The sequence below is a fragment of the Epinephelus lanceolatus genome, chromosome 2 (assembly GCF_041903045.1).
Source record: "Epinephelus lanceolatus isolate andai-2023 chromosome 2, ASM4190304v1, whole genome shotgun sequence".
Lineage (NCBI taxonomy): Eukaryota > Metazoa > Chordata > Actinopteri > Perciformes > Serranidae > Epinephelus > Epinephelus lanceolatus.
This window is the reverse complement of record NC_135735.1, coordinates 37596581-37668669: the sequence shown is the minus strand read 5'-3', so window position 1 is coordinate 37668669 and position 72089 is coordinate 37596581. Positions and strand designations below refer to the sequence as shown.

The window sequence follows — 72089 nt, the reverse complement described above, 5'->3', positions numbered from 1 at the left end:
TATCAGTCTGAATCAATATGTATGGATTGTTAAAACATCAAAGTCAGCCCCTGGAAAAGTAATAGTCAACAGCCGGCAGCAGCTGCTCAGCCAAGGCTGGGTCCCTGGGAGCCTCGCTCCATTTAAAGCGACTTTCACTCTTACTTAAGTCCTGATGACCCGACGAGGTCAGTTGGCTGAAGGGGATGTACATGGTTGTGCTACAGCGCCGTTGAATAAAACCCCTCTAAACTTCCCTCCAGCTACTCACATACATGTCTGCCCGGGCTGACTGATAAACAATCCATCAACTAAATAAATGAGCTACCATGGTACTGAGATAAAGACCATCGCTCACCTACTGTGCTCCAAGCAATATTTTGGACAACTGGTTGTTGGTTCCCTTGAATTCAATATTTTGCAGCCATCCTCTCCTTTGAATCCAACTCTCCTCTCTTCAGGAAACCAGTCTGGATTGCAAATGAGGTCAGGCTGATGAATGAGTCAACTGAAGGGATCAAATTGCTTTGAGATGGACATTGTAGTTGGTTTCAGGCCGCGAGACAAGCTGGCATGGAAGATTGATGGATAGCCATTGTCCATTCATTGGCGCTGAGTGTGACACCTGATGTTGGCCGGGGTCTCCCTCCACCTCCAACACTCCGCAAACACAAGGCACGTCGTGGCTTGATAGAATGATTAGACACTGAATGATATCTTCTTCTGCAGCTCCCCATCTTGACCACTTTACTGCTCACAAACATTAAGATGGATCACAGCATCTACAGCCACTGGGTCAAATGTGATAGGATTTGGGCTGCCCTACATCACACAAATTATGTAATTTGTTGTTTTACTTTTCTCACTGAGAAATGCCTACACCTCTGTATTTCAGCAGAACATCAGGTCAGATACAATCAGGTCAAGTTCCTGTGTAGGACATATTAAAAGTGACGGACTCATACTCAGTAACCACCGTGTCATCCAGTTGCCCTCATTTTGCTCCCCAATTTTTCTGCCACTCATTTCAGTGGCGTCAAATTGCCAATTCAATGGTCACCGTTTCAAACCACGCACTAATCCATATCGCTATGGGAGAAGCTTCCTAATTGGAAGTCCACTCAACTCCTTATCATCAGCTCCATTACATGAGCCACATAAAGGCACCATCATCCATCATATACCAAATTTGTTCCGTCATTTTTCTTTTGGATGGAAGATAAGGGCCAGAGGGCATATTGATTTTATAAAAAACATGAAGCTGAGACTCCAGAAGTGGAATATTTGCCTCTTATCGATAATTGCTCTAATAACCATGACAGACAGGAAAAAAAAGAAACACATCTGGGCCAGACACCCTCAGAGGGAGCGATATGACTCCATTGAACACATTTCAATATTTTTTATCTTCGCCTGAAATTTGTATTTTCCCCCCTCATTTTGTTTGTTTATCACTGTTGTGTTTAATACTGTTCACAGAAAGAAGACAAGAATACATAATGAACAAACATGACAGTGACTCCAGTGAACAATATTTGTCACTGTTGGAGGAAGGAGGTAATTTTTGCTCCCCAGCATTTCAGATGGGAATAATGTATGTGTGTGTGTGTGTGTGTGTGTGTGTGTGTGTGTGTGTGTTTTAATGTTTTAACTTTGCTACATTATCCAACCTTCTAGGTTTCTATGCATGCAGAATCAATTGTCTCAGACTTGCTACCAAACAACATGGAATAGGTTGGACCAACAACTAGCCATCTGGGCCACCAACAACAATTAAATGCTTTTTAATGGTAAATGCATCAATAATAAATCTCTGAAAGAAACTGCTCATTTGAATGAATGCACTGTATTTACTTTTAATTACACTGGATAACCATTACTTTGACTTGCACTTTTACTTAAAATGCTTTTAATGGACGACTTGCTGTTCTTTTAATAGCAGTGTTACATCCAGTATTGCCACTTTTAATGGAAGGGATAAAGGGATAGGGAAGGGAAAGGTGTAATTTTAGGGGGATTTTACAATTTTGGATTCACGAAGGCTCAGAGAAGTAAAAAAACAAAGAGATGATGGTTAAATTAGACTTCATGTAACTAAACTTTACTATGACTATGCAGTTAGTTGTCTCTCCAGTTTAATACAAGTCGCTGTGCTTAAATTAAAAGTACTTTACAGATGCAGCAGTACCACAGACTTTATGAAAATAATGGACGCAGCCAACCTGACGTCACCCATTGGTGTGTGGATTCCTGAGTTGAGGTTTGAGTTTGGAATTGTGGTCATTGCCATCTTACTGTTATTGAGCCAGAAGTGACCATATTTGGAAGAGAGGGTGTTGCTGTGGAGAGGCGAGGGGAGGCTCTGGCTCATAGACTGTGGTGACCCCTCGCAGACAGCCTGTCAGTCAAAGCAGCCACGCCCTTATTTATGATCACTTTAAGCCTTCACAAGATTAAAAAAAAAATCCCATCATTGGGGTCCACCATGATGTCACCCATTGGTCTGTGGTCTCCATGTTTGAAGCCTTGAGTTTGGCATTTTGACCATCAGCATCTTGGATCTTTAGAGCAAGATATGACCACATTTGGACAAGAGGGAGGAGCTAATCCTAATACTAGCTGCTGCTAACTTGGTTAGCATGGTGCATTTACAGCTTGTGGTTGATTGTGATAATGACACAGATAGGAAAACCATTTAACTCCTGGCTCCTTCTGTACAACCAAAAAACTGAATAAGAGTTTTTTATGGTGTGCAAATTGTTAAAATTAACTTTCATGAACTGAAAACACAGTGAAATAGCCTAGCAACAGCTATAGCTACCACAATGCCGATACAAAATCTGGGGTTACGCAATGGTTACGTTACCTAACCAACATTGCTGCCGTAGCAGTGACTTGTCCACAGTTTAAAGTGGACGTGCACTTGGTTGTGCATAACGGTAAACCTTAATAAAATGTAAATGGGTTAGTTATGTAAATCGTGTGTGTTTTTTGTACCAGGCTGTAAACATGTTTATTTGTGCTGTAAAGTTGGGCATTTCAATATGGGGGGGGGGGGGGGGGGGCAGTCTAAGGGAACTGACTCGGTTTTGAAGCCAGCATCAAGTGGCCATTAGAGGAACTACAGTGTTTGGCACTTCCGCATTAGCTTCATTTTTTCAGCCCCGGGGATTGCCACTTGTGCAAAACCAGTGATATTGATTTCTTTTTAGGTTCCATGTATTCTTCTTCCTTGTCAAAACCCCCCATTTCAAACTTGTATTCTTCAGTCGAACATGACATACAATAGCCTGTCTGATTTCTTTTATCAGGCTGCATTTTTTTCCCATTCTCCAGTTAATCCAGCCCAGCAGCGCACCCCAATCGCTTACTATGCCTACAACCTTCAATGCAATGGGATCACTCTTGTGAGAGAAATATTGTAAAAATGCACAGTTTCATCATCAAACAATGTTGTCTATAGCTTTGTACTAACAATGCCAAAGTCCCACCAATAAGTAATTAATTCCCCGACTAGCCCTGGCAAGAAAAAAAGTGTACGCACTTTTCATCTCTCCTTCCTCTCGCCTATGTCTCCTCTCTCTCTCCCCCCGCCCACCTCGTTCTCACTACCAGGCAGAGCCAGCTATCCAGCTATGAGCAGTAGCTGATGGCAGGGTTACAGTAGGGTTCTTGCCAAAGTAGTGCTGGGCACGTTGCTGCATAGTAAACACCCAGGGCTCCTGCTCTTGACATGACGGGGGTCTCTAATTAAAGAGTGCAACGAGACACCCCTAGCCAAGGCTCTCCCTATCAGTCCTACACCCACAATTAAGTCCTCCATGGGATCCAAGGCGCTGCATTATTGATGGAGCAGAACGTTTGATTAGAAACTCTTAACACAGCTCCGGAACAGACCAGCCAGTCCACTGTCATTAAACACCACTTAAACCAAGTCAAAACATACCAGTTGGACATGCTTCTTAAACATCCGGGTTATGATGGAGATGGGGGGGGGGGCTGCAACTGGATTGAATATCAATGCTTTGTGCAATACTTTCTGCTAGCATATGCTGAAGGGTTTTAGCCATACAGGATAACAAGGTAAACAATATACCTGCAGGCCAGTTAACAGACGTTTTCTTGATGACTTGCAGGGAAGAGGAAAATAGTGGATTTCACATCCAGGAAACACATGTAAGAGATAAAAAATAGCAAGTGAACCGCAGCAATGTCAGCCCTCCATATGATGAGTCGGTGAATGTTTGAAATTATAACAACCCCTTCACCAGGAAATATGTACTTACATCAAAGCCAGGCTGCTCTAAGTGGGGCTAAACAGTATTACCGGCCCACAGTCAATCAACTGTTGCCTGGTGCGTAGATAATGCATCACTTCATATCAAAAGCCCTGCTAATGAGAACAGGATGATGTATACAATACTAAAACATGCATACAGATGTGTGGATGTAACATGTAGATGGGGATGTAATGGGGTGTCAAATTAAAGAGTACAACATCATACTGGAACACGTAGACTGAGGTGTAGGCTTCACTTTAAGCATGTTAGCTTTTTCCCCTTAAAAAACACTGCACACAGCAGTTAGACAGCACAGTAAGCTTGTGTTTGTGCAAGAGTGCATTTCTGCAAGAGGCTATTAGACGCACTTTTTGCTCTGCATGCACAGTCATGTGCGCATGTGTGTACACAGGAGAGTGGAGGGAATACTGCAAATTCGTCCGCTTCGCCTCTGCAATAGGCCTAATTAATACACACTCAAGGGTTGATAACATTGTGGCTGAAAGTAGATCTCCTTAAGAGATACTTAATCCAGCTAAAGATTGCACTGCTCCCCTCTCGTCCATGGCATCACAATCAAAGGTATTGGGTGGGTCTCTAGTGGACTCATTAGCAGACTGCTCAGCGGTGGGGGTCTCGGCTAAGGCGCAGCCGCCCCCCCCCCCCCCCCCCCCCCCCCCCCCGCATTCCCCCCACCCTCAAATGCACACACATAAACCTCACCCTCCCAGCGTCAACACAACCACTCGCTGACCTGAGCAATCAGAGATGCTGGTATTATTATGACATTCATTAAGCATCACTGATGGAAACCTGACACACTCTCATCAGCACTGTGATTAATCACCACCTTATCGGCAAGGCACAAACCTCCCACTATCTGTGTGTGTGTGTGTGTGTGTGTGTGTGTGTGTGGGTGTGTGTGTGTCTGTGTGGTTGAGGTCTCTTCTTACTAGGGCAGGGGTCAGATATCAGAGACAGGAGTGATCAGTAGCTACTCAGTGAACATCATCCAGGCTAATGAATGTTCTGGCATCACATTTACGCAAGCGTTGCCACCTAAATGTATCTCACTGCAATGAATAAAACACCTGACCTGTCTGAGCAATAGGTATTTTAAGATGTAACATGAATGCTGCCTTGTGTTTAGTGTGTGCTACGTACTTAAAATACAATGTATCTGCAGTAAAAAAAAAAAAAGAAAAAAAAGAAAGGAAATCAATCAATTTAAGTAGTTGCCTTGGTACCCTGGGAGGAATGAGCATATTTATAAAGATGAACCTTACTATAACATGCGTTCTGCCTCTGTCCAAAAGTCATGAGCCCTGTATGGAAAGCCACTGTGGTCTTTTCTATCAGGAACAATCTGTATATCTATCCTTGTACCTGATCTGAATTCATAATACAGCAGGTTAGTAAGTGGGATCAGGTTAAAGAGTGCTGAGCCATGTTAAACCACTGCAACACAGGAGCATGCATCATGTCCACGCATTAATAAAAGGCAACTATGCTATCATTATAAGCACCATACGTGCCCGGGCTCCACTTCCTGGCTGCTCTAATAGCTAACTGGTCAAGGGTGATTTATCTGATAAACTGCTTTTGTGTTCCACAAGCCTGAGAGATGGTTTAGTTTAGCCCAGTCTGCCATAATGTGCTTTATAAATACAAAAACAAATGGTTGCCTAGGGAGGAGGAAAGATGTAGCTTGTATATTTGTGTTGGGTGGGGTGGGTGTAGGTCAAATTGTATCCTCTTGTGCCTTCGGGGGAGACAGGAAAAGCCTGAGTTATAACTCTTCCATCACCTGCCTTCTGCCTCCCATGCATTACTCAGGATATAGCGCAAATTGCAGCCGGCATCCATTAGTTCTTTTCAGGGTTAATATTGATGTAGATATCATTCCTATCTGCTGTGTCATTTATTTGAAATACTATGTGCGAGGAGTAGCTCCGGCAGTGAATCAAATCAATTGATAGAGCAGTTAGCCTTGCAGCTTGGGCTGCCTGGGAGCTGCCGAGCGAGCATGAAATATTATGGAGATTGTTCTTTAAAGTGATCTCTTCATCATCATTTGTCTGCAGCCTGGGCGATCCTATCCCCTACTGCTGCGTTCCTCTTGGGCACCAGCTGTCATAACTAAATCAGCCGGATAATGCAGTCGTGCACACAGTTCTACCCCGCAACCGAACACCCGCCTTCACCACCTCCCCCTCCTCTGCACCCGCTGCCTCCCACCTCTGCTCCCTTTACCCCCTCACTGCTGCAGCCACACATGTCAAGGAGCATCCAGAGAGTCGCTCATCATCGCCACTGATGGCCCTCCTCTCTGGGGCCTGCTTGTTTATGTCACTTCCTATGTGCGGGGCTGCTAGTTCATGTCACCCTCTGTAGCAGGGGAGGGCACGCCTGCTGTTTTACTTCATGTTTGGCTGCTTGTGATGGGCAGGGAGGTACGGCAGCGCTCGGTGACAGTCCTCCTGGATGTTATGATGAGCCAGTTGAGCTGCCAGTCTGCACTATGCTGTAAGTGAATATGACGGAGACAGTTTTTATGGCGCTCTTCACAGTCTGTTAGCATGCGGCTGGATGACTGTTTTTACTGCCCATAAATGGAGCGGCGTGCATATTTTCTGAGTCATTAGGAGGACAGTCAGGAGACGTACTCAGAGGGAGACGCACGCCACTTAGGCCAGGCCGTTTACCATTGTAAAAACCTCATCACCGAGCCTCTCAGAGTGATGTAAACTCTTACTTGGGGAACATTTCCATGTGTCAGTGAGAGATGAGATGAGAGGGCATCTTCAATGACAGGACCCAAAGGATACAGGGCCTCAGAGGAAAAAGCTGCATTATTCAGAGCCAGGACACCCAGATCCGGCAGCCAGTCATGCCATCCTGATCAGTGCTTCATAGCCTACTGATATTACAGTCAACAGACCCTGGCTATGATAGCAGTAAAGACAGTGCCATCCTTAACTTTACAAGTGAATGCTGAGAGGAGGCCAAGAAAATGCACACATGCACTTTGAATCTTTTGGAGGCTGTAATACGTCAGCATGTGAAATAGAATCAATAAAGCTAAGACATATTAATGATATCTTTTATTTAAAGAAAATGCCAATGTCCTGATTTGGACCCACCACAAAAAAAACATGCACACACACACAATGACACCACCAGCCCAGACATAGTCTAGATATTATTCTCTGGCAAAATAGTATCAAGTCATACATTTATACCGATTATGTGCTGACAAAATAGCCATCTATATTGTTGAGACAATGATGTCAGACTACAGCCCGTTACATTTATATTTTCTAAACAACTCACGCTGGGCAGCCTGGCCGAGGCGGTGACATCTGCATGACTCTTAGTCAGAGGAACAATGAGGGCTCTTAGCAGAGAACAGAACTGCTATTTGTCACTGTACACTGATAAAATTCATACAGGGGCATTGTATGGGTCTGAAAATGGATGTTAAATCCATTCATCAAAGCCAGATGGATTATGTGCTCCATGGGTTACGTCCCATTGCTTACTCTAGGAGATACAGAGGTTTAAAAGGCCGCGGCGTGTGTGTGTGTGTGTGTGTGTGTGTGTGTGTGCATGTGAGCGAGTACATACATACACATACACTTGTGCGCGTCAGTTCCTAATGAGTGATGATGACCACTGGCTCACCATATTGATCAAGCGAGCTCGAGGAGGGGTGTGAGATAGATGGCCACACACCAGCAAGAACAGCACAAGCATCTCTGCAAGGAGTGAAACGCAGCTGGGGTGAGAAAGTTCAAGTGTAGCTCAGTGCATGGGAAGGGTATAATTTAAGTGTTGTTATTATTTTTGACATATTCAAATGATTAAAAGCAGCGAGGAAAAAAGAGGTATGCAAGTGAGTTAAACAAGATGCTTAAAAAACAGAAATTAAGGAGGAAAAAAGGGATCAAGCGGGGTGCAAAGAATGCCAGGGTTAATAAAAATAATGGTTTAAAATACCACTGAGACCACCCATCCTAAAAATGTAAGCTATGCACTCACGCCACCGTTGGCATATGCTATGCAGATGTAACCATCACAGAGGACCTGCGTTACAGGACTAAAGCAGAATTTTGGCCCCATCTCAGAGTGAAGCTGTGTATTTACAGGAATCAGAAGGTGCAAAAAATGCCTGCTAGCTTCCTGCTTGGTCGAAAGATTTTTGTCAACATAAAATAATTTGGTTCTGGTGTATAAAACCAAAAAAGAAGTCTGAAACAGGATAAGTGAAAAGTACTATATGTGTGTGTTGCAGGATGGATGTGTAGTTTTTCATTTGACATCCGTTTTTTTTTAGTAAACTTCCAAATTCTTGGCCTGAAAGAAATGTCTGGATATATGTAATAATAGAGAACACAAGTATATTGGACAACCACCAGGCCGCCACACCACATTGTGTTGGGATTGTGACTCACACCCCAACACCAGCTGGATGCCATCCCCGCCCTGCTTCCCAGCGCTGATTGGACAGGTAGACGCAGAGTGTGTTGCTCCTCTCCACAATTTTCCACGAATTCAGCAGAAAGTATTTTATAGTGCATTTTTATTTATTTATTTATTTATTTATTGTCCCACCAATCCAAACAATGTGTGTGCGCTCCATACCGTCATACACATGGCTCTGGTTTGGCTTGGCAAAGTGGATTTCTCTCTCTTTCTTCCTGTGGTTATTAATTATACAGATATTGTTCTGGCACAGAGTGCAAGAGGGCTGCTAGATAGCTTTGGAGGTTCATCTAAAGTCAGACTCTGAAGTTTAATTTCAGCGTCAGACTTTAATATCCCTTTGCGTGGTCCAAGTGGTGCTCTGTTCTGTCTCTGTTGGCTGTGCAGTGCTGGGACACGCAGGGCTCTGGCAGTGGGGGAACAGCCGATGTAGGACAGCCTCTCATAGCTCCCTGGGGGCAGATCTGTGCAAACTACACTACAAATTACACAGTGGGTTGCTGTGCACCCCGAGCCAGTGTAAACAACAACACCATTTCCCCTCTTATACTATGAATCAAACTGAACTTATATGACCCATGTCTGAGTCCACACCCATACTTTGTACGCCCCCCAAACCTCTTTAATGACACACCTACGTAGTAGTGCTCAGCCCCGAGCTAGCTTCCTCTCTCCTCCCCCTCCCACTGGCTTCATTCATGAAAACTCCTCCTCCCTACGCCCCACCGCTCTCAGTGTGTCACACTCTGCAGCTGTTTCATTTTAGGAACCGGGGACTCCAGAAGTTTGCCTCGCAGCCACCAGACTGCTCTCAGAGCCAATTGGAAACCACAGCCAATACTTGTCCGAAGTGCTCTGGCAAAGTTAAATATAGAGCCCCTCAGTTGTTGTAAGAGATTTAATAAATTCCTCCTTCAAAGTTTGCATAATGCTCTCTGGTTTAAAAGACCAAAGTCCCCTCGCTTGTTATTTCCCAGGCCTATTTGTTGATCTCTCATTGCTGGAATATAGCATTTCAGTAATGGTCTGCTGCAAACCAGCTGATGTGTTTAATAAACTTTACTGTGCCTCAGTCTGGGAGCTACCTCCCACTTAGTTACACACACACGGAGGAAGGCAGTGGGCCATGGCAGTGGAGAATGATTCATTAACACTGTGAATTCAGCAATTAAATAGTCACTATATATAACTTTAAACCTATAATCAATAACCTATTAGTCAGAGCTTGGTATATTTAGTGTACTTTTTTTTTCTGAAAATAGTCAGGTGCTGAAATATAAAAACGGACGCAATTCCTGATACATTTTAGAGTACATTTTAAATTTGAGCTAAGTTTGCTAAATTATCTCAGGAAATTCATCCTATATTATTTAATAACTTTGCAAATTTTGTATTATAGTGAATAATATTTAATGACATACTCGTAATGTGTTTACTTGTCCGTGCCATCCTGTACTGCCTCCCATAATTTACGAGGACTGTTTTCAACAGCGTAATCTGATTCTACCAACCCGGTCTGATTGGTCCAAGATGTGTTGTGCAGTTATGTATCAGTTTCCATGCCAACCCATGTGATAAACAGAAAGATGTAGCAATCCCCATTTTTTCCCCCGTTTTTTACCAACAAAACAAAACGTTGGTGGAAACAGTTCAGATTTATGACCAAAGATTTTGTATTGTAATCTAAATTAAGCTAATTTAACTTAAAATGAAAAACAGACATTAAATACACATAGCTCAGCCTGTATGTGTAGAATACATTTCCCCTCATTAATTATAGTTACTACTTCCTTAAAAAAAATTACTACTTACTATGTAGTAAAATATTAACTTGGAGGGGAAAAAGTGTTTTTTTGAAAATATAATTATTTTTTGCATTGTGTGTTCTCATGATTAAGTGTGTAAGTAAACTGAGTCACATTGCTTGTATGCATTCACGTGCTTGGTCATTAAAGCTGACTGATTCTGAGCTGCAGGTCAAAATTTACTCACATCCCTACCACGTTACGGCACGTACGACAGATCCTGATCTGAGTCCTTCCACTTCTCACTGTTAATCTAAAAGTATTCATCAGCGGTTTCAGAAACTCTTGAAACACACAACCAGGGTGGCACATGCATACACGCCCTCAGATATAAGTAATCACAGTCTGACTGGCAGAGTCCTTCACCAATATGCGGACCAGCTGCGGGCCTCAGCCTGGCAGTGTGCTCTGCTTCAGACAGAGGGGGCTCTGTGGTGAAGGTCTGTGTCACGCCATCAGAATGTGTGGCAGTGTGCTGTGGGTCCTGAGAAAAAGAGCCCGGAGCTCCACATTATCAGCTGGGTTGATAACAGCATGGAAAAACTGAGGCCAACAGGAAAGACACGCAGGGATCCTTCCCAGACCTGGCCACTGTTCTCTTTTCGCTGCCAATAACCCTCCACGGGCCTGGTGTTTAGAAGGTTTCTTGCCAGGATGTTAGCTCACAGAGTGATCTGTAAATGCAGGCTAAAGCCACTATAACTGATAGTGTACACCAAAAATGTATCAAATGACAATGTGAAAACAATGTTAGAATGTGAAAGGAGTTGATCATAGTGATGAACCTGCAGAGAAATATCCCCCATATCTGCTGCTCCCCTCGGCTTTAGCTTCATGGCTATGAGTTTTAGCTCATTGTTTAGCTTTCCGGCCTGCAACTTGACTGTTTTGATTCAGTCTTAGCACTCTTTAAGTGTCATTTACGGCTGCAGCACACAGCTATTTTCAGAAAAAAAAGCTCTAAAACCCACTGTACACTACCTGCTTATCTCCAATCTGCAGACAGACACAGTTTTGCCTCATTTCCACCACACACGGGCCAGCTCAACTCTACTCACTCACTTTTTATACAGGTACTTTTCTCTATTTTGTTTTTCACTGCAGATTATAACACCTCAGTGTAGGGAGGATTCTAATGTGATCGCTGAAACGACGATGCATGAAACTGCCATGACATCAACTTCAATGTGACACTTGCCAAATCCTTTAGTTGGCAACCAAACAGAGGAACGTCTGCACTTTGTCAAGTTTTTGGTGTAGTGTTAAGTGTAGTTTTGCAGGCTGCTATTTTCAAAACTCTGGGTTGAGTGAATTAAAAAATCGCTGCCTTTATTGTTGGTAGTTTAGTTATTTAAAACTTTCAGGTTAGTGCAGGCTGTCCCATGTCACACTAGTGACGATTTTTTCCGACCAAACAGCGGTCTGCAGTGCTTTAACTTCACCTTCTAGAGCTAACTCAGCTTGCTTGGAACCTCAACTGAGGTTGTACCACAAAAAGTACCAGGTACTAACCACAGCTTTTGTTAATGGAAAACAAATGATGAACGACTCAAGTTGAGTAGAGCCATGCCATATATAAACACACATCCAAATAGATTAGAACAAAAAAGAAAGCACGTAATATGGCAAATCCATTTTGGAACAGAAAATCAATTCATGAAATTTAGTAGTGCTGTAAGTAAAGGTTTTAAATTGATACTTGAAAAGTATATGCACATATTGTGACTTAAATTTAAATTATACAGTACAGGCCAAAAGTTTGGACACACCTTCTCATTCAATGTGTTTTCTTTATTTTCATGACTATTTACATTGTAGATTCTCACTGAAGGCATCAAAACTATGAATGAACACATGTGGAGTTATGTACTTAACAAAAAAAGGTGAAATAACTGAAAACATGTTTTATATTCTAGTTTCTTCAAAATAGCCACCCTTTGCTCTGATTACTGCTTTGCACACTCTTGGCATTCTCTCCATGAGCTTCAAGAGGTAGTCACCTGAAATGGTTTCCACTTCACAGGTGTGCCTTATCAGGGTTAATTAGTGGAATTTCTTGCTTTATCAATGGGGTTGGGACCATCAGTTGTGCTGTGCAGAAGTCAGGTTAATACACAGCCGACAGCCCTATTGGACAACTGTTAAAATTCATATTATGGAAAGAACCAATCAGCTAACTAAAGAAAAACGAGTGGCCATCATTACTTTAAGAAATGAAGGTCAGTCAGTCCGGAAAATTGCAAAAATTTAAATGTGTCCCCAAATGGAGTCGCAAAAACCATCAAGCGCTACAACAAAACTGGCACACATGAGGACCGACCCAGGAAAGGAAGACCAAGAGTCACCTCTGCTTCTGAGGATAAGTTCATCTGAGTCACCAGCCTCAGAAATCGCAAGTTAACAGCAGCTCAGATCAGAGACCAGATGAATGCCACACAGAGTTCTAGCAGCAAACCCATCTCTAGAACAACTGTTAAGAGGAGACTGCGCGAATCAGGCCTTCATGGTCAAATAGCTGCTAGGAAACCACTGCTAAGGAGAGGCAACAAGCAGAAGAGATTTGTTTGGGCCAAGAAACACAAGGAATGGACATTAGACCAGTGGAAATCTGTGCTTTGGTCTGATGAGTCCAAATTTGAGATCTTTGGTTCCAACCGCCGTGTCTTTGTGAGACGCAGAAAAGGTGAACGGATGGATTCCACATGCCTGGTTCCCACTGTGAAGCATGGAGGAGGAGGTGTGATGGTGTGGGGGTGTTTTGCTGGTGACACTGTTGGGGATTTATTCAAAATTGAAGGCACACTGAACCAGCATGGCTACCACAGCATCCTGCAGCGACATGCCATCCCATCCGGTTTGCGTTTAGTTGGACGATCATTTATTTTTCAACAGGACAATGACCCCAAACACACCTCCAGGCTGTGTAAGGGCTATTTGACCAAGAAGGAGAGTGATGGAGTGCTGCGGCAGATGACCTGGCCTCCACAGTCACCGGACCTGAACCCAATCGAGATGGTTTGGGGTGAGCTGGACCGCAGAGTGAAGGCAAAGGGGCCAACAAGTGCTAAACACCTCTGGGAACTCCTTCAAGACTGTTGGAAAACCATTTCAGGTGACTACCTCTTGAAGCTCATGGAGAGAATGCCAAGAGAGTGCAAAGCAGTAATCAGAGCAAAGGGTGGCTATTTTGAAGAAACTAGAATATCAAACATGTTTTCAGTTATTTCACCTTTTTTTGTTAAATACATAACTCCACATGTGTTCATTCATAGTTTTGATGCCTTCAGTGAGAATCTACAATGTAAATAGTCATGAAAATAAAGAAAACGCATTGAATGAGAAGGTGTGTCCAAACTTTTGGCCTGTACTGTATGTGTACACATTTAATGACAAAATTATGATTTAGATTTTGAGCCATTTTGTGTATTTTCAATTTATAGTAATTGATTTTGATCTTTTTTTTTTAAACTAAATTTTAATGGTAGAAATCTGCTTGTAAAAAAAAGTCTTATTCTCACATCCTCCCATTTTCCTGATTAAAAACCTGTCCTTGGAGCGTTCATCTCACTGGGTATCAAGCAGCTTGATGTGACCGTCAGTGAATTAGTAGGATGTGTTCACTCGCCACGTGGAAAAACACCTCCATCCCGCTGACCCCCTTCATGTTGTGCACACATGATGTTACTTCCATACATAAACACATAGCGGGAGCGGCCATGTGAACACAAGGCTGTAATTAATACCATGTACAATTTCCCCTATCCCCCTAACCCCCACGCATCCCCCAGCCCCACATTAACTTGTGGAGAGGAGCCGAACAAAACGCCCCTCTGCTCGTCTCCCCTCCCATCTCTTCCTTCTCAGAGGGGAAGAGTGCAGATGTGAGGAGGGTCAAATAAATAGCCGTGATTCAGCCGCAATTCCACTTTGACATCCACTTAGCCTCAGGTTCCCTCTGCCAGCAGCCACCTGTTGCTCTTCTTTAAACACTGCCTGCTGAGGAGGAAGTCCTCTCATGTGGAACTGAGCCCCCCCACCCTCCCTCCGATACGCTCCCAGGAACTGTAATGGCTTAAATAAAATTGTACGGGGCCTCGGCAACGTCACTCAGGCCTTTTACGTGCTTCAGAATTATGCAGACAGAAATGGAGAGGAAAAAGGGGAGAAAGAAAGGGGGGCTGGGAGAGATATAGAGAGATTCAGTTATGTGGCCAGATGCTAAGGCCATCAGGTCTGTGTGTGAACTGAGAGACAAGAGGGATCTACTGTACAGAGCTGGATATAAAGTAGCAGAATCCAGACATCTGGTGTGATTTTGTACCGTGAGGCAAAGTCATATGAAAGGTGCAAAATATGCCCTATTTACTTTGAGTAGCTAAAATCATGACCAAAATGCACATTTTTTTTATTTTAAGAGATATTACATTCTTGAATGAGCAATTTGCAAAGTATTTTGCATAAAGGCACATTTTGCGAATATGGATATTTTATTAAATGTACATTTATATATGCCTCATTTGGGTGATAGTCTCTCAGGCCGCTCCCCGCAGCACAATTCAGTACAGCAGGTTTAAGGTTATTTTTCATGTCAAGGTTTTTATAGATGTGCACCGACTTTGGGGAACTTTGTACCGGTAACTTCAAATTACTTGAAATGCTCTTTTGATCAAACCTAATTAAACACAGGCAATTACCAAAGTGAAATTAGCAACATTTAAATGCATCCATTTACTTGATTAAAGTTAGATGATGAGAGTGAGATAAGTGAAGACCAATACTTGAGGAGATGAAAGCAATAGGTCTAGATATTGGGTGTCAGGTGAAGTGCGCACAGGCTCGGAGTGGGACTGTGACAACAAAAAAAAGGAAAAAAAAGGACCCACAGGTAAATAAATGAAGAGCGATGACCGTGTCACATCCTCCCGGTCGAGCTCGACTGGGTATCGTGTAAAGCTCACAGCTTCGCCTCGGAGTGTCGTATGCTCCCACATGGGCCCCGCCACAGATGCGCCGGGCCTCTGGTTACAAAGCAGAGAAATCCTGCCTGCTCAGACCCGGCTCTATTACTGAGGCCGGAACAAAGATTGAAGGGTAACTGCCTGCGTGAAGTAAATGTAGAAGCGTCCAGATTTATGGAGCTCAAATGTGTCAGAGAGGAGTTCTCTTATGTATGATGCAAAGCTGACAGGGCTAATTATGATCCCATTAGCAGCGCCGGTGTCACTACGTCTCAGTGAACCTGGTGAACCGGGTATTTTACCAAGTGCCCACATGTTAACCACTAGCTGGACAGAACAAGCACCCAGCAGGGAGAAAGCAGTCAGAGCGAGCCTATTATGTTACTCCGCAGAGCCTGGCCTGGCCGGGCTGCTGAGGATGTACGTGTGGGCTACTGCTAACACTAGCTGGGGAACAGTAAAGCATCTGTCACCTCTTTTAAACCCCCAAAGGAAAGAAAAGCAGGTCCAGAATTTCACTGGCCTTACTCACAACAGATGTCATAAAAAAGTCCCAGGACGTTCATCCAATCAGAAGCATTTAGCAAAGCAACTCTGGCTAACCAATAATTAGCTCAAATTGACCTGTTTCTTCCTTTCTCTCCTTGCCTCCTTCCCTCTCTCTTTTCAGGCCCTGATATGAATAATGAGGCAAGGGGTTAACGGCGGGTCACACAGAGCTCCCTATCTGCCATGTTATTTATTCAGTGGAATGAGAAATTGATCACATTATTGTGTTAAGAGGGACCTGATTCGTTATAATCAGCCCGGTATTGGCAGGCCGAGCCCGCGGGCCTCACTATTGCATTAGGAATGCTCAGGCAGCCATAGGTCACCCTCGCTCAGGCCATTTTACAACTTCACGTCACCTCCTTGACCTTTTGATGACCACTGACAAAGACAAAAGAAAAGCAATATATGACAGCGCAATATTAGCCGCTGGTTGAACACCATGCATCTTCACAGCAGGAGGCACTGTGTCAAGGGACGCAGGGACTATCATGTCTCACATCCATTCACGTGTGTTTGCAAACAACTTTTGTCTGTGTGTGCTGCTACACACAACACCAGCAGACCATATATATTTCTGTCAAAGAGATTGACATGTATTGGAAAGGCAGTGCCGAGATTAGCAGAAATTCAATCATTCAGCTATTTAAGAAATGCACATTTCTGAGTAGTGGCTGGTTTGAAACGGTTTCTTTGACTGTTTGCTCCCTCAACACAGCATTTTTCCAAATGAATGAAAAACTGTGTAAACGACCAGGTGCAATAACCTATTCCCCCCTGTGGTTACATCATGCCAGCTCATTAATCAAACGAGTCTGCTGCTCTGTTTGCACTAGCCCACAACGCATTGGTTAGTGCTTGTTGATTTAACCATAACACCCCAGCACATAAAAATGGCTTTGGATCCGAGTTTAATCTTCAACAAGACTGCTTCATTTTTCATTTCGTCAGCAGCCACTGGCCTGTTCAGCCGCTACTGTGACTTAAAGCTGGTGTCTAGTTTTTTTCTTAGTATTATAAGAAATTGCAGAGGCACAGTTATCACATTTGGGACGTTTACTATGTACTGACCACTGGTAGCAGAAATTTTGAGTTAGCGTCCAGTAACACAAGTATTTAATGGTTATTTAAATAGATAGAAATAAAAAAAAAAGCTGGAAAATAATATGGCATTAGGACTAGGAATAAAAGTAGTCCTTCAGAAAATGTCCTTTCAAAAACAAAACAAAACAAAAAAATATTTATATTTATTTATTCATTTTTATTTTTTTATTTAATCATAGGCTTGCATCTATCATTTAATATTGGTTTAAATCCATGGTAATGGGGCTCAGATATTTTAAACAACATAAAATAAAAAAAAAAATAAAAGTAAGACACAGAGAGAGTAAGGATTTGGAAATATATTTCATCATTAATTATATGCCATTATTAAATTATATTGATACTTTGAAGGCACAACAATTCCATTGCCAGTTAGTGTTGGGTTAGAAAATACATTTGCCCAATTCAATGGGACTCCCAGTATAAACCATGCCCATGTCTGGTCTTCTATACAAAATCAGATACAGAGACTGATAATTTTGTTGGCTGAACAGATACAGATACAGATACAGATGATGACGTCTTGTAACATTTCTGCTCGCTACACTCTGGTGTCAACAATGCCAATAAAGCTTATTCAAGAACAGATCTAGTGCAATTAAACAAATGAAAAGTTGTATTTTCTTGCATCAGTATCAATCACCACAATCAGCATTAACATCCACAACAACTCTACTGCATTGATAACACAATATCAGTTATTTCAATCACAAAGTTTGATTGATGATGTCATTTTTTTCTGAGATAACTGGTGTTTAAATCTGACCGACTGAACTTTTACTTCTTTACAGTCTGAGTAATATTTTTAACAGATTTAGAGCTACACTAGAGAAATGAATCCAATATAAAATCACTGTAGACATATTTGTAAGAGACTATCACAAGCCTTGTACAAGTTGCCATATTATTTTGCAGGGACTACATCACAGTCCAAGTTTTGTGTTGTGCAAATTTGTTGGGTTTAAAGTTAACCTACAGTGTTCTTAAGTTCTTGTAAAAGTTCTTAGTCAAGATAGCTTTCTTTAACTCGAGCCACCTCCGGACAAACTCCTTTACTTTGCTTTAATTAGAATTTAAATGAAGCAACACCAGCCCCGTGCAAGCAAAATATTTCAGTCCGCTCTCCACCTCTGGAAAACACTCCTCACTTTCCCTGACGCCCGCTTTCATCCTCAGACTCCCCCCAGATCGCTATGGCTGTTTACAGTGAAAAACATCTGCATTGAAATTATTCCACTTCCTGAGGCTTGAATAAAATCAAGTCTCCACAAAACAACAACAGGAAGAGGGCCATTTTTACAATAGTTGTGTTTAAATATGTGCAAGAATTCGGTGATGCCTGTGAGCGGATAGATATGGTGTCAGCAGGGACTGGTGCAAAATAGCACTCTATTTACACATTAGCAGACAGCGGGAGAGAAATATCAATACAATACCAACCCTAAAAAAAAGGCTGTTTTTGTTTGCCTGTTTGTTTTTCCCACATTAGTATAAGAATATATTTATTTTCAACTTTTAACTGTTAGCAAATCAGAAAAATTAATGACTATTCATTCTGCATTCTGCATGACGGCTACCTTTACTTAACTTCCTGAAGTGTTAACTGCACCATATTTTGACACTAAACATGTTCTGAATTTAGACATTTTCATCAAACCCATTTTTACTACCCAACTTCTAAGTAACATTTTTGTCTTGTATCTGTACATTTTGTCCATTTTCTTTTCCTGCAATTTCTCTACTGCGTGTTTCTGAGTCTACTTCCCATGCGGACATGGAAAGAGCACTAACTGGTCAATCATTAGCCAATAGCAGCCTCTGCCTTACCTTAGGCACTTAAACACATACAGGTTGCATGAATTTGTTCCTCCACTGAACCATGGAGGAAAAAGAAAACAGCTACAGATGCTGTACCTCACTTAAACACCACTTTATTTATGTCACAAAGGTGATACATTTAACATGAGCAACTGAGAATCCAAATAAGACAGATTTGATTGAAATATAAGTTATATTATTTCTATTGAAAGTCAACGACAGGAGAAAAAGAAGGGTATTCATTGGCTGTAGGATAACACATTTGTTGTATGACTTATTGACGGCATGTCCAAGGTGGCAAAACTAAAACTTCCTATCACCTAGGAAATGGTAGAAAACACTACTAAATAACTGTTAAAAAATGTGACAACTTTTCCTCTGTACTTTTTTTTTGTCTTTCCTTCAACCTCCTTTTCTCCCCAAATGAACCAAGTTAGCCTCAGGACGTTCAGCTTCAGAGACGAGGCCACAACACCGAAAAAGCTGCAGGTACTGGCGTAAACAACCCCCGTCACTCTTCACGCTGCTTGAAACTTGTTTAAAAATGTCTCAGCGTCACCCTGAAACGTTTACACAAGCAATTGTGCACGCAGAATTAATCTTAAGGGCTTACAATTAAGACATTGAGGAATTTCCCTCGACACGAGATGAGGCTGGCAACCTCATTCTCTCCCCTAACAGTAGCCTTGAGAAAGTGTGTGTACACAAACCTCCTGTGGTTACTCAAATGTTGTAAACTGTATAACTAAAGCTTAGGCCTCATTCATAAGCTGTTTACCTTGTCGATAAATCATGACGTCCCTCAAGCGACACGTAGTGACAGGAGGCTTAGCTGTAAGCAGAGACCTGGATACTTTAAGTCAGAGACAACAAATAGAAATTATCTGATCAAATAATTACATTTAAATCCAGGCTTGTGTTTGGGCACAGAGGAAAAGGCTGTGAAGGGTGGGGCATGAAAATACAGGCAGCTGCCACAGCTGTACTCCATGATATGTGACATGTGCATCAGAGTGCATGGATCCATGTTAATCTTAAGTTGTAGTGAAACAATACAAAAAACATCAAAATTGTATTAAAATCTTTGAAAAGTGTTTTTAAAATGTGTTCAAATTTGCGTGTGAAATGTCTAGGTTTCACTAATCAGACAATTTAAAAAAATGTCTGTCTTGTCTGTAAACAAGTCGGGATATACAGCAGGAACTTTTACTTACAGAGTTTTTTCAAATTTAATTTATTTATTGCTCTACAACACCACATCAATGCAATGGATAATATGTTATAGTGAGAACACCAACATGCTCCCAAAATGTTAGAAGACTGACAAAAAAATAATTAAAAATGAATGTGTAAAGGAGCAAAGAATCTTAAATCCAAAACTACATCAGTGCAAATTTAAAAAAAGTAACCATATTAATACACCTATATACAAAAAATGCAGATTAAATACAGAATTGAAAAATCTTATCCATAAATAAGCTCTAACCTGACGTCTTTATTAGTAATAAAAATGAGCATCTGGCTACATTAGTTACCCAAGGAAGTAAACATGAACACACACACACACACACACACACACCCACGCACACACACACATTCAGAAGCATGCGCGATCAATTATACTGCACTGTACACACGTTTCTGTTCGGTTTCCAATATGAATTTGCAAAGTCTACATTTTTTCACAGTACAACACTCATGTTTCCTCCCTGTTAACAGAAGCACCTTCTTGTTTATCCTGCAGTATTTATTGCAGCATCACTGCTGCGTAACTCACACACTAATGGCTCTGTTCCTGCTCGCTGCACCTTAGCCTCTTGTCTCTGTTTTGGGCAACACAAAACAGTGTCATTTGTTCTAATTATTTTCCATTATTGGAGCTCAAAAAGTGATTTCACTCAGATAGTGTGGAGCTCAAACAAAGGGTACAGCGAGATCTAGTCCCAGACAGACTGAGATGTGTTTACAAGCTAATGAAAAGACTTAACAGGTTTCTTAGAGTGGGAACTTTTCCTGCTAAGGGAGAGAACAGATTATACTTTGGCACATTCCTCGAGACGCTGCAGTCTGCTGGACACCACAGCGCCACATTCCTCATAGCTGCAAGTAAGTGTTCACTTGATACCCTCTTCAAAAGGATAGCACGGCAGACCTGCGCCACGTGTCACGCTTGGAGGTGATGGATGATCTCAAACATTTTAACCGGGTTTCACATCCTGACAGAGAGAGCCATATATTCTAAAGCTGAATCTGATCTACAGTTTATCTTTTGTCATGATTGTCAAGTGGCAGTGTGCATTATGGGGCGTTAAATTAAGTGCATATGAAACTGTCAGCGATACAAATTCAGCCCTGTCCAGTTATTGATGCACAACAGTATCATATCTCTGTGTATCCTTATGTTGTGGCTCAGTTACACCTCTGAGGAGAAGCACCTGCTGTGACAGAAGCCACCGGGATCGCCACTTTGAATTTCTCAGCTATCAGGGGTTCCGAGGGTCAATTTATTTCTCCGAGCGTTTCCTCTGTCACCTTCGCTAACCCCACCTTGGATCGATGATGCTTGACCCAACTCAACTGAAAGTCAGTCAAGTACACCGTGTGGAAGCAACAAGCACGTAACCATTTTAAGAAGAGGAAGTCATGGCAGCTCTCAGGTGAAAACCCTGAGAGAGAAAACTGCTTTGCTTTAAGCTGTGTAATATAAAATAAATATGAGTTTCTCTGAGTGGTTTTGAAAAGATACAGATGTTCAAAACACACACACACACACACACACACACACACACCTTTGACTCATCTTAGATACAGTAGATACAGAGCTAATCCAAAGTAGCACTGTCCACTGATGTGTGATGTACTATCAACTTTAACAAAATGACAAAAGTACTTATGGTGCAGGAGCTGGTTGCAAGATAATTAAGTCAAAATGATTTATCTGTTGGCTAATTAGAGGATTATAACAAATGCCAGTTTTTGGAGAAACAGTACCAAGGTTTGGGATGATTACAAAGTAACCTTAGTTTCTGTAAAACATGCAAATCAACCTTAGCTGGTGATATTCCCTGACCATTCCACCTGTATGCCGTTAAACACTGTGGCCTTTCATTTGAGAAGAGATGGCATACTTCTATTAAGAAAGCCTGCTTTCCAGCATTTGCAAATGGAAAAAAACTTGATGCGTGTGTGTGTGTGTGTGAGTGTGTGTGTGTGTGTGACTGGCTGCATTTTGTTGTGTGTCTGATCTCTGCTCCTATGTCTCCTGCTGTTCTTGGGTCTTGCGTTACAATAGAGACTGCTGAATAAATGATATATTACATATAACGGATAATGCACAGCAACATAATAAACGTTATGAGAAAGAAGTTCTGCCTCAACACAATTAATAATAGAAAATGTCAACACTGATGATGATGACGTCATCACTCACTGAACAGCAACTTACAATAATAATTATTAGAATAACAGCAGTGGCGCCAACAACAATAATACACGTTCTTTTAATTTAAATGTCAATATTAATTTTCAATGTTGAATGAGAGCTTCACAGTCTGTCTTGCTTAATAATAACATTGCAGTACTGGCAACAATAATAAAAGCACCAGTTAGTTAGTATTAAATATTGATTGATTTATTCATGTATCTGGTCCAGTGGGGCCAAACAGGGCAAAGGGACTGTGGCCACTGGAGCCACTATTTATTGCCATATATGTAGCACAAATACTGTATATACATATAAAGTATATATTTGCACTATACATCACTGACAGTGTCATATTTATCACTTGATATGTCTAAAATATGATGTAAAAAGAAAGCTGTTATTTGAACACTATTGGCTGAAAGGTCCTGATGTTTTATTCTTGTAATGAATCTGTCATTCTGGAAAGCTGCCCTCCAGACCTCAGAAATTAACAACAGAAGCCACCATGCAGCAGGCCTGTCTGCCTGCCTGCCGCTGTGTGTATCTTACACCAGCAGTAATACTGTTTTCACCTGGTGTGAAGCCCACACCGAGTCTGGCAGGGCCGAGGCAGCGTCTGAGAAAAAAGATACCCAGTCCCATTTACGACAGGCCAGCCCAGTAAAGCTGGAGTCAGTCTGCAAGTGAAGGGTGGAATAAAGGAGTTTCTCAGGTTTAGAAGGCCCGGATGAGAGCACTGAGGCCCCCTGTCTCACTGGGAGCTGTGCCTCTGTAAGTTACACTCACACTGCTCAATTAATCTATAAAAATGTGATAACACACAACTGCTTCATCTGCACTGAAAATGTATCATGTAACTCTTACCATAAAGCACCTGGTCTAAAGTGGAAGACCACACTTTAGGGTATTAAAGAATATGTCAGAAGTAAACAAAGGTTTTTTAAATAATTACTTCATTTTTAACTCAAACAATCTGCATAAACAAGTTGAATTCCAGTAAGTGTTTTTCTCTAAATAGCTGTTATTGCAACATATGGGATTACAGGAATTACTTAACAAGCAAAAGTGCTTACAAACACTCTTTCATTATGTATGATATCACTGAGAAAGTATGTAAGTGGAAACGACTAGTTTTACATTTTTGGTCATGGAACTCTGCGGCGGCACATGGCCCCTTTGTCAGAGCGGGATTATCAGGAGCGAGCGCTCACAAAAGGAAATGCTTGTGGAGCTACAGTAACAGAAGGATAAAATCAGCCGTGTGATGATTGGGGTGACACATTTGTTTGGCTGTAATGAAAATAAGCCCATTGATGGTGCATTCAGTCATAGGCCCGAGCCCCCCCACTCCACATCCTGTCTCTTTATCCTTCATACAAGTGGCAGACAGATAGCGGCTCGGGGGATATTGCAGCAGCCAGTGGGTGAGAGGGGCTCAGTGCGAGTGTGTGTGTGTGTGTGTGTGCAGACCTGTCAGCCTGTCACTTTGCATATACTGCTGATGTGTATGACGGAGTTGTCTCTGCTGCTGCCCACCAGCTAATCAATTTATGTTAATCTGCAGGCTTTAAGTACTTTAAAATTCCAGAGTGAATGACACCAGTGACATAAAAACAAGTTAATACAGCTTGATAGAAGTTTTAAAAATATAAAAAATGTTGCTTATTGTAATGATTGAGCCACGTTGAATGAAATAAAATAGTAAATGTGAATTATTTTGTGCTTGATTTAATTTTCTGTCATCATCTGTTGTTGATGACGCTGTAATCCCACCACATTACTGTATAATATATGCCTTGCTGAGTTGTGTTGTAAATAAACTTCAAGTCAAAATTCAGTCTTGCTTGAATACAAGAGCAAAAGAAGTGCCCGAAACACAGCCTTATAAAATCTTAGGTTGCCATCTGGCACAACTCTAAAACATGAGCCATCACAATGAAGTAAAAGTTTAAATGACTCAGCACAGTGGAGGTTTTGGGGCCTTCTCATCGTTCATATCGCTGTATCGCTGAGCAATGGCGGAGGACCACAGTGCTGATAAAACATCAGGCCTCATGGTAAACCCAGAGCCCACTTCAAGTGTTTGATCATGGGATAGCGGCTATGACTCACCCCTCTGTGTGTGTTTCAGCCACCGGGCATAGAAACACACACATGGTGAGAACATCCCTGCCGGAAACCTGCGTTCAGTGTGCCACAGGGCGACTGGATGACTTCAGACTCTCTGTATCCATCAGAAATCTGCTCCCCACCCGTCTGCTCCGGGAAAGCCCAGGGCTCAGACGTGCCACACACAGGATTCAGATCAGTGTTCAACATACATGTTCACACTGCCAAATGTCTCGGTAGCTGCGTGCAGCTGTTGTAAGAGGACTACTGAAGTGGCTCAGAGAAGATAAAGAGAGCAGCGGGCCTTCAAACGCATGAGACACTGTGCGTTCTGTCGTGAACACTGCACTCACACGAGCTAATGTAATTGATTAAATATGACATTATTAATATATTCAACATATGTTACATGACAACAGCTTGTCTGCCCTGAAGCTCAAAGCTTGAACCCTTCCACTTTTACAAAACTGCTCAGAAAACGTATGTCTGAATCCCACTTCCTTCCCTCTTACTCACAGCCAGTGTCAGTTACAGTTGGTGCAGCAATGTGAGTCTTAAAAAACTTGTTTACTTTGATCATCACACTGGATTAGATATCCTCTAATAATGTAAAGCATTTTCCATCTTGCTTTGAAATATTTTCAAATTAGAAAAATGTTTAGTTTTAAGCATCTTGATTGGAATTCATTGCATATAAATTTATTTTTTTTAGGTCAAAGGTTACTGTATTTGTAGTAAATGATACTCGTACCTTGTGCATACTGAGTCTGTGTGTTTAAGCAGAGGCCTTCAGTGTCTGGAGCTCCACCCAAGTAGGTTGAATACCAGAAAAATAACAGTATTGACTGATGACCTACAGAATATTGGCATTTTTCTGACAGGTAACCTCTTGCAGTTGTGTGAATAATGACTGTCCTCTCCCAAACCAAGACAGGAAGTGTTGGTGACAGAGAAAGTGTCTTGCATGGTTTGCATCCTGTCTTCCACCAACAGTCAGTGTTAGTTTCTCTTTGCCATGATGGCAATCTTACCCTAACATGAGCCATGTATTTTGGTTGCTTGAACATAACCAACACATCATCCACTGTATTTATTACATAAACACAAATAAAACGGAATAATTAGCATTAGCACGATGCACCATCATTCGGTAAAGGACAGTAAAAGAAAAGAGTGCAAGATGATTACTAAAACAAAAGAAAACACCATATCCTAAATGTTTTCAGAGGTTAAAATGGCTTTTCTGTGCTCGGGCATCTCCAAACCACCAGCCCCCACCTCTCCACCCCCAAAATGTCTGAGCGTTCTGACATCGTGTTGGTGGTATTAGGTGTTACACAGGGGTCCATTTCCCTCTCAGTTGTCTGAGTGGAACACACCCGCTGCGGCGGGGCTCCCCCTCAGCTCCATGTGTGACAGTAATTTTACACAGCCGGTGCCCTCGGTCCCGGAGGTGGGCCATTAAAGTTCAGGTGAGGTTAATTACAGAGAATTGTTAAGCCTGCTGCTGTGCGCTGGACGGGTGGGAGGGATTTGACGCCTCCAATGCTGATTTCTGTGTGACACGACTCCGCTGGCTCCACGGGTGTTCAGCAGCAGATTTACACACAACACCTACAAGCGCCAGTCATTCACTGAAACAGCTCGAAATTAAACCCCACAACATAGCCACATGAAAATACTACAGCCGGTTATTACGCTCGACGTATAAATTACTACACACAACATGCAATTCTCCACATGAAATTCAAAGAATTTGAGTGTAACTTCCTTTAAATAAACAGCCAAATTTAGGAAACTTATTCTACATACACAGAAAGCCACCTCTAATTTCTACCAAGAGGTTATATTAACCCTGAGCCAAGCCAAAAGCAGGAGCTGGAAAACAAGCAGGAAAAGAGTGAGTCAAAGATGCAGTCTGCTGTGTTTGAGTAAGGATGAGATTATATTGGATTAAAGAGGATTTTTGCAATGCAAATGAATGCACCTCAAATCAATAAGGCCTGTTCTACTCAATATACAAACTAATTAAGAGGTAATACAATCAAACTAGAATAAAATAGATTGTGCAGCTTCCTCAGAAAGAAATCCAATCAAACCTTTTTATGTGAAAAGATAAAATCTAAAGCGATCTTTCTTTGTACGAATAATGACCTCGGCTTTGTGTCCATTTAATAAGGAAAACTTGTCTTAAGAGGTTACGCTCAATGTGCATATTCTAATCAATATGAATTACATAGGGTTTTATCTATGTTATCTGCTCCAGACTGCTAAGCTAATTAATGTTTTATCGAGTGTTTTAACTCAATTATTTCGCAAAGTCAAAGAGGTTCAACACAATTTTCTATGAGCAGCCGGAACATTTTCAGTGGAGGGGAGGTAGTGTGCAGCCTGTGAAAGAGTCACAACCAACCACAAGACATGCACTACACGAAGAAGTATATTCACTTCAGATATTTGAATCAAACAAGAAAAATGGTGGTGAAATCATCAGAGCATTGGACTGTTTTGGTTGTTTGTAGAGCACAATGCCTCTCTGACACAGTGTTACATTTAGCGTCGTATCTGCCCGGTATCATTACTAAAGTTTGGAGAGTCCCTCCCTCCTCTTGCGCTTCATTCCAGCTGATTGCTCATTTTCTAATGCTAATGGTGCTAGGCTGGGGCTAGGGTTTCTCCCCTGTCAGCTGGCCACTGGGGCTGTGGGACAGATCTAATGGGCTCTGACAGGAGGGAACTGATCTCATTCAAAGGGGATTTGATATGTGGCATGAATGTGGTGACCCTCAATGGACATATTAATGACCGTTATCATTCACAGACTTTGTGCCATTCATAAAGCCCCTTTCTGTTGGATGCACCGATGCTGCGCCAAATGCCATGACTTATGGATGAGCTGGCCATATATTGTTTTCACTGCCTTTTAGGTAACACGTCAAAGTGACTCAGAGCTCTGCTCCGGTGGCAGAGGCGGTGGCTGGTCAAATGGTTTGAGCAGCATAGTGCAGTAAATAATAACATGGTGGGTGTTGTTTACAATTCAATTACGACCACACGCCGGTGGAGAAAAAGACAAAAGCCTACAGTCACAGGAGACATCAGTGTGGAGTCACACAGTCAATATTTAGCTTCAGCCCCCACTGCTATTTATGACTGAGGCTTCTCTTCATGCATTCAAAGTATTGTTTGTGCTCATTTCTCATTATTACTGCCTCTACCCCAAGGTAAGCAAACAAATACTGAGACATATGGTGGGAAGATGTTTTTTTTATAAATTACATGAATTTTCTGCAGCAAATGCTAAAAAAAAAAAACCTTGCTGGCCAAAATGTAAATAAAAAGTTAATTAATGATAGATTACAGTTTCTGAAATTACATGTTGTATAAATAATATATGAATTATATAAACCAGAATACTTAAGCCCTACCATCACCATCCAGGGTTCATAAAGCCCTGAAAAATGTGACTAGGCCAAAGGAAGGAAAAAATAAGGTTACAATCAACATGTGGACGCTTTTGAATAAACAAGTCCTAAAAAGGCACAGCACTGCTTGTGCACAAAATGGAGCAGCCACAATTAAATGTCTTGGGCAGGATGTTCATCAGAGTGTGGTTTTCCGAAAAAATCCCAAACAAATCTAGCCTGTCTATAAATGGGAGAACCAGCCAGAGAAAGTCATATTCAGCCATACGTGCATCCGGTGAGAAGTGAAGAGGAGCGATTCTTCATTACGCAAAGGCAACCGCTGCAAACACATGTGGCCGGGTGGCTGCAACTTGAGCTATTCCTCCTGGTACCTGGCTAAGATATCTGTCAGAAACCCACGGCCCCCTCAGAAGAACGGCAAACACATGATGCAACATTCAAAGGTTCATGCATCCTGTATTAATCAACAATGGGAGAAAATATATTCATCATCATGTCACATGAACATATCTTAATGCAGGTCTTTATTTAACAAAAGGAAACAAACCAAATTAAAGTTCGCTCTGAAATCAAAGAGATGTGTGTGTGTTCTGAAAAAACACATTTGTACCATACAAATGGTTACTGTTATAAATGTATCATCAACCTCTGATTTTAGGGTTGCTATGATTAATTATGAGCATATTCCAAGTGTTTTCCATTCCCCCATTTTCTCTGCATGCTCTATTAGCAGAGCTGAGGTGCAGATACGAGCACAGCAGCTTGGGAGGTGCTGGGAAGTGTTTCTTGACAGCTGCACAGGAAGTTACATCCCTCCACACGTTGAGGTGTCACCAGCAGTACTTTAACATTTCCAATTTTAATCTCAGATTCCTGCCATGTGTCAACTCCAACATGAAGTTCCGCTCCTGCATCCTCGCTGCCTCCTAATAACAATCTGTGTACCACCACGAGATGCCACAGAGACGCCTGGCCCCATTCAGTTTCTTTGTTCTGCTCTTTATTTTTAATAATAAAAATTTGCTTACTGTTTGAAGCATGTGTCAAATGTTTAATTTACTCATAATAATGTAAAGCCCAGAATATACTAAGCATATGTCTTGGTAAAATGTAGCACTTGATCATATGCTTGATATAGTAATAATTATGCTACTTTATAGGCTACTTCTACTTTGCCACAATTCAAAGGAAAACTCTGTTATTCCATATCCAAGACATGTGATGATGTCATGACATAATGATGCATTGCTGTAGATTAAAATAACCAGCAAAGTAATCAAAATCAGTCAAAACCTCAACCAGCTACAATAGGCTAATAATCCGATAATATACAATAGACAATACTATGGTGCTAACATGTATTTTACTGAATACTTCTGTACTAACAAGTAAAATTTTAAACGCTGGATTTAACTTGTAAAAAGTGTTTTTACATAGAGGTATTTCCACTTTTACTTAAATAAATAATGTGAGTACTTCTTCCACCACACCACAGAACTGCTAAAGAGTATTTTAAGAATGGAGGGAAATTTTAAAGAAAAGACAGAAAGCAATAAGCCAACCAAAGAGCATCTGATGTACAGGTGTATTGGGATTCACACTGAGCATTCACTGAACAACAATCACTGATTAAACATCCCACAGCAGATGTAAAAAAGGAGCAAAGCGAGCACCAACAACATTACCAAAGTGCTGTTCTTCACTCCGAGGCCGAGGCAGCAGGACATTTTTGCCTGGCTTCCTCCACAGCCTGGAAAATCCTCCCCACATTACTACCATTGTGAGAGCTACTTTGCTTTCACAGTCCAAAGATCAAAACAGCAGCCATGTTTCCAAGGAACAAATGTCTTACCAGCTGGGCTGGTGTGAACACAGATATAATGCTGACAGGAAGCCGAGGCAGTCACTTGTAGAGCCAATTATGGGCAGAGCCGTGGGGGAAGGTTTACAAACACCGCTTTTCTTGTGTCGCGCTACTCTGAGGTATATGATTAACTTCTTCACCAAAAGTACCCAGGCAGCCCGGAGTCTGCCCTCTTTGTAGGTGGCAAAGCTGGTGAGTCGTGGCACAGCTCAGCTGACACCAAACTACCGGGCAAAACAAAAAGTGGGCTGTGCCCGAAAGAGTTCATTTTTTTGTTTTTTTTTTTATTACTGACTGTACTTCCTCATTCTTTGGCTTTTAATGGTTCTTCTTTAGGACATGTTTAAGCGTTTGGTTAAGTTTTACAGTGTTGCTATCACTGGGAGAATGCAGGTTATAGACCTCTTCTGAAGCCACAGAAGCTCTGCGTTCTTCATTGGAGTCAGGAGGAATTCAAATTGACCCATCTGAAGAAAATACCTTTGCTTTTGGAAGACTAATTACAGGCCTTTCCCATGAATGGAGGTTGAAGGAGCAACTTAATTAACCAGTCTCTAGATTACCCTGCATTATTCTGCTGCTGCATTCCCCCAACTATTTTCTGGAGGATCACAGGATTTTTACTCAACAGTTATGTTAAAAATAAAATTGAAAAAAAGTAATTCCCTGGTGTTCAATCTTGTTTGAATCAAAATAAGGAGCGTACACAGTGAGTGCCTCCTCCCGTGTGGCATTGTCATGGTGGCAGAGCAGGGTTACCAGCAAACAACAGTCTTTTAACTATCCATGGTCTAGCAGCCCTCCTTCACTGTCAAATTTAAAAAGTTCCTTTCACCACATCTGCCCTATTTGTGCGGCCTTTTCTTCACCTGACTTGCTCAAGAGATTCTCTTTATCTTAAAGGTCATTTCATTCAACTGGGCAACAAACAGAAGTGAATATAACTGTCCCCAATCTTTCCCTTGCAGAATTCATGCTTGAGTTGCCCCAAATAAAGAAGGTCCCTGCCAGCTCGAAGAAGGAGCTCACAATCAGCTCTATAGGGGCAGCTCTATAGAAAAGACTCCCTGTATCATACAGTCCCCCTTTACAACTCTACATTTCCATTTAATGACACCCTACATATTAACCCTGGTCAGCATCCAATTACACAGAATAAGTGAATTATCTGTGCCAGCATGCAATTTGAAAATGTTTTTCATGCAATGCGGGGACAAGGGGGAGCGAGGGGCCCTTTTTTTTCATCAATCCAGCGTTCATTAAAGTGCGAGCTTGTGAGTTATTTCGAATCCATTAACTCTAAATACAGGTGATTCCCGGCCCCTTTTTACACAGGACCACCGAGATTCCCTGTCATGGAGTGTTATAGGGGTGTAGAATGACACCAACACAACTGATTTGATGAGCTTTCCTCCCCAGGCCAGCACTCAACCAAACAAACTGGCCGGGCAACCAACAGCGCTGCATTCATATTTAATTACAGCCTGCTAACATCGCTCCCGGATAACATTACACCCGGCAAAAATGGAGGGAAGAACTGCTATGAAATTTAAAAATGTAGTGAGGATGTTATTTCTGAGTGGTTAAAGTGGAATATTTTTTAATTTTAGACACACAAAAAGAGGATTTTTGATGATTTTATCCAAATCAGATAAATAGAGTCAGTGAGGACGGCACCCATCTCTCATTTAATGGCATGTAAATAACACCAGGTGGTGAATATTAAGTATCAAATGTGGGACACAGCAGTCTGTGTCACATGACCCACCTCTGTGGGTGTAAAGTCACTGCTGGCCTCCCAGGCGACAAGCTTGTGTGTGTGTGGAGGGAGGGGGGGTTTAGGTTAGCAGAGATGACCAGATGAGAGGTGGCTGAGTCCAGCCAAGCCATGTCAAGTTACTGAGTGCTGCTCCGAGAGAGCACAAACCTGCTCCCCGTAACTCATGGCTGAGCTGTAGGTACACACCAGAAGCCATGGTTTTGTTTAGACGGTAAATGTACCACCTACAGCATAGTTACACAAAGTGTGGCCTGCAGGCCAATGCCAGGCCAACCATCCGTGGACCACTGCAATGCTTTCACTTTCAGTTGCCTACCTTTAATACACTCCTTAACTATGGTGTCAAATTGCACCCTCATAAGAAGCATCTATTGGGTTAAGGCCCAGACACACCAAACTGGCATCAGAGAACTAGTGGCAACGAAAGCTGACTGTTGCGCTGCTTCACACCGTCTGTCTCACGGCCAAAAAGTTGCACTTGAACACACCAGAAAAACTACAGCCAGCGGCAGACTAGCATGTGCGTACTGCCCCTGCATCAGAGGAAATAACTCTGTACCAGCAGATGGTGGTAGTCTGTGTTTCTCATCCAAAAAGGGAAACTGGAAGACCAACAGAACCTGATGTTGACAGAACAAATGATGTATACCATGTGGTCACAGTGCTACAATAACACGAACAATTACAAACTGTTTCTGCTAAAGAGCTCAATGGCTAAAGAATAATCTCACCTATTATAATAAGTTTCTTTTGATTCCATGCTCTCTTCACTTTAGTCATTCGTTTACTTTTCTCACTTCCGTTTCTCTTACCGTGCACTGAGCTGAACTGCCAATCAGTTTTGCCATCTCCAACTCTGATTCAACATGCTGAATCAGCTAAAAAAAACAGCCTGACAAGGGCCGACTAGTGCCGTGTGTGAGACAAACCACAAAAACTAGGACAACAGATGCTCATCGATGCTCATCAGGGCGCATATAGAAAGCTACTGGTTGCATGGCAACTAGTGGCACCTTGTGAGTGTCATGGCAATTACGTTTTGTCATCAACACTAGTGCTGCTAGCTAAAGTTAGCAATTTTGGTAGACAACTTGGCAGTTTACTGTGGAAATGAGATGGAATAATATTTTGATTTATATGTGCAGCCCTCGATCATATGCTGGTTCCCTAAATTGGCACTCAGTCATCAAAACATTAAGAACCCCTGCTCTATATTATACATTCCAATATAGGAGAATATAGACAATTCAGGCTAAAGGAAACGAACAAACAAAAAATAATAATTATCATCACAAGATAATTCCTGGACTACATCATGAATTGATAATAATTTATTTGCATTAAGGTCTTTGTAAAAGACCGCCAGCCAGGATACAAGACTGATACATCATCAGTCTAATACCTGTATTCTTGCTTCTTCATGTGTGTAGGATGGACTGTCATGAGGAGTCGATATCTCTGCCATGGAAATGAGACACTCACACACACACTACTCTAACTTGTGCTTCGTAGTTTATACGCAGTAGGACAGGTTCATTTTCAGCTGAGAGCTATGACATGGATAAGAACCTAATGATATGGGATAGACATGAACAGACACGTATACACACACACACACACATGTCTCACACACACACTCACAGTGTGTCATCGTCTCTTGGCACGCTGGCGCCTGTCACTCAGCGGGGTCCTGGAATATGCACCAGGGCCATCGACAGGCGTCTGTGTCAATGCCTGACAAACCTCAAGGCACCAGGCTGTAATTGGAACGACTGGCCTAATCCTCAGATCAAGACAGACTCATTGACAACCTAAGCGGGCAGCAATCCCAGCAGCGCCTTATTAGTGGAGCTGGCCTCTTCGCTGGGAGCACTGATGTCATCACTGCCAGCCAAAAGATGCTGCCTTGGCCAGTCAAGGCATTTCACAAAAACACACAATAACCAATCGCTATATGGCCTGTTGTGCTGTATTTTTTTTTACCTTTTACACACCTGGAAACTGCAAAGAACAAGCAGGTTGTGCTCTCGTTTACTGGATTTACATATAAATATCTCAGTACAGATATGCAATGTAACATTCTAAGCAGTTCATCCTCATACATAAAAATCATATGTTTGTAGTCTCTAATGTCTTGGTATCATTTTCAAACTTAATATAAGGTCTGTCATTAAAAAGTGGAACCATATGCAGTGCATTACGCTGGCTGGTTGGACACCACGCCACATTTCAGTGATTCACAAATAATAATAACAATAATGATAATAAAAATACTTAAAAAAAAACAACAGGCAAACAAACAAAAAAAGGTTTTTAGATGAGAGTGGTTCTTTAAACTGCAGGTGTTTTAACAGTCGGAAAAGGTGCTTTGATTTGACAACTAATTAGCTGAGAAGTGCTGAGAAACACTGACATTTCTCTGACACCTTTTCTAATATTGTAGATTCCCGCACAAGACTGACAATGCTGCCTCAAGACAGCTTCTTACTATTCACGTGTGTGTCCGTGAGCGTCTACTTTGGTAACGTAAATGCCCATCCACCCATGTTTGTGCAGGTTGCCGTGGACCCCTGTATGGAGTTCCAAAAGATAACCCCTGTTCTCGTTAAGCGATTTCACATTAGATTTTCTCTTTTTGCATTTTTTGTTGTTGTTCAGATAAAAACAGCAAACACATGTGTTCTTCTTCCTTCTTGTCTTTCCTAACATGCATGCTTTTTGTCAAACAACAATATGATACATTACCATCACCACCTGAAAGGAAATGTGCATGCCTGGTATGGGATGTGCACCCTCAATTGTAGTATGAATGGAACAGATGTGTAATGTGGAAAGTATGTTCGAGCCTTAAACTGTCCTGGTAACTATGCCGGTTTTAATTTCCTGGCTTACCTGTTCCCAGAGCCCCTTTTTGAGGTTAATTTTATGTTTAATACAACACCAAGGGGGTTGAATGGCTTCCATGTCAATGTTGACTGTGTAGATCTCGACCTTTTAAGATGTTTTTGATGGTACCATCCCTGACCAATGTTTTAGTGCAAAACACCTGAAACTTGAGCACAGAAAAGTGAAACATCAGCGATGTAAGATTAACCCACCCAGACAAGCCTCCTGCCAGTGGACAGTGCAGTGGATGTAAGGAATCCCTCAGACTAACAAAGCTCCTATCGCTTGGAGCAGACAGCTAGCATATAGGCTCTTGCACCCCTTCAGTCTCAGTAGAAAGAGCCACAGTGCTCTCTTAAAATTGCCCTGTGTCCCTCTTTCTCACCTCCCAGACTGGTAATCTGCTCTCTGATGGAGGGGAGCATGTAGCAGAGGTCGGCTCTGACACCTTCTTGGCAGAGCCACAGAGCCTGGCTCCCAATCCCATTCTCAAAAGCCAAAATGCCCAAAACCCCACAACACAGTGTGTTTATTTGTGATCCCTACTGACTGCCCAAGATCTCCTGTCAGTGGGCATATCAGAGGGTTTGACCTGAACAGAGACATACACTCGAGATGTAACCTGAATGCAGCCCTAACAGACCATCAGAAGGAAAAGCAAGTGGTATGCACATGTAAAGATTATTTACCTTCATGCAATTATTATGTTTCAAATCATAATAAGCTGCCGAGTCTGAAATGGTCATATGATATTGCAATTAGTTACTCAACCAATTTCAAATAACACGAAGTGTACTTTTCTTTCAAAGTGCTAAGTAGTCCTTGGCAAAACTTGAGAGCCATCAACCTCAGGCAGAGCATGACATGAGTGTTTCTGTGAATGTGTATGTATGTCTATGTCTGTGAGTGTGTGTGTGTGTGTGTGTGTGTGTGTGTTTGTAGTTCCTGGCTTTTGTAAAGGCACCGGGAAGCTCGAGCCATCCACCCAGGCATGCCTGTGCAGTGTAACCAAGGCTGACTGGCTGACCTCAGACTGTGTGGGCCCTTTAGCAGAAGATGAAGGAGCTTTTTCATTGACACAGGAACAGGAGGTATCGCCTTCCCTTTGCAGCAGCACTCATTCATGCCAGACACAATGCGTTATTATTGGTTTTGAATTGAAATGTTAATTTCGGGAACTGGGCAACTGGGCCTGAGAGCTTGCCCTGCTCATTTCTCATTTTTCACTTGGCTGAGGTGGTCTGCGTCTACAGGGAGAGTTAACCCTCAAATCTCCTTGTATTACAACACCTTGGCTCAGCAAGGTAAGGACTGGGGGCCTGCGGACGAGACCACAAACGCAACATTTGTTCTTAGACTGGATGTTGAACAGTGCTCCATAATACGAAAGCTGAAAGGTTACTGGTGAGAGGTGAAGACACCGGTCCATACCCAGGGAGCAGTCACTATTGATCCAGAGGCCATGGAGGAAAAAGCAGTTCTTTCAGGGCCGGTGGTGTGAGGTAAGCAGGTCAGCACTCTGCTGTACAGCCTCACAGAAATGAGTGCATCAGCAGGCCCGGCAGATCTATATGACGGGAATTAAACAGCATAATCAAATTGTTTGCGCAACCATTTAGCATCTCATTCCCTCACTGCCCTGGGCCAGACTGACCACTGGAGACTGGCCATCCACAGCAGTAACAAAGTAGGGCAATAACTAACAGCGATTAAAGGAATATTGATGGCCTGTGACACACAGCATCCTGAAAAATGCTATTTGGTCAAATAGCTGCAATAATTAAGTATATGAGGGTCAGTCAATTTTATCTGCTGCTTTTATTTGGATCGATTATTTAGTAAACTGGCCAAGCCTCAGAGAGCATTATTGCTGAGTGGGGTGTTGATTTCATAGTGCAAGTGCTTCAGCCAAGTCACACAGTAGCAGCTCACAGTGGAAAGGAAACACACAGTAGCAGTGTTACTAATATTACTAATAAGGACGGAGGGAAAGAAACAAAATATCACCACTATCGCTGTAAAACATTTTGACCTTGTTCTGAGATTTTAAACCTTAAAATCACTTCATTCTGTCTTTTCTTTTGACAACATTGTGTTCTTGATAGCCGAAACCTTTCTTACTTTTCCCAGATAGGAAAACAAGCATATAGGCCTGGTGTAAAATATTCTCACTACAGATTGATAAACATTAGCTGAAAGCAAAAATAATGAGTTTTGGCTGCCTAAAACCTTTGTGCATTTAATGTGATGCAGTGGTTAAAAATAAACTAGGCCATTTAGAGGCTTCTCTCCCAGTTGATTGATTAAACATTAACCCGCTGGATCTGGGATATCTCTTATTAATCACAGGTGGCATGGACTTAACTGAGCATGAGGAAGGCATGTACAAAAAGGCTGCACACTAAAACACACCCACACTTACACGTCCATGAAATCATGTAATCATAACATCTGCCATTTAGTGGATGCTTTCATCTGATGAGCGATGCAGTTTTAGCGCTGGCGGACCCAGTGGGAGTCAAACATCTAACTGTGGTGGTGCAGTTGAGTTACACACACACACACACACACACAGACACACACATTCACACACATCACCATTTCAGACAGCACATTGTGGGAATTGCCATGACCTAATGCATTTCTTATCTTACATTTGATTACACATTTCACAGAGGAAACCATTTTCCTCTTCTCTAAAACAAGATGTCCAATGAGAAAGCCAACATTGACTAAAGAGGTGAGTAGTGTTTAAAGGAGTGGGTGGCAGATCTGTGATCTCCACCTGATAGATACACTGTACAGCAGCCCCAAAGCCCATTAAAAGACAGTAAAACGGAGCAAAATCTCTATCAGACCGTCCTCATTTTCCCACAGTCACTGACTGAGCAGAAGAACCTATCACACTCCAATAACGTCACTGAATATTCAGCCGCTGTAGCAGGCCATTGCTTTGATCTAGCACTGATGTGGGTGGCCAGTATCCACAACTACAACAGCCTTCAATTTGTGTCTGACAGAGTGCTGAACCTGCCTCCGAAATAGCTAAGTTTTTCTTGCTGTAACCACGGGTGACTTTTTTGTGCCCGAGGAAGCTTTTATGAGAAAATTGACAAAGTAAATATCCTTTCAGCTGTTTTCCTGATGAATAATGTACGCAGATGGTGATGGACTGCTTTCAAAAAAAAAAAAAAAAAAAAAATCAAACAGCTTCAGGGTTGTCCCTGCACATCAGCTGTCATCGTGTGATGTGGGTGGCGGTCCTGGCGCGGGGGCTTACGGCGGCACACAGGTGCCCTTTTCACTCCCAGGCCGAAAATGACAAATTCAATAAACTCAAGACATCTCTCCGGAGCACCTATGGAATCAAACACACCTGACAAGCGGCTGAAGGGCTTCTTCCTAGTTGCTCTGACACCCCATCTTGACGCTCAATATCAACATTGCTGCAACTGAAGAATATCTTTCCATCTCACTAGCATGCTTTGACACTGTGAGAAAGAATAAGAATATGTGTCAGAGGTTGTGGGACTCGAGGTAAGATCGCGATGAGGAAATTGAATCTGTGAGATGACATTAACAGAGAGTGTCCCCATCTCTGTGTGTGTTTCAGCCCCAGAGCAGACAGGCCTGGCTAGGGTTACCAACCGTAATTCTGATGGTGAAAGGGCCACAATCAGCCTACTTAATCTCGAAGCTGTTCTTTAAAACCAAAGAAAGACGATCTGTCTCCTTTCTACTGTACAAAACAAGGGAACGCGATTCATCTTAAAATGGAAATGCACATTAAATTAAATTTGCCTTTGGGGGCAATGAGGACAACCCTTGACTGCGGGTTTTTTTCCGTTATTACAGAAAAGGTGCTTGTACTCTGTCAAAAGAGCCAGTCTCATAAACCTATCGTGACCTGAAAGAACAAACCCAAGACATCAAATTTTAAAGAATTAGCATCACAATGGGCTAAATGTCCCCCTTGTTGTAAAAGCCCAGTAAAACGGGCTTGCAATTTCAGTGGTGATGATAAACTGGGAGAGGCAGATAGCAGGAGCACTGTCCGTGAGACAAACCCTCACTGTATGTTCATTAGCATCCCTGAAGGTTCCCATCTGACGATGAGGGAAACAGAGCACTGTGGTCGTTCTGCAAGCATGAGTGCCTTATTAAAGAATGGGCCAGGGAGCCTCAAGTTTGGTGAGTCTGGCCCACGAGCAGCTCACATTAGGGCTCCCACCTGTTTGTCTGGGCACTCATTTGACACAATAGGTCATGAAATGCAATATGGGGTCTGTGCCTCTCTTTCTCACCACACAAAGCCAAGGAGCGGATGAACTGCAAGATAAATGACCTTGACATTTGGATAGTCTCCAGATTGCTGTGCCATAAAAATAAACCATGCAAAGACAATCTCATAAGACCAAAGCACAACTTCAATAGAGAGCAAACAGGAGCAGAGTGAAGAAAAAAAGTGTCTGGTTTTGAGCAGGATGGATATTTCCTAGAAGACTTTGATTGCTCGTCTGTGATAACTGTGAGAGTGTACAGGCCTGAAAAATCCTGCTTCTTGTTTGTACTTACAATCTGGAGGTCTTGTCTTCCAACCAGCTGTGTACACGCTGCAGACAGGCTCCATTTTCCACAGGAAGCGCGATGAGAACCACAGGAAGATAAAACCAGCATGAAATGGCTGGAGGAAAATGACAACGCAAATTAGGGAGAGGCTTATAAAAGAATTACTGTTTTATACGATGAAATACAACTAAAGGCTGTGTTAGGGAAATTAAAGGTGAGACAAAATTACTGTGTCACAAATACAATTATAAGTGAGAGGCATATGACATTCATACTTTAGGGCTTCAACTTGCAGTATGAGTCAGACTAGATATAGATATTTTTTCAACATATGGGCACAACAGATGTATTTTCTTGCAGGAAGTAGGCCTCTGAGCAGGTCCGTCACCTGAGTGTGATTGACAGTGTGGGCAGGTGTGGCAGTGCATCCGGAGAAAGTGAACCGCGGCCGACTAAATGAGGCTCACCATTGTTCTCCGCGGGTCTTTGATCTCCCAGTGGTGGGCCAGAACCTCAGTGGGGAGTCCAGGCCGGGCCCCAGGCTACGGTTTGTATCGACTCAGGAGGGCTGACAGCACAAGACAGAAGATGTGGGAGGGGGCTCCAGCTTCCCAAGATTACCTCCGTGAAGCTTCATCTCAACCTGACCTGCACCCTGAAGGACTGTGGAGGGCAGAAACAGGAGATATTAAACAGAATAAACCCCTCTGATGCTGTTGTTGATGAGTCAAGAAGCACTTTACTTGTTTTCTTTTACTTTATTTTTGCTTTTTCTCCTGACAGACTACAGTGAACACACACACACACACACACACACACACACACACACACACACACACACACACCATATGACCCATCTGAAAGTGCCAACAGTTTTCTCAACCAGGAGTAACGAATTATTCTATCCTCAGTTTTTTCTGAAATGCAAGGCATGTGTTATAAAAAATATTTTTTTCTCATTTAAAATTTTTCCTAGAAAGCCATTTATTTAATTTAGTAATAAATTATTCATATACCCAAACCCATTAAAACAAAAAGTTTACCTTTTTGCCCAGACAAAGCAGAATGCAGTAGATCAACTATTATAAAAATGTTGTGTAAAATAATTCTCAACACAAGTTACACTGAAAACAAATTATGTTATTTTTGCAGCGTGGCAGCTGTGCATACAGCCCTTACTTAAGGCCAGCCCTTTAATGAACATTCAAGTGTACAGTAAGTGGACAGGAGTGGCTTACAGTGAAAGAGAGTAATGTTTCTTTGCTGATGGTTCCCATCCTCTCCAGACACTGCAGCAAAAGCCCATCAAGCCATTTCCCTCAGACTGGCTAAAAAATAACCAGCACAAGCTAAAATAAAAACACTTTAGATAATATGAATGAATCAAAATATTCAGGAGTGTGTTTGCAGGAGGCTGTGAAGATGCAGTGCGTGTACATTTCTCCTATGAGTTTGTTCATAATATAAAGTGTACATAATCTGTGACTGCTGAAAGCACATTCTCAGCTGCAGAGGAGTGGATGAGACTCACAGCACTACAATAAATTGTGACAGTGAACAGGGCAGGCTGGGACAGCCCCGCTTAGTCTGGAGCGATTGTGTTTCAGTGTGTTCGCCCGGCTCTTCCTGTGGTGCTCTGTGTTGTGGAGCAAAAAGCCACTGCTGGGAGCCACAGTGGAAGAGATCAATTGTACACATTCCTGCCACCTGAGATTCAAGTGTTTCTGTAATACTGCACAGCTCAATCGATACTTAAGCGAGGAACCGAGAGGGAAGAGCCCAGTCCATGCTTAGTGTGGTGGGACATACTCACACAGAGATAAAGCGTGTATTTACTCCTGTATATTTCTGTTCCCCACCTGTTAATAGCCCACAGAAAACATGATGCATCATACTTCATATATATATATATATATATATATATATATAGATATATATATATATAGTAATTGTAGTATATTCCTAAACACAACTGTAGTGGTTAGCAATTTTTGTTTTTTTTTATATAATTTTTTTGTTTGTCAATTTTGTGAATCTTAAGTAAGTCGGAATTTTATTTTTCTCTTCTTCTTCCAAATGTTGTAATAATAATAATGATACTTATTAACAAATAAACCATCAGAATTAAGGCCTTGGAAATTATAATAAAAGCAACAACATAAATAATTATAATAGCATTGTCAATAATAATAATATTACATGTATTGTTATTATTATTGTTATAATAATAATAATTATTATTAATGATAATAATGAATTAATATTAATAAAAGCTGAACTTTTCTACAGTCGTAATAATAAGTGGATGTAAAGTGGTAAATATGATCGTAGTATTTGTCATCATTAGCAGCGCAGTATGGATGTGGAGCAGTTTTATTTTTCTTTCTGTCCTTTGAAGGAATCTCTCAGGAAGCCGACGTGCTGCACAAACACAGCTCAGGGGAACAGATGTGACTGTTAAAAAGAAAACAGGCACTGTGGGCAAGGATCATTTAGCCTCGACGTCTTGAAATATAAAACGTAAATATTGGGGATTTGGGCTTTGTGAAGAGGAGGGGAGCGCGCCGAGGATGCTGGACAGAAATTAACAGATCCTGTATTGCAGGATGTGCAACGATGTGTTAAATTAAATGCAGCTGTTGAAATACAAAAGGGGAAAATTTTCAGTTTGAATAAGAAAAAAAAATGCGAGGCAAATGCCTTCAAAGCCGTCACAGGCTTTATCCGGATAACCGTGTGATCGTTTTGACAACTCCTTTTGAGCCTTTGTGGCAAATAATTAGATCGTCGCATTCTTATTGAAACGTAAATTTTCAAATAGGAAAAAAAAACACATAAAAAGCCGACAGCATCCATAACACCTTAATAATGCTGAATTGTGTTTCGCATCCAGACAAAATAACACGTTTCCCCGCTGAGACTTTTTTATTACAATCTGGCGGTAAATAAATGGCAGGAGGGAACCTTTTTCCTTTCTGCGTAAAAAAGCCTCGAATCTACTTGATTCCGAGGATTAGCGATTAACTGGCGATTTCAAGGATTGGCAACGGAAATTATGAGGTTAAAACGGCGATCATCTCAAATTAAAGAGCAGGGAAGCTCACACCATTAATGACTGCATCCAAGCCCCCGTTTGTGCCTCTGCTGCCTGTCAGGGAAACTGAAAAGAGTTCCCCAAGCTGCACCACGGCCCTGCAGCACAAATTACTCCGAGACTTAAAGTTGTTTTATTGTTATTTCTGCTCTTCTCTCACATGATTGTCAAGGTGTGATGTGTGAAAATAATTGTCAGTGATGATGTGATAAATAAAGGAGGGAATAAAAGCACACACACGCACACACACAATGTTTCTTTTGGAAAACTGATGTATTTGATTATTAGAGTAAAGAATTACAGTATCTTAGTTGTTAGTAGGTATTAAAGTGTAGAGAAACTGGACCCATAAAGATCTTCCAACTTTCCAAGAAAGTGCATGTAACAGTCCGAAGGTTGTCAAACCCAATATATATTTATATTTATAAAAACACTATCATTTTGTCCCCTGGCCGTGATGGACTTCTCTTGTGTGAGCTCTATGTACATTTTTTTATTACGAGGGAGTTCGTATGTCCACATCCGAACGTATTTACAGAAGCTTCAACACATAACTTTGCACTTGATGTCAGTGAGGATGCTGGGACATAGCAGCAACGTGGAAATCCAGCTGAGAAACTGAAGGAGAATCCTGCTCATTTGATTGGCTGTCTCAGTTCCAAAAGCCAGGAAATAGGCCAGACCGAATGTTCCCTTCTGTCTTGCTTTCAACAACACCAAAATACGAGCAACGAACAAAAGAGATTGAGGAAAAAAAATATGGAAGTAAACAAAAAAAAAGGTAGAAAGTACAATACACAGAAACAGTAACAACTAAACAAGTTAACACTAAAGAAACTCTTGAAATGTAGCAAACTTCAATGTTTTAAATAAAATAAAGGTAAATAGCAAATGGAAAGAAAGGAACTACTGCATCCTTTAGTCCCTTGCCTGAATTTCATTGTTTTGCTTTTATGAGGGGAGGGGGGGCATGAACACACAGATGTTAGACCATCTACAGAAGATCAGTGTACATTATTTACAGCAAGTCTGTTTGCTTATTACAGGGCTAATGCATCACATGAACATCGACAGTTCGGTTATAGCTACTACAGACAGAAAATAACTTAATGCCAAGGTAAGGTTATCTACCCAGATATTCTAAGTTTCAAAAGCACATTTTAAGCACCCATACATACCCATTCTGGCTTTAAAACAAAAAAAACTAACTGTTAATGCTTCCACTTGGTTTCAAGCAAGGTTATAATCACTAATAAATAAGCTCCTTAAAACTATAACATGTACATTGTACAAAAAAAGCAACTTGTCTTCACACTCATGTTCGTAAAGATTCAATGGCGAGCAAAGCAGTTCAGTTGATTTTGTCCCTGTCTTGTTCTCTTTCATTCTCTTCTTCTGTGTGTCTACATATGTGTACAGTATGCCTTCAGGCATCTTCATGTGTCTGTATCAAACATACACTCTAACTGGTTACAATTTCTTTATTGTCCTCCATGAAGCGTGTGAACCGGAAGTGGGCTCCGTTCTCTGTGTTGGCCATTTTCTCCAAACCAGCAAGAGCAGCGTTGGGCTCCGTGCTGTGGAGCTTGTCTAGGCTGCCGGTCAAGCCACCGATGGGAGAGCTACCCCCGTTTCCCACACCACCTGACATGGGTGGGATGCCTCCATTCTGGATGACAGAGATTTCATTTGTCTTCATTGCCAGGCCGTTTGAGAAGGCTGCAGCGTACTGGTTCCAGAAACTGGCTGGGTCCCCGTTGCTTGCCCTCGATGCCATGTCCTTCTGGAAGATCTCAGGAAACTTGACTGGGTTGGTACCCAGGAAGGCCATTGGCCCATCAACGGAGAGCCTGCGGCCACGTCTGGCAGGAGCACTATTCCACATGTGCGTGCCCATGTGGACCTACGCAGAGAGAGAGGGAGGAGAGAGAAGGGGAATAAAAGGGAGGGAGGAGAGAGACAGAGCAATGAAAGGGATGAAAATTAGTGATGTTTACAAACTTGGCCACAAGAGCTGCACATGAGATGATGCAATGGAAAAAATAACAATAATGCTCGACTCCGAATTAAAATAGCTTCACACCCTGGGTGCAGCAGACCAGTTAGTTGCTTATGCTGTGAGAGGTACCAGCATGGTGTAAACATCTTATTTTGGCAAGACTGATACATGCTGTTTAATCTAAACCTTAATTTGCTCATCTCACAGGGGGACCTCAGGGTTGCGGGTAGAATTGCACTGTCCAGTTTCATTGCTGTGGCCAGGATTGCATGTGACATTTCACCTCTGCCAATACCCTTCCCATGACTAAGAGAATACATTTTTTCCCCTTTTTTTCCCTCTGCTTTATAATCCTTGAAAGATACATTAACATTTTTGTGTTTTAATGTATTTCATATACAAGCTACTGCAAAAAGTCTTTTGTGTGTACTTCAGTGCAGCAACTGTAACTATGAATGCAGATATGTCTGTACAAGACAAGTTTCAACCCCAAAAAATTTTAATAACTACATGCATTCCAAATTCCTCTCCAGGGATTAGGGATTGACGCACTTAAAAATAATCATCCCAAGTTTCACATAATTATGTTCACATAATTCTCCCAAGTTTCTGGAGATCATTGAGCAGGATCCCTTTTTTAATGATTTAGGCCTGTGACAGTGTTCACAGACTCCATTGTGGAAAACTACAGACTGACCTCGCGCACAATGATTGCCTCTGACAATTAATTCTGTGCACTGAATCATTCTTAGCTGATTACAATCTGGAATTCCTACCCAATAATCATATTAGTTGTGTGATTCAGCCTTTCCATCAAGGAGAGCTGTTCCTTTCATTAATTATACAACATTACCACCTCTTGATGCCCACTCCACTGACATGCCGTATAAAACTAAATAGCAGCTCTGGGACTCATTTTTCACAAACATTCTCACGCAAAAACATTTAGGAGAGCAACAGTTTTCTGGATGTTTCGACATTTACCTTGAGGTTTCCTTTGGTGGTGAAAGCCCGACCACAGATAGTGCAAGCAAAGGGTTTCTCCCCTGTGTGGGTTCTCTCGTGGATCTGTAGGGCACTGGAGGAGGAGAAACATTTCCCACAGGCGTTGCAGAAGTGTTGCTTGGGTGTCCTGCGTGGTGGTGCAGCAGAAAGCACTGGGGAAGTGGAGGCAGATGATGTGACCAAGCCAGAGGGCATTTCCTTGTTCTCTGGGTGGAGGCCATGAAGGAAGCCGTTGACCTCTGGTTTGTTAAGAGAGCCTACAGAGAGGAGGGATGGGGTTGGGCTGGAGGACAGGCTGGTGTTTGACGGCTCAAAGAGCTGTGAGGGCAGGTCTCTCATTTGATGGGTTAGCATGTGCTGCTTGAGGTTGCCCTTGGTGGAGAAACCCCTGTTACAGGCCGTGCAAATAAATGGTCGTTCTTTGGTATGGCTTCGATAGTGAATGTCCAAGGCACTCTGACAAGCGAAGGTCTTCCCACAGATGTCACAGGATGTGTTCTTGATGATGCTACGCTCACGGAAGGGGAATAACATGCCCAAGGTGTCTTTTGAGGGATTGACAGATGTCAGGTCCAGGGCTCCAATGTTGGAAGGGTGAGAGTGCAGGAGGCTTGCAGTGGTGTGCTCCAAGGAAAAGGCCCTCTGGTGCCTTTCTTCGAGGCTGGGGGATTTGCGTGGTTGTGGCTGCATGCTGGTGGGCGATGGCGCCTGCATGGAGGAGGTAGATTCTGACACAGCTGGACTCCCGGCGCTTTGGCTTTCAACATCCCCTCCAAGAGATGAGGAGTCATTGGTGAGGCAATCCCCCTCAACTAAGCCATTTGCCATAACCTTCATTTGGCTGATGTGTAGCTCCTCTGTTTCATTATTATGGGCGTTCTCTCGGCCATTTTTCTCTTGCCCTTCCTGGCTCGCTGTTTCAAGGGGAGCTGGGGAGTTACATAAACTGTCATGGGAGGCATCAGCTGACCTGGGTGTGTCTGGCACACTGCTATCCGGGCCCTCCTCCATTCCTTCAATGTCATCAGAGAAGTTGTCAAGATCATCAATGTTTCTCTCATCAAACGAGCCAGTGTCAGAGACCATGGACTCTGGGTAACTCTCTGGCAGAGGGGTGTTGGGGATGTGTCCACCCATGTGCATGCGAATATGTTGCTGTAGAACCACAGCATTAGTGAACTTCTTCTGACAAATAGGGCAGGAGTGTTGAACTCTAAGAGGAGGCATGGCCCTATGGACGCTGTAGTGGGTCTTAAGATTTCCCTTGGTGGTAAAGGCCCTGCCACAGATTTTACACTTAAAGGGCCTTTCCCCAGTGTGGGTGCGATAGTGCATTTTCAGAGCACTCTGGCAGCTCAGCACCCGGTGGCAGATGACACACTCATTTGGATCTGTCACCTTCCTGTCAATGTTCTCCACAAGTTGCTGTAGCTTGGAGGTCTCTGACCCCTGGAGAGGATCCAGGATGCCTCCAAAGGGGAACTTAGCCTTGAACTGATCGGACATAAGAGGCATGAGAGGATTGGTCATCATGGGTGGGCTGTTAGATGTTGTGTAGTCAGCAGTGCTCTCTGAGGCAGAGCTCACATTTGTCATTAAGCCTGAGGATTGGCTGCCTTCTTCAGTTCTCCCATTTGAGGTAGGCAGAGTTGCACCTTCACCCTCTTCAGACACTCCATCGTTACTTTTAGCTGAAGGCTCAGCAGCGCCTGAGACACTCTTTGCAGTGACAGAAGGGCTGGTTATGGCTATTGAATGATCTTCTTTTTTAATGAAATGTGGCAGGCTCGGCATGGTCGGTGGTAGCAACATGCCGACAGAGGAAGTCAGCGTGGGCAAAACTGGTTTGCTGTCCAGCCAGCTGGTGACAGGTTTCTCAGGGGGCATAGACATGCCGTACGGAATGCCGGTGCTTGTTGGTATGTTGTCTAAATGCTCAGGAACAGGGTAGGGGTTCATCTGGATGTGTGGGTATTTTTCTTTATGACGCTGGAAATGCACCTTCAGGTTACCCCGGGTGGAGAAGCGGTTGCCACAGATATTACACTTGTATGGCCTCTCGCCAGTGTGAGAGCGCAGGTGGATTTGCAAGGCACTGTCACTCCCAAACACCTTGCCACAAAACCTGCACTTGTGCTTGAAGAAAGCCTCGTCAGAGCTGCTCTTGTGTTCAAATGAAGTGACATTTGGCGGCTTGCCTTTCCTCTGCTGGGCCAAAGCTGCTAAAGAGTTGAGGTCCTCTACGGTGGTGCCAGCACTGGGCAGAGAGCTGGAGAACATGGGGTTTCCAGGTGGGGGCTGAGGTAGAAGGGGATTCACTGCAGAGCTTAACAAGCTACCCATTCCAAATGCTGGCGTGGATGACTTAGTTAGTGAGGAGTTGCTGAGCTGAGAGTGGAGGCTACTCATATGACTCGGCCTCTTGTCAGAGGACTGGGTACTGACTGTTGATGGCCCCAGTGTGCTAATGCTCTGAGATGTCTCACTGCTGCTTGGGTTGGACTGAGGTAGCTGTGCCGCTGCAGCCAGCTGCTTTAGGCTGCTAATACTGGCTGACTGACTAGCCAGGTTCTGCGCTAGGCCTGCGGCTGCAGCCAGCTGTTGGGAGAGATGTGAGCTGAGTGTGGTCAGTGGGCTGGCAGCAGGCCCCATTGTGCCTGGAGCAGAAGTTGGGGGCACCTGCAGTTCTGGGGACTGGGATGCCAGTAGCAGTATCTGATGGCGAATCTGCTCGATGAGCTGCAGCTGGTGGATCTGTTGCTGTTGTAGGGCTAGAAGCTGCTCCATAAGGGCTGGCACTGCCACCCTGGGCCCCCCAGTGTTACGGGCCTCTTGGGAGAATTGGGCCACAGCCACTTTGGTGCTCTGCAGATTTTCTATTATGACGTTGCTATTGATCATGGAGAAGTTTCCCAGTTCAGTCAGGTTTCTGAGCTGAGGTAAAGGGGCAGAGATAGCTGACGTACCTACTGCAGGGCCAGAGGTGCCCCTGCCACCATGGCTGCTGACTGTGTTGATGGGGCTCCCGCTCTCTGTGTGACTGCCCTCCTCTTCATGACCACTGCTCATTCCGGAAACATCCATGTCCATGGATTCGTCTTTTTCAAGAGTGTTAGGCTCCAAAAGGTCACTGCACTCTGTTTGATCAGTGTTATTAGCTGTGTCATTCATCTGGTCATCGGGATTATGGGGAGGAGAGCCTGGCGAGAAAGTTCCGGTGGGGGAGGCGGGGTTTTCATTCACTATCAGAACTAACTGATTCTTAGTGCAATTCTTCTGGTGTTCCTCAAGATCTGATAGTTCAAAGAACTCAGCACAACATCTGCTACAGACGTGGGCGTCTGACTCCTTGCAGGGGGGGTCCTCTGAGCAAAGTTCTGTGTCCCCTGAAAAAGAGGAAACAGAGGATTAGTGATTAGAAATGTTTTGCAGCTGAAGAAGCAGCTTTATCTCCTCAAATTCCATTGTTAATCTTAAGTTAATCAGTTTTACACTTATCCCCTTGATGTGTTCACAAAAACAACGATCGAAAGACAACAATAAGCCAACAGAAATGGGAAAAGGCCTTATTCAATGCAGTGGCCTCTGAAACACGATACGAGGGGATACAAAATCAATAAGAACTACTCAAATATCGCTTAAAAGTGATCTTTGAAGATGTACATCTGGGTTTCATCAGCCAAACCAAAGGTAATCATTTTCTCCAGATAATCCATCAAAATATAGAATAGAGTGAAGTGAGGACATTGGGTCTTAATGAAATTTCATAGAAAGGCATTGATTTCCTATATTCCATGCCCTTCAAAGTCTACTTGTCCACTCGGCGCAAATCAAGCATTTGAAGGACTTATTAGACTTTCAATTTGCTGTCAACTTTGCTCATTTTCAGCGAACTATGGGCATCTTAGACAGGTTATCTATGTCACTAAACTAATTTGTATCCAGTCAGGCAGCAGTCACAGTGAGACATGAACAACAGAGCCTGTGGCATCTGGGTTGTTACGTGCACACACTTAACACAAAAAGCAAAACAACAGAGGAGAAAAAAAGAGTAGAAAGTAAATAGCGACTTATTCAATACATAATATAGGCCGTGGTGAAATGTTCGCCGTTTAATTAAACGAATACAAAATACGCTGAATTTTTGGAACGTTTGTTCCATGATTATGAATAGAGTCTGAACCCAAAACATTTGCAACCATAGAAAAGGCAGTCATTATTACATTCCTTTGGGGTAAAAAAGCAATGGAAAAATCTATTTGTTTAAATAAATGACTTGGTCAAAACTTTGGTGAAGGGCGGTACATCAGAATGCATGCATGAAAAACTTGCCAAAACTGAGAAACTGGATACACCAGTTCACAGAACATGCAATACGGACATAGAAACTTATGTTGTCACTGAGATGAAAATTCACAAGTAATGGCCGCCCTTCAAATGCGCACAGAAACGTGTTTTTGAATTTTCCATTTTGATAAACAGGACGAGTCAGAGAGTGAAAAGGCAAGACGACACCCTGCCCCCAGAGCCACTGCTGTGCTCCAGACTTTCCTGATTCTTTTCCCTCTTTGTCACTCTAAAATCTCGCTGTTTAACATACAAGTTGATTTACAAATTGCATTTCTCTATGAATCCCTTTCATTGTGGCTCTGGCCCCTCAACACTTTCATCAGGGCCAAGAATTCATTTGCAAATGAAACCCAGAGAAGTGCAGCCCTGCCCCACAGAGAGACAGGATGCCTTCCCATTGTTCGCGCAGCATGGGAGCGGCGGGGATCGTCGGCACAGCCTGGCCCTGCTCATCTCAGTCGACTCAAAGCAGATCCTGTTTAATTCAGGGATTATCTCCCTCAATGTTTCTCTGCTCAGAGACATCAGATAACGCAAAGTTGCCATGACAGTAAACCCTGGCCCTCACACCACCAAACCATGCAAACAGGGAAGACTCAACTTTAATGATAACTTTTCATGTTAAATCCCCCCTTCCACCCACCCGCCTACCTACACCCCAAGCACTCATTTTGAAAAAAAAAATGTGTTTGATTCATAGTGTGAGAAGTGTGAGGATTAAATAAACACCTTTTCTCTTTTCTCAGAGCTAACTGTACACAATTAAGTGTGAAGAAAATCCAATTGTTTGTCAGAAGTTTGTTGTCTTTTTAACAACAAACTTCTGAAAGATGCAGAATTAAAAAATAGATAAAATATGTGGAGCTTGCTAAAGTCTGGTCTAGAGTCTAGTAGTGGAGTATCGGAAAAAAATAAACAATGCATACACTATTTGAGACACGATGGCGTTCATCACATATAAATAAATTAAACGTTTCATTCATACACACACTTTAGAAAAGGGCCCAAGTATGTTTCATAGATTAAAATATTTTTTAAAATAAAGACGTTATTTTTTTATGTGGTGCGTTTCAAAAATCCTATGAATCAAAAGATTCTCAATAATACAAATTTTAAAATGCAAATGCAACAAATTACAATAATAAACCATCACTAGGATATTTAATTACAGGAGAAATTAAAGAGATGGTATTTATGCACAACATCATTTGTGCGTTTCTGTTTTTCCAACTAAGGAACTGGTGCAAAGCATCTTCATCAAAATTGTGCAATGCAGCAGTGGACAGTTTCTTCTTCACCAACTCTGTCTCAACTCTGACTCTATCTCAGTGTGGAATATGAGAAAAAATAACACTGCACCTACAGCTGCAAAACTCAAGAATCATATTTTTATCGATGCGAACGCTTACACGCCTACAGATATGTTCAATACCATGATTTACTTTACTTGACGCTGAAAAAAAAAGCATCAAAACTAAATCAATGCATGAGTACAAATCCACTGTCCACATAAGACAAGTATAGCAAACAACACAGATGCTAGCATTAGGCTTAATTCCCCAAATAGAAAGGATTACCTTCCAATTAAAATTAAGATAAAGTCAAGCTGGTGTAAAGATGGAGTCTGTAAAACTTCCACAGAATCTCTATCAAAAGCACAATGTAAGCAGTGCGCAGGGCTAAAGGGCGTCAGAAGAGACAAAGAGCAGAGGACAGAGCCTCAAAGAGACTGACCAAAGTCTGAATATGAGAGACAAGAAAGCGAGGATTAGTCGAAAAAAGTTGACGGAGAGCTTTGAGAGATCCTACATTATTTTTTCGCGGGGGGCCTCTGTGAGCCTCTTGACACTTGTAACTTCAGGAGGGTTTCTGCTCTCATCGTCTCCAGCCCTCAGGACTCATCCCACTGAACACTAGATGGGGTTCCACTAAAGCTGCCGTGGTCCAGGACAAGACTCAAATCTAAGAAGCTCTGCCCTGGTGACATGCTTAAAGCTCAAGGGGAGGGAAAAAGGCAAAGCAAGTCCTTCAGGCTACACCTAGACTCAAACCACATAAACACTGGCAAAATGACAAGCGACTGCTCTCTGTTTGCAGGGAACAACAGTGCAAATTGGGCTGCCCTGCCAATCTCCCCTCTAGGGGGGCAGCTCTGATAGGGCAAAGGGGGATGGCCACAACATTGATAAGGCCTCACGCTCACACACTTAAATGAAAAGCCGAGGCCTTGCTTGGCCGCCTGCAGCTCCGACCAGCGGGGTCAATGGCGAGGTAGAGGGGAACACACTGGGCCCTGAACTCACATCACCTCCACACAGAGGGACACTGGCAAAGGTTAAAACAGCTCAACATCCCACCCTCTGTGGCTCTCACGCCGACCTCCCAGTAACCACGGCCCTCAGCATCCACTGATATTCAGCCACAAATACAAAGACTTTCTGTTCTCACTTCCGACTTCCACAACTCTCCACAAGACACACAGCACGTTTGCTACGAGCACTCGGCTAAACAGACACAAACCTAAAGACAACACATCCATACCTTCATAATAAAACACACAAGGCACTTGCACTCATTTGTGCGATAGCACTGCACAGACTCAAGAAATTTCTGGTTCTGCAGTCTAGGTTTGTGACAAAACTAACTCTTCACTAAGTTTATTAGATTTAAAGGAAAATGCAGAAAAAACAACCCTCAGGAATTAAATAGGGTTTTGCATTAATCATTAACTTCCTAAAAATCACATGAAATGTGTTGCAAATACCTCTTTGCACACATGACTATCTCCTGAAAGAAGCAAGTGTTTATTTCAAATTACCTGCACATGCTTTTCAGGCAGTACTAAAAACAATGTGGCTCTGAGATTATTTACATAGCATATATTCAATTTACAGGCCTTATCCAACAGGTCCAGCCAATGGCTAAAATTATCTAGCATTTTATCTGCATGTTTTATTTATGGCATGTCTGTTTCTGTGCAAAATAAAATAATAAAAATATGAACGTTGAGCAGTGAAATTATATCACACTGCATGACAGGCTAAAAAAAGCTGCTTAATAATTAAATTAATAAATTAAAAAAATAAAATAAAGAAAAATAAATATCTAGTATTTTGGGTTAATGAGTCATTTGATAGGAAAGTCAGAAAGTCGGTCAACAAAAATACACGTTACAACGCAACGTCCTGTTACGAAATTCAGTTGGTATTAACCTTTATCCTGCCATCTTATCACGCCGTAGTTTGGGTGAAGTTTTTCATTTAGTTTTATTTTGTCTTCTCGACTAAAATCTGACTATTTACAATTATTTACAACTTGACTGGACATTGCTGGCCTCTGACACTCTGAATGGCACTTTGTGCAAACTGATTTCACATATTATGGCACAACAGCTCCGTTAAAAGAGAGAATTTCACCCTGTGAGCAAAGAATTATCACAGTTTTATTTTTCACAGCAGGCCAGAGATAATATTCAGCTGCTCTGAAGGTGTAAATGTAAAAAAAAAAAAAAAAAAAAATTTATCAATGTTAATTTTTGTTGAGGAAACTATAAATTCTTTTCTAATAAAATACAAAATGTGTGTATATGTGTCAGAGTGAGTAAGACTTTACTCCTCTGTGCTGCTATTTGAACAAAAAGTGTGGAGACGATGAGTAAACCGGGGGGATATTTCCAGGATGTGTTTCTCTGCGCTCCTCACAGCACTTTGTCCTCCTTTCATCTAACTTTTAGCAATAATGCCCGCTATTGTACAAACAGGCAATGACTTACTGACACTGATTTTCATTAAAAAAAAAAGGGGAAAACATCCCCCGACTTCACAGCGCAGGGCTTAAACACGCGGATGGGGAGATTTGTGTGTCCGGGACCCAGGAAAAAGTTGGAGTCCCGGGCAGAAGCGACAGGGTGGTCCATGTCGAGACACCGAAACTGATCGCTGAGCGCAGGGAAGCTTCGGAGAGGAGCGAAACTAAAGCCGGCTTCTCTTTACAGGAGAGTTTCAAGTGTGGTTTTAAAAACACAATTTAAAGCTGAAGCGGAGAGTGAAAAGTTTTGGAAGTTTGAGCATTCACACGCAGCGCAAAGCTGAAGAGAAACGTGCTTTCCTTGTTATCTTTAACTCCTATCTTGTTTAGTTCAATTTCTATAAAACCGATAATAGATTCTTAATGTGGAAAAAAATACAAAAGTTGTTTTCAGTTCCTCCTTGGAGTGTAGAATAAAGTGAATTTAAGGAAACTCTGAGCATTAGGTTTTCTGGAAATAAAGTGTTTCAGACTTTGATCACCAAGACGATGGGTTTTGCAAAGAAACAAACAAAAAGCAATAGTATAAAGTCCAATCCAAAGTATTAACTTTAACCCACAGATGTGGCCACACACACGATAAAACAGCCCCCAAAAAGTGAGGTATTGAGTGTGCTTGGGTAAAAAGCAGCGATAGGTTACGTGGACTCACCATTGTGCTCCGATAAAGGCAGATGAGGGTCGGATTGGAAGTGTTGCGGCTTCGCTTGTTTCCTCCGCGACATGCTGGCTGGCACATCAGCAGGCAAAGAATAAAAAAATGACTACAAAACCCTTCTCAAAAATTACGTAAATCGAGCCCATCCACCGCGCATGTGCCCCGTTATGATTATCAATAATGCTCTGCGATTAATCATACGGGGGGCTTCTTTGAAAGGCGATTGGCACCTCGCCAGCCCCCCTCCTATTCAAATGAAGTCTCTTTAATCAATTAGCTCCTGATTTGCTGGGGACTCTTGTCTCTCTCTCAGCTCCCACCCAATGAGTTGATCCGTATGGGGAAGAAAGGCTGGGTTTTCCAAACTCCCTTTAGATACGGTTTAACCCCTTCTGTTAGTCAAGTCAAAGCTTATCTTGACTACTACAGGGGAATGTCAGCGTCTCGAGTCAATGCCTGCGACTGTATCTTTCAATCTTTCACATTGATCAAGCAGCGATCACAGTTTTTCCTTGTCTTTTCTCCCCCTCCTGTAGATGTGGACCGACTGGACGCCCGCAACTCAAAGCTCCGCGATCAGCGACCAACTTTCTTCTCTCCACAACTCGGTAGTCCGTCCTCCGCTCTTGCATTTAAGATCGTTGTAATTCAGCTCTTGTTGTGTTGTACACCGACACCTACTCTCTGAAGAGTTTCAATCGAGGCTCCCGGTGCGCTGAAACGCTGTGCCGCGCGAGCATGTTCCGTGCGTAAATGGCACCGGTGCGCGTTCCCAAAAAGTCCACAGTGTGTTCCGACGTCCCAATCAGTTTCATTTGATTATTATTAGTCGAAAAGGGGGGTTACTTACTAACACGTTTTCATCACACACCGCATTCCGCGAATAAACAAACTTTGAGGGCCCGTGCAGCGCTGGGACAAATGCGGAGCCCGGCCCATCGCGGATCTGATTGGTCACCGGGCTATTCAGTCACGCTGCCATTCACCTCCACCTCCTCCCCTCCCTCCTTCTCTCCCTTTCTTTCTCTCTGATTGCGCACAGCGGATCCAAACGCTTTGTGCGCACCGGGATGATCAGTGGGAAAGACAGCGGAGACAAGTCTGTTCATCTGAATAGGGATAAATAAAGCTTTTAATTTCTTCCCTAAACATTTAGTATTTTTTTTAGCGAAAGCCTGCATCACACCCAACTCACGTGGACTCACCTACATTTCACAACATCAATTTAACTATTAGAAAAAAAAACTTGTTTGTCTTTATCGTCGCTCCAGTTGTTTGTTTGTATAGTAAATCCAGTGCAATGATTGCATGATGTCATCATCAAAAGTTGGATGTTTTGAAGATATTTTGTTGCCTTTAATTTCTACAAATGCGACTTTTTTTATTTAAATAAATGCAATAATTAATCAATATAATGCTGCCGGTAACTGTAAAACCAAGGAAACAATGTCTTCATCAACCCTGTAAATAAGTTTTGGACCAATCATATTATTATTATGATTATTATTATTATTATTACTATTATCATGATCGTCCTAAATGATGCACTAACAGGAGTGCGCCTTCAGTGGGGATGTTTTAAGAGGGCAAGAGGTCCCACAGGAGCTCCATGTGAGCGCTGAGTCGAGTAGATTTATTACGTGAAAAAGATAAACGAAGCTCTCAGTCGAGCTGATTTTGAGAAATGAAGATAATAACGTTACTATAGGTGATGCCTCGGATGCCATTATTTTTCACTGAATATTTAAAGAGCGGCTGCAGGCGAGATGGATCTGGTCCTCTCTTGTGTCAGCTATCTTTTAGTTTCGACTAGCCTTACTATTTACTTATTCATGAAAAAAAGGAAAGAGCAGGGGGAAAATCAACTACTGCTGATGGCTCTGAGTGATCTGCTTTATCACTGCGTTGTGCCAAATGTTTCAAGAACATATATATATATATATATATATATATATATATATATATATATGTGTGTGTGTGTGTGTGTGTGTGTGTGTGTGTATGATTTTAAATTTCACACATATTTTTGTAGTATTGATAGATGTCTGAAGTGTCTTAAACGCGGATGATGTGACCAAATCGAAATGTAAGCAGTGACTAAGAAAATCACACAGCAAATGATCATTAATAGGGGAAAAGTGTGTGTGTGTATACTGTATGTGTGTGTGCGCGCCGTTAAAAAGCCCATGCAATTATGTGCACCAAACTTGAAATTGCTGGGAGAGGAAAAAGGGGTCTGCAATATTGTAATGTCCCGGGCGGGAAAATCAATGGGCAGTTAATTGATGTGAGTGTTGGTGTGAGATTGTAAACAGGGTGATTTGCAGCCCAGCCGAGCGGGAGACATTTTAAATGGGATTCACTCAGGACGGTGAGGATACAGTGTTAACAATCATGGGCTGAATGACACACACGGACACAGTTTGGGGACCCAGCACACATAACTCAGTGCCAAATACTCAGAAAGTTTTTTTTAGCTTTCTTTTAAATAATTTGCTGTCATTTAGATGCAAATGATTGGGTGACTTGTTGAGTGTAAAATATTATTTATAATATCAGCAGCAGAGAATTAATTGTAAATGTGGACAGAAGAGAGTCGAATATTCTCACCCAAATCTTCATGATTTAAATAAAAGTTTGCATCACACTAATAATACAGATTCTAAAAATGTAAATCTAAATTAAGTGTGTATTTTCATATAAATTAAATTATTTTGATTTTTAATTAATAGTAATTAAATAACTCCCAATATATAGGAGTTGCTTTTTTGTCCCTGTATAAAAGCGTTTTGTGCAGAGGAGAATGACAGAAGCCTCTGGCGCAAAAAATGTCTGTGCGCAATCAATGCTGTGCGCAACATATGACAGAAGGTCCGGCCCGGGTGCCATCACTCACTATTATCACTGACATCCCATGATTGATCATACAGCTCAGAAACACTGCGCGTTTGACCGCATAATGTGATAGTCAAGGCGGGGAATCTCCCAAACCGGACTTGTTAGTGATCATCAGCCTGTGTATTTGTGCGCAGAGAGACCCCTTTGCTGTGTGACACCGCATTCAACACGTGGTGGGTTCCTATTCACGGTCCTGCTCCCTGCTCGACGCGATGCCTAAAGAATTACAACTAGCTGGATCAGGCCTTCATCTAGGTCAGCTGCACGTGTGTGTGTGTGTGTGTGAGAGATAATGGGAGCCCAAGTGGCAAGACGAGAAAACGGGCAAAACTTACAGAGGTTTAGGGTTTATGAGGGTGCATGGACTCCAGTGTGTTAACAGAAGTGGGGAACCATTTCACTAATTCACAAGACTGTTGGTACTCCTGTCATTATTACACACTATAATCATGGGATAGGTGTGATTTGCATGCTACTAAAACCCTTTAATAAAAAAATACCAAATATAGTTGTGGCATTAAAGTTAAGAGAGGCCTTAAATTTTAATAAAAAAATTGAGTAAAATTACATCAGCTGACACAGACAGCAGTTATTTAGTTACATATAATTTACTAAATACATCTGAAATCATTTTTATGGCGGACTAAAGGTATATTTGTGCCATGCTGAGTCTTATTTTTGATCATCAGTAAATGCTGCAGCCTTTGACCTCCATCGTTTCCAACACAAATATCAAGAAGTGCATGGCCTTATTCATGGCATGCTGACGTCTTGCAAAGGGATTAGGAGCTTGATTAAAGGGATTGTTGTAAGATGGCCTCATGCTCAAAGAAATAAAGAAATAGGCCCACATTTTCCTTGTATCAAGTCACACATGCTGTCACTGTACTGCTCCTTATGGCACCGTGCAGCTTTCTTCAAGGTGTCACACCACAACGACTTAGAAATAATCTTATGGTATTTAAAATTCTAAATTAGTTTTGAGGTATAATGACATCATTTATTCCACTTTTTGTCTTCATAATTACAGTATATGGTTTTATAGTTTGTTTTACAAGCTTATACAACAATGTATGAATTGCAACAGAAATTAGAATATTTTTGGTATGAACTGGAATTACTGTGTCTTCCAGATGAGCAGAATGCAGCATTTAGAGCTCTGTTTTGCCTCTAAAGAAACCCATTTGAAAAATCGCCTACATTAGAATTCAGTACCTGCAGCAGCAGGGAATAGCCTCCATTAATTAAGAGATCAAACCCTCTCTATTGTCCTCCAGCAGCCTTGCCACCACTTGTCCCACAGATTGTCTCCCCCCCATTGTGCCCCCTGACAACTTCCTGCAGCATCACCCGATATCAATGGGCCGTGTTTGTTTTTACATTATCTCAGCTGCAGTTACAGACACCCCCTTTCAATCCCGCCTTGTTTGAGGGAAAACAAGCAAACATTCAAGGGTGTCACAGAGGTGCGAGAGGTCACCGGCCCATCACACACACACATCGCGTCCGCACTGTGTGTGTGTGTGTGTGAGTTTACATGTGTGGTTGGTACAGTCATCCATGACACTCACATACACTCTGCCTACTCAGTGTGACTGTGTGTGTGTGTGTGTGTGTGTATCAGCTGCTCAGGTACAAGTGTACAAGTGTTAGGAGATGTCTGCCAAAGGATCCCTGACTAAGACTATCGTCCTCCCAGTTATTAGTGAGAGAGGCAAGGCGGCCAGCAGTGTCCTGTCCTGACTGGTTTAACTGGAAACCAGATACCACAGGCGGTGTGCACTCACAGAAATCCACATCCTCATTCTGTGGCATAGCATGCAAACACTGGCACACTTTTGTTTTGTAAAGGAAATTTATACATAATAAATATAAGAATGACAATGATACAGTATAGATAAATAATATAACTTGCTGTACTCCGTTCATTGAAAAATAATGCTATTATTCAGCTTTTTGCATGACTGAAAGACAAAAACAGTCATCACTTTAATCTTAAATAAGACAATTCTTTAAAAAAAGTGAAAACAATTGTGAAATAGTGAAATATAAACAAACTCAATATGTGCTTCTACACACAATTCTATATTAAATATATCTACAATTTAAATTCTGTAAGTTTAATTAACAAGATTTGATGTCTGTTTCTCATTACCCTGCACCAGACTATTTTTTTTTTTCTGAATAGATACTCACATTCACAGAGATGCAATCACTAAATCCTCCCACTGTTATGACACAAATTCACTTGATTGTATCTGATTAAACATGCTCGCTTGACTTGCATTAACGAGAAACACCATGGCACTGGACGACCACCAAGACTCCTATTTTAGCTCCCTTCGTATTCTTGAAAAACACATTCCGCTTTCATATGACATTGACAAATGATATTTGGATGAAGAGAGATGCTTAGCTCGTTAGATGTTTCGCAGAACGGAGCCGGATTACACTGACACACATCACTAAGACTGGAGGTTACAGAGGAACCAAACACTCCAAACATCTTGAAGAAATTACAGACATCACCCCCCGAAAGCTGAGTGTTTATGTATTTTTAAGAACCTGGAAGCAAAACTAAAAATTACACATTGAATTATCCCTACATTACTTCACGCTGCTCGTAAACACAGAATGTACAGAATATACACATGTGATGTCTGTGTCCAAGCCACAAAGCAAGTCGGGCGAGCAGTGTAACCACACAACAAGGCAGCGTGCAGGTAACCACTGAGCGAGGAGACACGCCACGTTAAAAAAAAAAGGAAAACAGAAATACACACACACACACACACACATTCTTACAGTAAATACAGCCACAAAGTTGAAACATGTCAAGTGGTTTATTCGCAGCGACTCTGGGCACAAGATGTTTATCAACAGCCGCCAGACAGCTGTGTTGGTTGGCCAGCAGTTAACTGTGTCTCAGACAGCCCCTTATTACTATTGATAGTTAGCATCAGTGTCCCGGCTGAGAAATGGGGCTGCTATGGGCAAACGCAAGCTATTGATCTCCAGCTTGTCCCTGACCTGCCTAGAGCTAGAGGGAAGGAATGGGAGTGGAGGTCGGGTGGAGCCTCTATGACACTCCCAGACTTGCTGTCTGGCACCTCTAAGGGCTACTACTGGTGCTGGTGGTGAGTGTATTCAGTATGTTATCACTCCTTCAGGATGTTTGTATTTAAATTGACAGTCTGCTTTCATTATTGAAATGGCACCAAAGTGATTCCATTTATGAACGCTGTCAAACCTGGAACACAGGAAGTTGTGTGTTTCACAACTGTTTTTACATCAGCAACAGAAGTTTTCACTATAAGTCAAAGTTTTAATTATCATTTAAAGTTCACACCTCTCTTTCTTCTTCTTCCCAAAAAAAATTCCTTATATGTGGATGTCCTGATTGATTAGCTGGAATGGAGCAATTTAATTTGGCGGACAGTGCCATTTTAAGTGCCTGGCCACTAGCGTGCAAATGATCAAATGGCTACCTCAGTTTGCCCTCTGCTTCCTTTACACCCCTCCATATTCCTTATAAAGAAAACAGCGCTAAATATGACGCCTTTCTATAATTAACTGCTCTTTAAAACAAGCACAAACACACATTAGACTGCACCGAGGTTTCGGTGGTTAAAAATCAACAATCTGTTGGAAAGAAGAGTGTTGCAGGCTCAATGTGAGGTCCTCTCATGTGTTTGCATGTGTGTTCTTTAGCTCTCTGTGACCACACGAGAGTGAGAGAGTTCTAAATGTATGTTTGTGTGTGTGTGTCAGAGGGAGTCTCTCCGTGTGCGCGTCTGTTTTTGTAAAGTGTGTTATTTAGCTACCCGGTGACCACATGATAAAACACGGAGGATAAAAATTTCTGCGCTGCAGAGATTTGACAGATCTTTCAGCAGAGCCAATGGAGGGGAAATGAGATGTTATTCAGTCAAAGCTGTATTGTTGCACACCATGTCTGCGCTGGAGAGGAGGAGAGGGGTGAAACCTGCCTGGAGGTGGTGGGGGGGGGGGGGGGGGGGGGCATGTCATTCTTTATTTACCCCACTTGTAGAAGTCTAGTCGGATACGGGATGTCAAAGAAGTCAGGTCCCTGATGACTAGCGAAAAGACTACCTTGGGGGTAAACTCAGTGAAGTTACAGCACTGCCACCACTTCCCCAATTTGCTTCTTTCTTTCCATGTGTCTCTCCTGCCTCCTTTTCTCCTCACAGCTCCCTCCCCCCTGTTGTCTGCTTCTCTTCTCCTCTTTCCCTCTCACCCTTTAACCAAACTCAACTCTTTTATTGCCATATTTGGAACACTTATATAGCTCTGTAGCGACATCAGAGCATATATTTTAAAAAATGTTCATATATTAATGTGTAACATTTACAAATGGTGGATGGTGTCTATCAGTCAACCACGAATAGAAAAGTAGACAGAATTATGCATGCATTTATGCAAAATGCTTAAAAGCCAGACACTTCAGTGCCCACTTCTCTGTGCATGTGTGCATACGGTCAAACCAAACAGTCCCACTCTTAGCTCATTTAGGCTGCGTGTCAGACAGAATGGCAATCAGACTCTCTCATCAAACTCCACTGCCCTTTTACTTTGCCTCCTACCTCTTGGCTCGTCCTGTCTGGCGAGTCGCTGCTTTTTAAACTCCCATCAAAATGTCTGGCGTGGGGACACGGCACGGATCTCCTTACCTTTTCACAAGGCCTCTGTGATCCGCCCGCCGTCTTTGATGATGTTACAGTATTTAATATTTCTGACCCAAGCGTCAAAAAGCTGGGTTGTAACTCATGTCCAGAGAACTCTTGGTAAAGGTAGGCTATACGTACTCATCATTCAGGCAGACAGCTGCACACACTCACGTGCATGCATACAGACACACACACACACACACACAGGACTCTTTTCAAAGAAGTTTGCTTTTTTTATTACTTCCTTTCCCATTCAGCGGCCTCCCCACTTTTCCAGAGTGCCCTGGGTGTGCAGTGAAAGAGCCGTGCTTATTATGTGCTACGAGCTCTCCAAACCCAGCTTTGTTTTGTCCAGATAGCTGGTTTTCTCTCTCTCTCCCTCTCTCTCTCTCTCCTTCTCTGTCTCTCTTTAATATTCACAGTAAGAGTCTTGGCTCTCACAAGACGGCTGTTTTCCCAGTTTTCTCCCCCGCTAACAGCCAAGTGTGGCCCCTGTGAGTGTAAACATGCAGAAGGGAGGGACATCTCCTGACAAACATCTCCAAGGATGTGCCACCCTGCCCCGTGTCATTCATTCTCTACCTGGCACTGAAGCTAAACTGTTAACACCGACGTGCGAGCGCCAAAACCCTAAAGGACTGCCAGCGGCTGCACATGCCTGGTCTACCTAAATCCACACCACACTCACATCTGCTCTCCACACAAACAGGGATGCAATATATGAGCGTATCATTGAATGTTTGTGCTTCTTAACACAGCTGTAAACGCAGAGTTGTCTGTGAAACTTTTTGTAATAGCTCATGGTTTTTTTAAGCATGCAAATGTTCTTTTACCTTCGGGCACGCATAAATGTAATTGTGCACTTCATATCATCTACATATATGCTCAGTCCACTCTTATGTATGTCTCACATCGTCCTCTTACACTGTGCTGAAGGTCCTGGTGGCCTTGTGTGTCAGCATGTTCTGTCAACGTGAGTTGTGAATATGTCACCATGACAAATTCCTCTACATTCATTGCACTTGGCAGTTAAGGTAATTCTCATTTGGACTGTAACGTCTTCCAGTGGTCCTTTGTTTAACCAGGTGGCTAACACAAGAGCCCCCTTCTCACTGAGTGACTTGCACCCACTGGAGAAAATTGTCATTACCTTGTAGCCCACTATCTGCCAGTGGCAGCACAGCACTAGCAAACAGCATGAATTAGGAGTGGAGCCTATACTTAAACAGAAGATCACTCCAAACATTGATAAGGCAGCGCACTGCATGGCAGTCAGACCCCTGGTGATGTTAACAGCACTCTGCTATTATCGCAGGTGTGATCGCTCACCAGCCCACAACCACATTTACATCTTAATTACCAGCCTAATCAATGGGGTTGCACTTTGACTTCATTTGTGACATTCATGAAACCTCATTTAAGATGTAAGAATAGGCCATCGTAAGTATTGGTGGTAAGAGAAAAGCACCTATTTTCAACACAGGATAAAAGGTAACAAAGGAGGGGAAAAAAAGGGGCAGACTTTTAAATTCTCGCAGGCATGATCACATGGCACTGTGGGGTTGACAAAGTGAGCGCTGGGAGATATTTATGATAATTGCACACTCCTCCCAAAATGACAAAGCAAATTGGTGAGACGTGCAGCGTATGACAGAAAACGGATGGCATGCAGGACTTGAGCTGGGTGATTTAAATGGCAAGTGATTGAACAACAAACTCGCATTAAGACCGTATTGATGAGTTCAGTGTTTCATTTGGGATCAATAAGACGATTGGTAGAGGCTGAAGCCAATACATGCAGCAGGGAGAGACCGCAGAGAAGAGAGAGAGATGTATTGAACTGCTTCACTATAGAATAGAGAAGGTGCTGGGATTTGTTTATCTAACGGCAGGCCTTGATGAAAACTCCTGCAACATACAGGATGGTCAGAATATCATCATCCTGGGGAAAAGCAAATAACAACATACAGTGATGTTCGCTTATGTAAGCATTGGTTTAGCAACCAGTTTCTGTTAATCACCCTGAAGTAACTCCTGATTACATCAGACAATATGATCTACATCTAGACCGATGACTTAGAACCAGAGATACTCAACTAAACTGAATTAAGGTTTAGGACTGATCTTTATATAATTACAATAAAAAGTAAACTGCCCACCTGTTATCAGTGTTGCTTATTTGTCAGCTTTCTAACTAGATTTAGCAACTTTTCAGACTCTCTTAATTTCATTTCTAAAAGGCGACTAGTGATAAATTTAGCAACTTATTCAGACCATCGGGGCAAAAGGAAGCATAAAATTCAAATACATTACATTGTAAGTCCACGACTCCAAAGGCCCGGGGTCACTCCTTTTCTTCTTGCAAGGTGCTCGGGCAGTCAGTACGTGTGGGGCAGGCAGGAAGACGCCACGACTGGGGGATCAGTTAGTGAATTTCTGTGGTTATGTTAACGCTCTTGCTCTGAAACTTTCTCTTGATTGCATGTTTTCAAAGCACGAGTAAGCTGTGCACTATAGTGTAAGTGCCACAGCTTTCATGCCATTCAAATGTTTTGTTTCAATCGAAAATTTCTCCCTTGCTTTAACTAATAAAACCACTAGGCTTTATGTAAATGAGTGCGGGATGGCGTCACCAATATGTTAATGAATGTATGATATCATCTGCCCATTGTAAGCGACTCTAGGAGCTAATGCAAGCTATTTGGCAACACTGCCGTTCATTTCCTGAGTCAGCTGCAACCATGGATGGATACAGTGTTGGAGGTGGGGCCCCGGTCATTCCTTCGAAAGTTGCTCAGTGGTGCATGATGCCCAAAAAAATTCAACTGTTATAAAATTTCCACAGAGACGCATGGCTTCCACACTGTAAAGCCCATAGAGCAGGCACAAAAGAGACTCGCAGTCAAGCAATCTGCTAACTTTAATGGTGATAAAATGATTAAATTGTGTGGCTCTTCTAGACTTTCAAATGCTATTGAACTGAATGGACCAAATTCCGATAGTGAAATGAGTCATTTTGCACAATGGATAAACAACAACAAAAAAGGGTTAGCTGAACACAATGGATAAACAACAACAAAAAAGAGTTAGCTAAACACAATGGATAAACAACAACAAAAAAAGGTTGAGCTAAACACAATGGATAAACAACAACAAAAAAGAGTTAGCTAAACACAATGGATAAACAACAAAAAGAGAGCTAGCTAAACACAATGAATAACAACAAAAAAAGGGTTAGCTGAACACAATGGATAAACAACAACAAAAAAAGGTTGAGCTAAACACAATGGATAAACAACAACAAAAAAGAGTTACCTAAACACAATGGATAAACAACAACAAAAAAGAGCTAGCTAAACACAATGGATAAACAACAACAAAAAAAGGTTGAGCTAAACACAATGGATAAACAACAACAAAAAAGAGTTACCTAAACACAATGGATAAACAACAACAAAAAAGAGCTAGCTAAACACAATGGATAAACAACAACAAAAAAGGGTTAGCTAAACACAATGGATAAACAACAAAAAAAAAGAGCTAGCTAAACACAATGGATAAACAACAACAAAAAAAGGGTTAGCTAAACACAATGGATAAACAACAACAAAAAAGAGCTAGCTAAACACAATGGATAAACAACAACAAAAAAAGGGCTAGCTAAACACAATGGATAAACAACAACAAAAAAGGGTTAGCTAAACACAATGGATAAACAACAACAAAAAAGAGCTAGCTAAACACAGTGGATAAACAACAACAAAAAAGGGTTAGCTAAACACAATGGATATAACAACAACAAAAAAGAGTTAGCTAAACACAATGGATAAACAACAACAAAAAAGAGTTATCTAAACACAATGGATAAACAATAGCTAAACATAATCGTCAAACAGCTGAAATAGTTAGCTAAATTTAAACTGCTTAAATATTTAGTTAAATGTAAATGGGTGAAATTGCTAAATGTAAAAGATAAACCGGTAAAATGGTTTGCTAAACGTAAACAGGTGAAATACTTAGCTAAATGTAATTACATGGGTAAAATATCCAGCTTCTGCCACTCCAAGTGGTATTAGCGCAAACGTAAACTTGAGTTAACCTACCTACACAATTATAACAAAATATTACACTTTTACGTGGTTAATAACGTGACAACATTAAGTTTGTAATCAATTGGTCCAAGGTTGGGATCCACTGAACTACATTACTGAGCATGCTGTTGACTTGCACTGTTGTGGAAAGCCTGCTTCTTTTACACCATCTGTAAATGTGTGTGGTTATAAGCTCTGTCATTGGTGTAAAAGAGAAGAGAAGAGAAGAGGAAGAAATCCATTGTGATTATTAATCCAAACCCAGTTCAGTTGAAGCAGGCTGTATTGGTAAGAGGCCTGGTACTGTAAAGCTCAGGCAAATCACAGCTGTGTCATCACTCTCCTCCCACAGTGTGACGGATGATGCTAACAGTGAACATTTCATCTTAGCAGCACCACAAGCTCCTATACGACAGAGATGAAGTACGTCGGGCAAGATGAATTACTGCGCGGTGATTTATCATGACAGGCCAATAGGAAAAATACAAATGAACAATTAGCAAATTTAGCCTTAATTAACCGCTCCCAGACAATAGATGAGCTTGTGAACGTGTGTGAACATGCTTTGAAACAGTCAAAGCACAAGTCTAATCTTCATGTAGTTTGTAGAATATTACAGTGTTAATTAGGGTTAATTGAATAATTTCCCTCGGTGCGTACTGATTATGGATGTCAAACACAGAAGGGGCTATCTTGATTAAGCAGAATGTTCTGAATAGAGGAGGTATGGTTAATGAGCCAATGTGCAGCTGAGCTAAAATTCCAACACAGAACAAATGAAAATCTAAACTCATCTTTTAAAAAGGTCGAACTGTGTGAATAAAGAGATAAAAATATCAATGATCCATAGAAACAAGAGGTAGCCTACATTTACTTTATTTTTTATCATTACAATGAAGTACTGTGGAGTTTGCCTGGTTTGAACCATACCCACAACAACACATATGACCAGTTCTTCAGTCAGCACCTGATTTGGGAACACGTCGTTTCCCACACCGTCTCCTCTTGAGAGATAATGTAATTTAGCAGGGAATACAATACCGTGTGAGACCTGGATGACATGCATCCCTCGTCCCAACACTGGCTTAAGAATTAAGACCCACAAGATCTGATTTGTTACAATGCGCATGCACTCACGCATACACACACACAATTGCAGCGAACACAGATTAGGACATATCTCAGAATTCAATGCCACCAAATCCAATTTCAATCAGGTAAATTCAATTTGTCTTGAGCCCTTGAAATGATGAGTTGATTTGAGTAGAGGTTCTAAAAATATTAAGTGTTGTTGAACAAAGCATTTTTCTGTTCAGTTTTGATCTGTTTAAATAAGTGGGATTGCAAAGACCTTCAAACTGAGGGAGAGGAGTAATGTATGACCCTAACGCTGGTATAAGAATAGCATGTAAATTATACCAGAGTGCTTAATTAGATGGTAACGGTAAAGAGTGGCACTATCTGAGATAAAATGACCCGATGCTGCTCAAACAGAAGGACAGCCAAGTAAGAGTTTAAGCAGAAAAAGAGAAATATTTGGACATTTTCCTTCAGTATACCTGTATGTATAATGTTATATATCATGGGTGGTTGTTTGCCTCTCTTTGTGTGTTTTTTTGCATGTGTCCACAAAATGTGTGTGCGCTACAGAGAAATAGGATGATGCCATCATCCAGGGAGTTGGCAGCAAATATCTGGCTAACAAATGATGATGTGCATACATGGGCTCATAAGCCTATAAATCAGACTCCCCCCTACAAATTAATAGAGTTCACAGTTGACGGCTGAGGAGTAAAATCGTAAATTATGTTTGGCACATGAAAATGGCATGACAACTGGAGGGCAGACCTGTAACAGACAGATTCCCCTGCCTGTTTTTGATTTTTGTTTTAATAAAAACTACATACTTAACTGGTGTATAAAAGAAATTTATTGGTTTCATACACTTAAACATGTGTGGTATTTTCGGTTGGCACCTTGTTAATTGAGCTAACGAATCTATGATTTCACTCCCCAAATTAAAAATAGCAAATCTTTAAATAGAAGTCTATGTCCTCTCAAGAATTTATTTAATATTTTTTAAATTTTATTTCTATTATCTTATTTCTTGTGACAAAGCAGTAACACAGCCGTGCATCCGCATCACATTACAAACAACTCTGAAATGGCAGCGCAGACTTATTGTTTAATGGCATGAGGATGACAGTGAAGATGAAGGGGGGAAAGTCGGTAAAAAGAGGAAAAAAGAATAAAAAGAGACAGCAGAAAACAAGAGAGAAGCGAGGGGGAGGGTGGGAGGAGGGCTAAGTACCAGGGAGCGTGTCAATGTGGGGGGCTAATGGTGGGGGTACCAAGGTTGCAAGCAATTTCTCTTTGTTATCAAGTGAAATGACTCTGCAAATATGACAATAAATCACAGTGGAAATCAATCTGAGAGGAGGCGACTGTGAGCCACTGATAATGCATCAATCAATATTTAATGTTTAGACTTTAATTAATCCACAGGCGCCAAGCATTCTTTAAGTGACAAAGGGGGAGGAGAGGGGAAAAACGAGCGGGGAGTGCTTTTGCATAGAATAGCTCTTATATCAAACAGAGACACTGAGCTGAGCGGCCCCATCAGTCGATTTCCCACAGCTTCCCTGTGTTGCTTTATTACCTCTTATTTACGGGAGCTTGAAACAGAGGAGAATGAAAGCAAATTTAAGTGTTTGGTCAAAATATAGAGAGACATAAATACCTTTAATGTGTACATGAATTGTTTAATTCACATAATAACAGCACTTTAAGATGAATCCAAACTCCTCTAGTGATGTATCAAAATGTGATCTGGATTCACTCTCAGTCTTAGTAACCAGGGTTCCTGGTCCTTTTTGTTTCTCATTGTGTTTCAGTAATGACAATAATGACGAATCAAATAATGCAAACCACTTAAGTCACTGGTGTTTAGCAATTTCTGAATTTTTTTTAACACAATTCTAAAATTCTGTTCGATGTATTGCTGAGTTTAGCTTATTCAGTCAAGTGTATGCTAAGGTTAACAAAGATTTAACTCAAGCTAGCATGGCCGGATACCCTAATTAACCCCACAACCCAAGTCCAAGGAACTTGAAAAAATCTAGTTCAGAACTAGCTCATACAACCACGTCAGAAGGGAAAAGAGTTTCAAACAGCCACACTAGAAGACAAGATGAAAAAATGGTTGTTCAAACGTTCAAACCCTGCTAACTTTCTCACCTCTGCACAGCTGATCAACCACAACGTGAAGTGAATGTCAGATGCAAGAATGGGTTTCAGACGCTGATTTACCACATGACAAACACTTCAGTTGGAGTATATGGGTTTTAAGTTAATTACACAAAAATGTAAAATGATCGCAATTTGTATTGCAGCTTCTGGGCATTGTTCCCATACACCACCGCTGGATGTGATTATGTGAGACAATTCTAACTAAATTTGACTGACAAATTCCTAAAGTAGAGATATCTGCATGTTATCTAATGGCAAAAATTTGAAATGCCACTACCAACACCAGGATGTCAACAAAAGCACGTGGTTAGGTCTAGAAAAAAACATCATGGTTTGGCTCTACATTGATATGGGAAGCGAACACCGGGCTCCTGGGTGAAAGTCCGAGCTTTGCTGGACCCATCCACAGTCCTCCCGTCTGCCCTATAGGGACTTTCCGGCTTGTTATATCATGTCGTTGCCAGCAGCGTTTCAAATTGACACCATCTATGGTGTATCCTACCGCCACAACAGGTGCCGTCCAGCCACGTTAAGAACTGACGCCAACCATCCGCATATCATACTGTTGTGACAGGTACCATCCAGCTGACCAGTGGTGTATCATAACACTGTGAAATGTTCCGTCCGGCTGCGTTACAAAGTGAAGCCACCCCATGGCATATCATACCACCTCAATAGGTGGCTTTTGGCGTCAATATCTGACCCCAAAATCACTGACAAAACAGCGGTATTTGATGGCTTCGGAATGAGAACAGGCTGAAAGGCCACAAATTTGATTTCTGAGACACATTAAGAGATCATCATCTGTATTGGTTCTCAAGTTTACTCCTTTCTTATGTTAATATCTGCTACATAGACAATATCTGATTCACTGCCCTTTCATTCACATCACCGCACCCTTCCCGCAAAATCACTTTCAAACTTGAAAAACTCATACTTTTCCTGCCTTAGCGATTGTGGGAATGCAACTTTCAAGGCTGTGAGAACACTAAGACCCACCTCAATACACCACCTGCCCCGGCCTCCATACCTGCACACCGCTGACACCGCTGGAACGTCTGATTCAGGGGCTCTATCGAACAAAAATCCCTGTCTGAACAATGCAACCACAGAGCCGTTATGAAGGACCGCTTCAGCATGGAGCCATGCTTAGCCCTCACCCTCTGATCACACTGACACATCCCACAGGTACTAATTACCGAATCTGCTTCACGGAGGAGTTGTGAGAGAAATAACATGGAAGACGCTTGACATTTGGATACCTGCTGTAAGATTCACTGGGATAATTGGGACACAACTGAGAGGGAGGTCCAGCGAGTCTGTTTTAGTTGATAAAATGGCTTTGGGTAACTCTCCAAGTAAGGCACATCACCAAAAACATGACCTCAGGAGAGCACTGAGTGGGTCAGCACAGGAAGGGGAGAAGCATCACAGGCATTTCAAGTTTGAAAACTAGCAGACAATTATTTGAGGAGTTCCTTGAGATGTGGATAAAAGGCTTACCCATAACAGCTCCTGATATTCTTGACCGCACATATTGCGTTTGATCCATTGTGCCATTGTCCACAGATTTGCAGGTCTTTTATCTTCAAAGAGAACCCATCTGGAGCCGGGTGGAATGTGCTGCAAAATGTACCATGAACAAGCCATTCTTGAAAAATCAGCCATTTAAATATCAGTTGCTCTGCGTCTGAGAAGAGGCTTTCACTGAATGATGATAGCTGTGGATGTTTTTGCAGGTGTGTATTTGCACTCATGAGTGACTGCAACAAACAGAGTAAAAGCTTACACCAATATCATACTTTAACAACAAAGCTTAAATTCTTCAGATACACCTTTGTAACAGACAAATACTCAAGGCTGCAAGAAGAAGAAGAAGAAGAAGAAGAAAAAGAAAAACATCCTTGTTATTTCAACACATATTGATCGGAAACAGAGGGTTGGGGAGAATAGTATTTAACTGACTTTTATGACAGTTATTAAGTCATTTCCTGCAGCAGTGGTTTATGTCTTTGCAATAACCTCCATAAATGATGTAATGAGTGATTATGATACTTCCTCCCTCGTTTATGATCTGTACCTCTTGCTTCATGTCAACATGCTCTGTGTGCGTGTGTGTACCCGTGTATGTGGGTAAGCCAATATCAGACCAGTACTGGCCTTGAATTTATTAAATAGGTTTGCTGGATGTTAGCCAGTCTGATAATGACGGAGGTTTACCACTGATAAATATGGATACTCTGTAAAATGTGCAATTAAATTTGATTGTCATCGCAGATTTTATGTATGGTCTAATTGTACAGTGATTTTTTTTGTAAACAAAGTCCCTGCAGTATACCCATGGCTGCATAGTTGGAGTCTTAAAAAATCTGTATTAACTGTCAAACCCTCCTGAAGATGCAGCCCTACAGACACAGATTTAAACATACACACAAACAGGGGTGTGTAGTTCTCCCTCTTACATGATACCATCTATCACAGTCCACGATCTGATACAAAAATGATATACACTCGTCTCCCTTTTATACGATTACAGAGGTGTCACTTGCACATTTGATATTTTATCATACCACCATGCATTTTACAGACCGCTAATAGGGTAATATTTTAGGCATGGTGTACAAAATAGTTCGACATTTCTTTCAGGGTGGGAATGTGGTGGATTTCTTGAAACTGGTATTTGATTGGAAAACGTACTAAGCTAGCAGGAGAGTACAAAAAGACACAGGCATACATTGGTAATCACACACAACATGCAGTTTGTACACAGTAGATGCAGAGTCACATGAAATATATTTACAGATTGTCACACACAAGTTAAAAAAATCCAAAGGGCCCTCTTAGTTTTTTTTTGCTTCTTTTCCACAATGGCCCAGTGTACGAGAAGAGCAAGGCAGTTGCCAACAGAACATATCCAATTGGTCAGGGTCATTAAAAAAGAGGGACTAAAACAATCTACACCCAAACTGAGTTATCTGAGGCGGAGACAGTGGAGGAGCCACTGGTTGATATATGAGGATGTATCAGTGTGAAACGCAAAGCGAGTAACGAAATAATCCCCAAGTGTGAAATGCAGCGAGCTGTGGACAGACAGGGCCATAATTTCTAAGAGGCCAAGTATGACGACGGCCTAAGAAAGACAGCAGAGTGTCACATATGTCTTAATTCCCTCAGACATACGTGAACATGTGTAACCGTGTCTTCGAAATCCC

General features: G+C 42.0%; 1 protein-coding gene across 2 annotated transcripts; it reads right to left on the bottom strand.

Moving 5' to 3' along the window:
* Nucleotides 1-42386: 42386 nt before the first annotated feature.
* On the bottom strand, nucleotides 42387-54849 carry sall1a (spalt-like transcription factor 1a). 2 transcript variants are annotated; one of them, XM_033626578.2, is made up of 3 exons: nucleotides 53946-54849; nucleotides 45116-48522; nucleotides 42387-44035 (listed from the first exon to the last, which is right to left on the bottom strand). In XM_033626578.2, the coding sequence occupies exons 1-3, from the start codon at nucleotides 54016-54018 to the stop codon at nucleotides 43595-43597; spliced, it is 3921 nt and encodes a 1306-aa protein (XP_033482469.2). In that variant the 5' UTR covers nucleotides 54019-54849; the 3' UTR covers nucleotides 42387-43594. The 2 variants fall into 2 exon arrangements, with proteins under 2 accessions (XP_033482469.2, XP_078017507.1); XM_078161381.1 differs by lacking the exon at nucleotides 53946-54849 and adding an exon at nucleotides 51296-51517.
* Nucleotides 54850-72089: the final 17240 nt, after the last annotated feature.

Coding starts and splice junctions, on each gene's coding strand:
- sall1a (XM_033626578.2), bottom strand. CDS start 54,018: ATGTCGCGGAGGAAACAAGCGAAGCCGCAACACTTCCAATCCGACCCT. Junction 48,523..53,945: donor GCCTTTATCGGAGCACAATG/GTGAGTCCACGT, acceptor CCTCTTTTTCAG/GGGACACAGAACTTTGCTCA. Junction 44,036..45,115: donor CCACCAAAGGAAACCTCAAG/GTAAATGTCGAA, acceptor CTCTCTGCGTAG/GTCCACATGGGCACGCACAT.